Source organism: Ixodes scapularis, unplaced genomic scaffold (genome assembly GCF_016920785.2).
Source record: "Ixodes scapularis isolate PalLabHiFi unplaced genomic scaffold, ASM1692078v2 PGA_scaffold3__209_contigs__length_174095766, whole genome shotgun sequence".
In the NCBI taxonomy this organism is placed as follows: Eukaryota; Metazoa; Arthropoda; class Arachnida; order Ixodida; family Ixodidae; genus Ixodes; species Ixodes scapularis.
Genome location: NW_024609868.1, coordinates 90889920 through 90962008, shown reverse-complemented (window position 1 = coordinate 90962008; position 72089 = coordinate 90889920). Strand labels below are relative to the sequence as shown.

The window sequence follows — 72089 nt, the reverse complement described above, 5'->3', positions numbered from 1 at the left end:
GACGTAACCGCGGAAGCGGAAATCGACCCAAGCGCTGCGATGACCGTGGTGGGCTTCAGCGCGTGAAGATGACTGGCGTCCGGCACGGATTTACTGAGCGTCATCGTGGGCGTTGAGGCCAGGTGGCTAGTGATGTTGCATTCCCCGTTGGAGCATCCGTAGAAGCATGACAGCGCCTGTAGGAAGAGCCAGCAGAGGTTAGGCGACATGCTTGCTCGACAATCGCCGTGCCCACTCGCGTACACAGTACACTCTCTCCCTCTACTCTCCGACCCATAATCACAAAGCATCCCGGTAACAGAAGCTATCAATCCACGTGATACACAAAGGAAGAAACCACTTACACCTTCAGATTCAACAAGCACTTCACAAAACTTTCAAATCCGCAAGAATGATTTTGCGCTGCTGCTAAGCTGTAACGACACCTGACTAATGCAGTTGCCCATTGATTTCATTCTTATTGTTCCTTTTACAACCCTTTTGATGTCGTTTAACTCCCTGTGTATTATCTCTGTTTCAGACCAGTGGGGTATACAATTATTACATTCTTGAACATGTTTCGCTATTTCCGAATTGGCAACGTTGTTTTTGACATTCCTTTTGTGTTCAGTCAATCTGTCATTTATACACCTTGACGTCTGCCCCACATATTTAAAGCCACATTCCAGGGGGATTTCATATACCACTCCAATACCACACGAAAAATGACAGATTGACTGAACACAAAAGGAATGTCAAAAACAACGTTGCCAATTCGGAAATAGCGAAACATGTTCAAGAATGTAATAATTGTATACCCCACTGGTCTGAAACAGAGATAATGCACAGGGAGTTAAACGACATCAAAAGGGTTGTAAAAGAAACAATAAGAATGAAATCAATGAGCAACTGCATTAGTCATGTGTCGTTACAGATTAGCAGCAGCGCAAAATCATTCTTGCGGATTTGAAAGTTTTGTGAAGTGCTTGTTGAATGTGAAGGTGTAAGTGGTAAGTTCCTTTGTGTATCACGTGGATTGATATCTTCTGTTACCGGGATGCTTTGTGATTATGGGTCGGAGAGTAGAGGGAGAGAGTGTACTGTGTACGCGAAGGATTCAGACAAGTGTCTTCCGGATGAGGAGAGCTATTGTTCATTGCTTTGTGGACAACGTCAAGGTCGTTTGACAATTGTGGTGGAAAGATGTGAGACCTTTGTCATCTTTTGGCTTTCGAGATCGGGAAGGTGCTGTGGTGAAGTTTGTGGAGTGTATATAAGAAGGTGACCAAATAAACTTGTCTTTAGCTGTGTTAGAGACGTGTCTTCGACTGTTCATTTTTCTTCTACTTCGAAACGTTCCTCTTTTCCTGCCTCAGTCTCGGGCTAAGAACAAAATGGTCAAATGTTTCCTCGGCTTTCCTTCCTCAGATGACAGAGCTTGATGTTAGAACTACACTTTTCACTTTTAAATTAAACAAATCTTCTGGTATAGATGGAATAAATGCAGAAGACCTGTGGAGGAATTATGATTTTATAAAGCACGTTCAAGGGGGGGGGGGGGGGGGTGTTGAATAGTTTCATTTTCCGTGGACAAATTCCGGATAATTTGAAGAGTGCCTTAGTAAAGCCTCTGTTCAAAGGTGGAGAGTGTAAAAAACTTAACAATTACCGCCCAATTTCAATTTTACCTTGTATAGTGCAAATATTGGAAAGTCATATTTTCAATATTATGACGTCGTACCAAGATATCTTTCATATTCTATCGTCTAGGCAATATGGTTCGTTAGTGGCCAGGGGACCCGATCACCTCTGGAAGATTTTGCTGATGAACTGCATCTTGCTTTTGAGAAGCTTCTAGTCCCGTGTGCACTTTTTATTGAAGTGGCGAAGGCGTTTGACATGGTCAGCCATGGCATTTTACTTAAAAAATTGCATAAAATTGGATTCCGCAGCCCATTCTTTTTTCTACTTCAGAACTTTTTGAGCGGCCGTACACACGTAGTTTCTATCAACAATAGCCGAATCTCCAAAGTAAACTTAAAAGCTGGAGTTCCCCAGGGATCTATTTTGTCACCTCTTCTTCTCAACGTGTTTATCAACGATACGTCCTACGTTGTCTCCACATGCAGACTATTCCAATACGCTGACGACACGAAGCTGCTCTCGCTCCATCTTGATTATGCTCCAGCAGTGACGCTACTTCAAAAAGATGCTTGCTGTTTACTTGTCTGGTTTAAAAGAAATTGTACGTCTTGAGGTAATATATCAAAAACTAAACTTGTTTGCTTTCACAATCCCTTAAGAATTATAACATTTGATCATTTACATTTCTAACGTCTGACTGCGCAGACGGCAACTGCTGCCCAGAGTCTTATGCAGATCAGGTCAAGTATTTAGTAATTAAGTTTGATAGTACTTTGTCATAAAATGTTCCCATGGGTTATATTTATAAAAAAACGGAGAAAGTTGTCATGCTTACTCTATAACTAGGGTGTGTGCTTTCCGGTGTTTATTTGTGAGAAAAATCGGCGGATGTTTTTCGGTGTTTATTTATTTTCAAAACACCGGTGTATTTCGGTGGAACGTCTCACGACGAGGCTAAAATCGGTGAATATCGGTGAAAAACAAAGCGATTGATCACAGGCAGAGAGTTCCAATTTTATTCACATAGCTCATACATTTCTTCTCTAGGAAGCAACGATTTCTCACACTTGGTTATTATAGTAGATGCAAGTATACTTTCATGCTTGCATCTACACGCAAGGAACGTGCTTTCGTCATGGCAGCACGTTCCTTGCGGTTCGCAAACCGCAATTATGAAAACGCACGCTCCTGTACGACACAGACGTTGGCAGTGTCTTCCAGGAACCACAGCAACCTCTGAATACATGGCTTGCACCGACATCACTTGGCCAGACACAATGAGGGAAAGGCACGTGAGAGCCTACCCTCCACTGTGTTAATTTTTCCACAAAAGGGGGCTTGGGAGACACAATAGGGGAAAGGCGTATAAGAGCTTAGCTTCCACTGCATTCACTAGACGCTTTTGACCCCCAGAAAGGAGGGCGGACTGACGCCACCTGCAAGCCATGTATAAATACTGGAAGAATGCAGGATCCACGAGATAACACGTTTGACGAACCTCTACGGGGAAAGGGTTTCGCTAGGTCGGAAACTCAACGACCGGTGTTTTTCCGGTTTTAACCAGAGCGAAAATATCCAACCACCGGTGTTTTTCGGTTTTAACCGATTTTATATTTTTGTCACCGACGGATGTTTATCGGTGTTTTTCGGTTAAAACCGGAAAATGCACACCCTATCTATAACACAAGGTTATTAATTCCTATATCGACCAAAAAGATGATAGCTCAAGCGTTAGCGTACAGTGTTTGAAGGTTTGGCCTAACAATTTTTAGGCATGGGTCTGTAATATGGTGCCAAAATATTGATTCAATTTTGAAAGTAATGTTGAAGAGTATTGTCCACGGTCCATCGTCACAAACTGAAGAAAAAGTAACAACTTTAAGTTTGCCACTATTCAATGCTTTATTCGTTCAGACTGTTGTATTAAAATATTTTTGGAACGATGACTATAAAGAACCTTAATATAATGTCAAGATCACTTCGTTGGACCGAACGCTGTCAAGTGCCTTCTATCTCCACGAACTATGGAAAACGTGTTCGCAATTTCTATGTGCCTTCAACCTTCAAGGACCTGCCGGAAACCATATATGGTGTGGACTCTCTAAATAAATCTAAAATAAGTGCTCTAAGATTTAAATGGAACAACATAACTATGCGTGAGTGTGTGTGCAGGTGTGTGTGTTTTTTTACATACTTATTTATTGCATTACAGTATAGTTACTGAACCTATGTGTATGTTTTTTTTTTATCACACTTTATTGCATTAGAGTCCATACTGAATGGTGAGCTTGATACTGTTTGTGTGTGTGGGGATATTATGATAATGACCAGTAGGGTGCTGTCCAACAAGCCTTTACTGCCTTTTACAGACCCGTGTCTTGATTTGAAAAATTATCTGCACAAATAAATAAATATATTATTATTATTATTATTATTATTATTATTATTATTATTATCATTATGGAAAATATAATAATAATGGAAAAGAAGACGAAGTGGGCAACCATCGCAATCCACTTTCGAGTTGCTCGAATGTTTCTGTTAATATTAGTTTCTATCGCTCTCTCCATCGTAATTCATCCGAAGTTCCATCCCTGGAGAAACCCAGCCCACGGTGTTGCAACTCCAACTCTGTGCAACAAGACGATTGACCTAGTTACAAGAATGATCCATCGCCCGCTACCGGTCAAGACCTCCATCTTGAATCATCCATCTCTGCACCTCTGAGTGAACTCGGTATCTCTGAACTCGGTATCTCTACCGGATCGTCCATGCAAGCCCATTCAGCACCATCTGATGCAGTGTTTCCCGGCACCCGGTTGCACGCGCCGTTGTAGTATTTAATCTTTGCGGGTGAGCCTGGAACCATTTCTTTATCTTGTCTTTTGGCTTATTATAAACTACTACCTGTACCAGCAACAACGTCGTTTTACGCAGCACTCCACCATGTCATCAGACGACACTTGTCTTGTATGCTCTAAATCTCGACCAAACAACGGCCGCTTCATGAAATCTGCCGATTGTGCACGATCGAGTCACCTTGGAAAAAAATGTTTGGGGGGTCTCTGAAAACACCTTTAAAGGCATGACCGCCTCCAAACATGAGAAATGGTGTTGCCTTGAATGTCGAGGAGGGCTCGCGAGGTCAAACTTAGACTCCAATCCAACAACGTCAACTCAATCAGACCCCTGTTCGTTTTTGTCAGAGCTAACTAAAGTAAACAAAAAGCTAGCCCTCCTACTCTCCTGGAAAGACGCCGTCGACACCCTTCATAATTTACACCCAAAAGTCGACGCTCTGTTGTCAATGAAACAGGTGGTCGACACTATGCAAGACTCATTGAATGCGTTGCAGGAATCCGTGAATTTTGTCTCCGCTCAATACGATTCGCTCGTGACAACAGCGAAATCCCAAGACCGCACCATCAAAGCCATGCAACTCGAACTGAGCGCCCTGCGATCTTCTACCGCGGAGCAGGCGCTCGAAATACATCGGCTGAAATCATACCAAAACGACAAGGAGCAAGTCGATCGTCTTTCCAACATGGAGATACATGGTATTCCGTTGAAAACTCAGGAAAATATTCGCGATATCATGTCAGACCTCGCGGAGAAAATTGAAGTCGAGGATTTTCAGGCTGGTCCTGTTATGTCCGCCCATCGCCTGCCTGCTAGGCCTGCTAGACCGGCTGCTATACCACCTATCATGGTTAGGTTCTCGTCTGTTGCTCTGAAAGAACGTTGGATGTCATGCCGTGGGAAGCTCGGCTCCCTACCCAGTGACGGTTCTCATCCTCGAATATATTTCAATGATAAACTCACAGATTCCAACAGAAAACTATTCTGGATGGCCCGAACTAGAGGAAAAGAGAATAACTTTAAGTTTATCTGGGTACGACACGGCAAAATTTTTGCAAAACAAAGCCAGGGATCCACGACACTTCACATCCCTAATACTGAAGCATTGGAGCTAATCGCCTATAAACGAATGGCTAGCTTTTTTCGGCTCAACGACCTTCAATCTTGCCTAGAAATCTTTACAACAAGCGCATGTTCCTTCACTTTATTTCATGTTAATATCCGTAGCCTCCGGAAGCACTGGGACGAATTCCAGTTGGCTATTAACTCTGTCCTACCAATACCTGACGCATTTGTTCTAACAGAAATCAATATTTCTAATGAAAATACAGACCAATTTTTCTTGCCCGGATTCAAAAGCATTTTTTACACTCGCGACAATAGAGGCGGCGGTGGGATCGCAGTTTTTTTAAAACAAGAGCTAATTTTTTCGGATATACAAGTAGCGTTTCGGTCATCTGAATCGATAGCACTGAGCATACTTACATCAGCCTCCGATCTATGCTTGCTGGCTTTTTATCGACCACCCTCTGAAAAAGTTTCCAAATTTTTAGCCGAGCTTCGAGAGTGTCTATCAGCTCTGCCAGATAAAGCAGCCTTTTGTCTAGTAGGAGATTTTAACATCGATTTACTGAAGTCTTCGAAGCCCCTTGTGTGCGAATATCTTACTCTCTTGTCACATCATGGCATCGAGCCGTCAATTTTTGGTCCTACAGGGGAGGAACTGTTCAGAGGCAATTTGGTTACCTCCTCGATAGATCACATTAATTTAAGGTCGCCATTACCAAATGTAAAAGCAGTAGTCAAAACTCAAAAACTATCGGACCATTACTTCGTGGCATGCCACATTGAATTTCCTGGCGTTACACCAAAATAATGCAAAATAAAGTGCGTCAAGTTGAAATTACTGACCATCAAAACCTTGACAAATATATACACCAACTCATGTTTACAAACAAACCGGAGCGCCCGGAGCGCCCCTAGCGGACGCCACCGGCGCCGCGCATGCGCGATGGGGGTGTGGGCAAGAAGCTCGCCGTCGCCCATAAACAAACCATTGAAATGCGATGTTGTCGGCGTCGGTGTGAGTCCCCGCGCTCTTTTTCGCGTTGGAATTGTTGATTCTACGTCCTCCTAACGATGTCTGACTACTTAAGCGGCATCAGCGAAATTAACGAGGCTCGTTACACCGCAAAACTTCGCGTGAATAATCTGACATGCGGCGATTCATTCCGCGTGGACGCCGCAGAATGTACGCTAAAGCCTGATTCACATGATGAGATTTCGCTCGCAATTTTCAGTAGCGACGTCGCTCGGACTGCAAAAGCGTGAACCGTAGCTGAGATGGTCGACGTCGATACTAAAATCGCAAGCCGAATCTAACCAAATGAATCAGGCATAACAAGTCGGAGATGGCCACTGGTAACAATGATCAACATCTCCTTGTGTCTACTGTCTACGTCGAGCCTGCTTACCAACCTTCAAACTTAAGTCTTTTGAGGCCTGCACTTACTTTTTATCGCAAGTACCGGGCCCACGTTTGGTCTACGGGCCGGTGTCCTCTAAAAGAGCAGACGGCAAGCAGAAACGTTTGAAAGAGCAGACGACAGTTCGAACGATCAGGCGACCGTTTGAACTTGAAGACGCACTGAACGTAGTCCGCAGGTGGTCCGTACAACTTGACGGTTTTCCGGCGTTCATTTTGGAACAAAACAATTAATCTGATGGCCAGAAGTATCTGTTAATTCAACCCAAAATTCTTCCCGCCCAAGCAATCGCGTAGTCCGACGGCGTCTGGTTTTCCCTTTTCACGGCACATATCCACGTTCTCGGACGAACCGAGCGCATGAAAATTGACCTCAAAACCTTTCTCGACCCTTTTGGTACAGCCCCAGTTGCAGCATTTTGACAAGAAGGCAAGTTTTTTGTCTGGTTCTTTCAAAACAACGCAGGAATACACGTCTCAGATGGGCACTTCCGCCCACAGCCCCGGACCGGAAGTGCGTCCGACGCGCCACCACCGCGCCGTGACGTAACGGAGATGAGTTCGTGTATAGACCTTTCCAATGTTTACAAATCCACAGCTCAGCGTGCGATTTCCACAGCTCAGCACGCGCGTGTGCGTCGCTTCGGAAAGCGAGCAAATCACGCGCGATACGCACGAACACTGAAAATGAAACCGGCCAGCAGCCCTTTTCTGGAAAGGTCTATATCCACCTACGACTGGCAGGCTTTAACACAAACAGACTTGGACATATACCCCTCGTTAGTTAAGCTATTTAGGCAGTTCTATGAGAACTCGACAAAGGGTATCTTCATAAAACAAAGAAAAGCAAACCTACCATGGTTAGGTAAGGATATACTATCTGCCATAAAGCTTAAAGAAATTGCTTGGAAAAAATGCCGTCGATTACCACAGAGCTCGAACTTTCTATGTGTGTTCAGAACTATTCGCAACAGAGTAAGCGCCCTGATTCGTTCAGCTAAGCGTCTTTATTTTCATAAACAAATGCTAGAATCTCGAAACAAACCTGTGAAATCCTGGTCATTGATAAATGAATTACGGGGAATTCCTTCCAAACGGCTAAAAGGGAATGCATTCAACGCTTCTTTTGGACCTGATCCACTGGCTACGGCTCGTGCCTTCAACAATGTTTTCGCAACATTTTCAGGCAAAGCCCGAGAAAATGACTCATCAGCTTCTCATCTCCTTAACCTAAATATGGCGTCGGCATTTATTCCACAAATGACCCTTTCCGACCTTGAGAGAATAACTTTTAGTTTGAAACCGAACAAGTCCCCAGGATACGATGGGATGCGCCTCGGCGATCTTCGTAGAAATTTCAACTATATAAAAAACACACTTCTTGCTATCTTCAACAAAATAATCCTAACTGGTTCTATTCCTATCAAACTCAAAATCGCCATTGTTAAACCCCTTTTCAAAGAAAGACAACGAGACCGAATAGAAAACTATAGGCCAATATCTATTCTGCCATGTTTGGTTAAGATATTAGAAAAAATTATTTATATAACGACGGCTTCCTTTGTGGATAAATACAACATCATATCTCCCATCCAGTACGGATTTATTCCGGGGCGTGGTACTCAACATCTTCTCGAAGCTTTCTCAGACAACTTAAATTTAGGTTTCGAATCTAATCTTTTTACATGTGCATGTTTTCTCGACGTCTCCAAGGCGTTCGACACTGTAAACAATTCACTTTTAATACAAAAGCTCTCAGCTGTTGGTTTCCGAGGGCCTTTTTTGGCCCAGTTAAAATTTTTTTTTACAAGATCGAACACAAATGGTTTCAGTTGAAGGAGTATGTAGCAACAAAATTTCCCTAAAAGCAGGTGTGCCTCAGGGCTCGATTCTATCACCTTTGCCCTTTAATATATACGTCAACGACATATATACCCCCATCTCAAACTGCACCATCTATCAATATGCTGACGACACTCTTCTGCTAACGAGTCATCTTTCTTTTCCCATAGCGATGAAAATGCTACAGAAATGCTCCATCGAATTAATGGACTGGTTTGGCAAAAATCTAATCGACATAAACGTCTCAAAAACAAAATTAGTTTGCTTTCACAATCCACTTAAGACTATCGTTTTAGACATTCCTCTTCTGCTTCACACATCACAATGCGTCGCCTGCCACTGTGCTCCCATTCCTTATTCGAACACCGTAAAATGGGTATTATTTTTGGCTCAGACATCTCGTGGAACTCACATTTCATAAAACTATGCTCAAAATTAAGGAGTGTTTCCTGCTTATTATATAACATCAAGTTCTTCCTGCCATTTGGTATCCGAAAACTTATAGTTAACTCGTTAGCATATAGCATACTCCGCTATGGCATAACAGTTTTTGGCAACTGCTCCGGGTTATGGCACAAAAAAGTCAACAGCCTCTTAAAAGGAATCCTGCGTCATGTACTTTACAAACCCACGACATCTTGTCCCGATCCTTTTCAAGCCCTCTTCATGCCTAATTTTAAGACTCTCTTGTTTGAAACGATCGTGCTCACCCATTACTGGAATGACGAATTCAAAACACCCCATCCAACATCCCGTCAACTACGACTAGACACTCGGTTTTATGTTCCCACGTGTTATACACGTTATGGCAAACACATGCGATGTTACCATGTTCCTTCAAATTTTTAACTCGTTACCATCCAACTTGGAAGGCCTGACTTCAAAAAAGAAACTAAGGAAAGCTGTACGTCATTATACTTCCTTGAACAAAACCCCTTAAAAGGCCTTTTTTTTTTTTTGCGGTTTTCTTTTTTGAGTTTGAAAGACCAAACGTCCCAGCTTTTCTTTTGCAACATTTTTTAACATTTCTTTAAGTTTTTATTTATGGTGCACATTGTATTTTTTTTTACTCTTTACTTTTTTCTATCTTTGTAAAGTTATTGTGAATTAAAAGGACCGAAGACTGATAGATATGCATATACCAGAGATAATTGATCATACTGATTGGTGCTCCAGAGTACATACTGTTTGTATGTAAAACATATGACATTCTGTGTCGCAGTACCAACCTCTGAAACTTCACGAACTTCTCTCAAGACTGTGACAAAGCTGACTTTTTTTTTCATTTGTACACTTACTGTTACTGCGACGCTCAAGTGTTTAATGTTCTTTTCTTCACTTGATACCGATGCGATGCTCCAGCTTTCTTTTTCTAATACTTTTCTTGATGCTACTGTGATGCTTAACATTTCTGTTCTTAATACTTCACTCCATGTCACTTCAACTTAAGTTCTGTCCCACAAGCCCTCGATGGCTTTGACGAACCTGCATTAATTTCGACTAGTCTCAAAGGGGAGCAATAAACTTTATTATTAATATTATTATTAATCCACGGCAGATGCCAGGGGAAAAGAAGAAGAACTGTCCGAAGGCAGACGCTCTTTTTTTTTTATCGTTCTTCATATTTCCAGTATTATTCTTATTATTCCAACCCGATGTGCCACCGGCGGACTGTTCGTGGCCCAAGTCGGGCTCTGGAGTCGCCACGGGCTTAAGGCGGCGTCTATTTGCCGTCTTGACTGCAAGTTCGCCGCCTTGAAGATCGCGACTGCGGCCCCATTCACCACCATCGGTGTCCATCAATCATGCAGCCAGCGGTCGTCGTCTCATCTTACCATCTACGTCCAGCGGCCGCCTGAGACTTGATGGCAATTGAGCGACCATCCAGTCCTTTGCGGAAACCGACTATCAACGCACTGTGAGACCTGCCTTTCCCGGTGACCGTACAAGGCTGTCGTCGAATCACTGTTTTGCCGGCGTAGCTTGTCTGTTTAGCTGGCGGCGAGCATACCCCTGGCCGCTGTAAGGTCTTCCGGCCTTGTTCAGCGGAATCGCCACCATGAGCAGCGTCCTTGGTGTGTGCTGTGTGGTAGCTGCTTTTGCTCTGCTGAATCGTCCCCATCTACCACCGCTCGAGCACCGGCAAAATGTATGCCTCTGCCAGGTTTTTACCAGTGATTACGCTTGAACGCTACGAACACCGACCTAACCAGATGTTTGACAGCCCGACTTGCGTTCCACGATGCACGCGCATATCAGCTTTGTTTCGCGCTTAGCAAGTGAGCATGCTGTTCAATCTTTTAGTGTATGACTCGCAAATGTCGATTTGGATTTTCCTATATTTATAGCTTCTTTCACCTCTTCCGTTTTGCCATGGCCTCCACTAACTGTTCCAAACGCCACGAGCCTTTACCTGTTGATGGGAGATACCTGATTTGCGCGAGTTGTGAAAGCAGCTACCACCTCGGAAAGTCATGTGCCGGTGTTGCTGCGAGCACATTTAACTCCATGAGTTCAGCGAAACGAGAACAGTGGCTCTGCCATCTGTGCCGCACCTCTGTGACTAAGTTGACAGGAGGAAGCTTGGAAGCGGATTCGCATATAGAGTCCGCGTCATTTGCAGCCCAGTTAGCCGAAGTAAACAAGAAAATCGACTAGCTTCTCTCTCTCAAGAGTAGCGTGGATTCGGTCGCCCAGCTTCCGGCAAAAGTCAATGAGCTGCTCACCCTTAAATCTGCGGTTGATGCCATGGAACAATCTATCAATGAGGTGCTTAATTCAGTAGCCTTCTGTTCAGCTCAGTATGACACTCAGCTCAAACAAGTGGCTGAGCAGGATGCTGCAGTTTCAGAGTTACAGACCGAGGTGAATTCTTTAAAGTCCTCCATGTCAATCCAATAAGAGGAGATCCAACGACTCAAGTCTGAGCTAAACAACTCCAAGCAATTTAGTCGTCGATCTAACCTTGAGATCCATGGCCTTCCCTGCAGACCCAATGAAGATCTTCCGGTTGAGCTTGATGATATAGCACAAACACGCGGCATTTCCGACCTCCATCCTTCAGAGGTTGAGGCCGTTCATCGCCTGCCCTCTTCGCGTGATACCATTCCCATTACGTTGGTCAGGTTTCGCTTTGCGCGTGCTAGGGACCGCTGGTTGAGGTTGCGTAGCTCACTGGGTACTCTCGCCGGCGAACGAAAACTCCCGAAACTCTTTTTTAACGGGAACTTGACACAGACGAACAAGAAGCTTTTTTTGAAAGCCCGGGCGAAAGGCAAAGTAAAACAATATCGATATGTCTGGGTTAAAAATGCAAAGATCTACGCAAAAAAAGCAGAGGGAGCCCCACTCATTCGCATTACTTGTGTCAATGACTTAGAGCTCATCGCCTAGCAACCATGACCTTCACATTGTTTGACTGCGATGATTTCAAATCCATCTTGTGTAATTTTGACTCCTCAACTAGCGGTTTCACCATTTTTCACACTAATAATCGTAGTGCAAGGAAGTATTGGAAGCAATTTGGACTTATAGCCAATTCCCTGCACGATCTTGTCGACGTGTGGGTCTTAACGGAGACAAATGTACCAGCTGCTTCTGTTGATCAATTCTCAATACCTGGTTATCAGCAATTCTTCCATACTCGCTCTGACAGGACAGGTGGAGGTATTGGGATTTTTTTCAAAGATTCATGGGGTACAGAACAGTTAAAAAATACTTTCGTTCATGCAGAGTCTGTCACTTTCAAAATTTTCAACTCAGTATACTCTATTGCATTAGTCGCCTGCTATCGCCCTCCATCAGAAAGCGCTTCGTCTTTTTTAGTTGAATTCAGAACTTGCTTGACTGACCTTCAAGCCGAGGAACAACTTTGCGTAGTTGGCGACAGGCGACATGAACCTTGACACTTTGAAACCCACAAAGTCGACCGTATGTGACTACTTGGATCTTCTCTCAGAATTTGGTCTCAAACTGTACAATTCAAGCATCTACCAGAGAGGAAACTTTGAATGAACAGCTTGTTTCTGCTTGTTCAGACAACATGAATATACGCACTCACGGCCTTTCAGTTAAGTCTGCTGTCATTTCGCAGAAACTCGCAAATCACTACTTTACCGCAGTTCAACTGGTTTCCAATACACCTCTAAGACACGCCTGTCCGGAAACAAGACTTATAGAAGTTGTCGGTCGGAAATTATTCGACAAATTAATCTCTTCTTATGATTGCGGACGTTTACTAACATATCCATATCAAGAACTCTAAGCGAAGTTTATTAATCTGTGGCAGACTTTTACAAGATGCAGTAAAAAAATAATTACTATCAGAAAGCGGCGTGCGGAACATATATGGTTGAATAATGACATTATCGCCGCGATTAAGTATAAAGAGATATTGTGTACGCGTTGTCGTCGCTCTCCCGATAACATAGACCTGCGGAATGAATTCCGAAGTGAGCGCAACTAAGTCACTGCATTAATTCGCTCCGCTAAACGTAACTATATTAAACAGAAGTTAATAGATTCCCGTTATGATTCCCGTGTAACTTGGTCTGGTGTAAACGATTTACGAGGAGGCCACAACGCGAAACATTCTGTCGACGAGACGATCACCAGATATTTCCCTTGTAACAAACAGTTCTAGTCTGCAAAGATCTGATAAGCTCTTTATTGACCTCTCGCTACCAACTTTTAAATCACTATTTTTGGAAACAGTAGTGCTGAGGCACTACTGGGATAACACTTTTAAGACCCCCAACACTGTTTGTCGTGCCCTTCGAGACGTGAGACCATATCAAACGCCGCGCATCAAAACACATTTTGGAAAATGCGTTCGCCTCTATTATTTATCCCATATTTTTAACAACCTCCCTTCTGTGCTACTCGACGTAAGTTCTCGAGGAGCTTTGAAACGTAAATTCAAGAGTCTTTGCCTAGACATCATTTTTTAAAGTGCCGATTAATTTTTTTGTTTTCATTTTGTTTTCTACTTAATGTGATTTTTGTGCGCTGTGCACAACCTCCTCTGTTTGTATATATTTCTCTCTGTCACGCGTTCTAGATCTCTGAAAGGTTTATACTAACTTGCTTTGAGTGTGCCTTAAGTAATTTGTAGGGAACTAGTCCTAGAAGCCTTTAGGGCTTGGACGGTTCCGATATGTGTATATAGTTGTATTTGAAGCACCTGCATTAAATAATAATAATAATAATATTATTATTATAAGGGATTGCCATAAGTCCAATAATGACCTAATATTTGTTTATTAATTTTTATTAGGCAAAATAAACACATGGTTTTAATTCGAAACCTGCTGAGTGTCATGTAAAACTCCTAAAATAATCAGCTTCATAAATATTTGCAGCACGCAGTAAACGCTGGGTTACGCTAGCGTCCACTCGTGCAACTAGTGCAACGCTGGCGCAGTGAAAACGCGGTTGATAATTTTTTCATACTCATATTTGAACCGCCAGCGCCTCGCCTGGCACCCCTGGCGGTCCAAAAACTCAACCTTCATCGTGGGTTGAGCATTAGGACGCGCAGCACTATTAAAATCGGAAAGATATACTATCATCTCTCGTTAATACTAAAACTGGTAATATGCGTATACTCCGCTAAAGATACATAAATTCCGGAGACATGCATGCAAAATAGGTGCATTTATGTCTCGTCATTATGGACGGGTCACACTATGGACGTCTCTTTGAAGGAACCGAACTCTACATTAACGAGAAATCAGTGTACCACTGGCCTTTGGCGCGTTATGAACAGACGCTATACTATGAGGAGTTTCGCTGGTGACCCGTGGCTCCTTACCTGGTGTTTGTACAACTCTATCACATAAAGCTTTAGATTGTAGACGTACGCACACCCGAAACGTGAAACTTAAAAACAAAAAGGCTAAATATAAGTGCCGCTAATCATTCTTGTGAGCGCGAGCTGACGTTGCTACTTTGTCTGCTCAAAAGGGATCGGAGGTTCTGGGAAGGGGGCCGTGCAAGCTGATGGTGTACCAAAATAGACAAAATGAACTATACTTTTCTTCATTCAAAAAAAAAAAGAAAATGCACGTTTCACTTCTAATTCATGCGCTCTGCGGAGTGCACCAAGAAAAGTTGATTGGCAAATAAAACGAACAACGAAACTTCGCCTTTGGCGGTGAAATCATGCATGTACAACCTCGGCCCTTTTTTTTTTTTTTTTTTTTTTTTTTTTTAAGCATCGCGCGAACGTCGACCGGCCGGTAGCTCAATTCGTCCTATCGCGGCATGAAAGAGCAGGTCAGCGAGACTACGCGCGGGTGGCAGAAGGCACAAGCCTAGTCTCGCGGACATGCCGCTTCACACCGCGATAAGGCGCTGATCGACCGGTCGGTCGGCGTTCGCGCGATATTGTTAAAAAATCTGGAGGCTGTACACGTCTTGATCAAACGGACGAATACCGATCTTCAGTGCATATACAAGTATCTCAATTCACCACATGAAAGGAGTGAGGGAAATTCATAATATTTCACGAAGAGTCACATTTTCTTAAACGTGGTTCTTGAGTTCAAAATGAGCATTACTCTACTATGGTTTTTGTTTCAGACATCTAATAAATTCGCCAATGTTCTTGCTAGAAAACCCGCTTTATTCCAGGATTCTAAAAGCGAGCCCAATGCCCTTTAAAATGACTGTTAAAGAATACTAAGTGTGAATGTTAGGCGTTCCTTTCAGAAGGGATCACTGGCACAATTGTGTCACCACTCTGATGGCCTTGGCTTGGGTTATCTGGTTCATAAGGGTCTCAAAGATCGAAAAAGCTCGAGCAAGACGCAAGAAGACATCCGTGCGTAACACGGACAGGTGGTGTCCTTGTGGCGCATATACCTTCCCTCGTCTGTGTCTATAATCCGTTTCACCTTAAGTCCAGACGCAGCCATTTCTAGGAGCTGATGGGACCAATCAGACAGCGTCAAAAACGCAACATCATGGTTTCTGTCGTCGCTCAACTAATTATAAAACAGAAGAGGTCCAGTGGTCTGCACTTTTGACGCTCCTTGATTGATCCAATTAGCTGCTAGGGTGGGCCGCGTCTGGACCTAAACTGAAACGAAGTTCGCGCTTTTTAGATCTTCTAAAATTACTGGGCACACATACCCGGTGTATACTTTCAAACATAGATGTAGACTACATAATCCACTCTCTTCAGATGTCGACGTTTGTGGGGATCCTTATTGAGGAGGGGATTGAACTATAGGGGGCACTTTGTCCAGCATGTGTTCCAAAGATTGGTGTTTACCTAGATAAAATCCGTGAACTGTTTTTACGCCATTTTTTTTTTTTGATCGAGCGCGGAGTACAGGTTGAACACGAGTGCTGCGTCAGCCTTTGGGTGGTACTGGTGTTTGCTCAATTCGTCGTTCACTGATTGAGCACGTACTCCGGCCTAACGCTGACGCATCGTTCGGCTACTTTAGCCGAACGCTGCGCCTTAAAAACAGACCAGTAATTTATGTTTTTGTTTTTTTTGTTAAAGCGACGTTAGGATCTTCTTCCGAATAGTCCCTTATATGGCGAAAGCGGCAGCGAAGTCCTTTCGTTGTCCTGCCTCCAGAGCGAGTTTCCTAAATTCATAAGCACCTACACGCATGTAGAGCCGGAGCACGACGGAAGGCAGCGAGTTCATGTTGGATGCCCGGCGTTGTACAGATGAGTCTGGTTGTTCTCATTCTGTCTGAGACTATAGTCATATGATGCTCATTAATCGAGCGCGAACACTGCGTAGGTGGACGACTCGAACTGGGTGGTAAAAATTAATGACTTAGTGACAGTCGAGTTGTAAAAATACATCCGGAGCACAGCACATGCCCCGTGCCTTGACAGCCTCATAATAAAACGTTCGCGGCATTATACTCTGCACGATATCAAGTGGCTTCTTGTTCTGACTGTGAATAAACCGTCTGAACGTTCACGTTTGTTTTCTTTCGTTTTATTTCTGCGAGTGCTGGTGCGCAAAGTAGTCAACCAAAGCTCGTTTTGTATGGTACGAACACCGGGGATTTATGTCAAGCAGTGTGTAACGGAAGTCAGCAAATAGGTTCATTACTTATATGCTCATAGCATAAAGCAGTTTAGTTGCACATTCGCTTGGAGACGCACTATGCAACGGGGGGTGTCTTCACAGCGAAAACGGTTAACGAATGGGCGACTTCGCGAGATGTTTATCGGCTATAGTGTCGGTGTATAAAATTCATTGTTACGAGGGAGAGAATATGCCTAGAGAAGGCAGAGGAGAGAGGTAGATTGCTCAGCGGATGTAGCTGCGGCGCTGTAAGTATGGTCTCCTTCGATTGCCAACGCAGCGCAAATGCTTCATTAAAGTCACATCTGTGGCATATGCTGCGACGACGTTTGATCTCTGGCCCACCGACAGGAAATTAAGCAGACGTGCATCGAGCGAAATACCGATACGGGCGTTTGACACCTGTGAAACGAAGAATACCGAAGAAGAAAAAATCTAAAGCAATTACACGAAAGGTCAAGGGCACAGATGTGCGCCTTCGGCTTCTCCGCCCATTTATGCCCTTTCTTATCTTCAAATCAATAAAGGAAAATAAATTTCCGACTCAATTAGTTCTCGTTTTTTTTTTTGTTTTTTTTTATTATCTGGATTGGATGAGTTGTTGTGGACACCGGTATATACATAAACTTTAGGCTGTGCCGAAAGTGTATTGGTAATCGCTTTTAGTCGATGTTTTTATGTTGTTGCTTAATGGTATTGCGTTTTTATGCTATTGCGTTTTTATGTTGTTGCTTTATGTGTGCTGGCTCTGGGCTTCACTAGTTCATACTGTATCTCCCGGCCTCAAAGTTTGGAAGGGAAGAGGAGAAGGGTGGGGGGGGGGGGGGGGGGGAGGGTGCTAGCGACGATTGACAGATGACGGAGACCAAAGACATCCATCCATTACTTTGCTTTCTATCCTTTTTTTTTTCTAATTTTCCTCCCCCGAGACAGTGACACGTGTGCCATAGAGCACACCCAATATTGTTTAATTGCTTATTTCCTCCAAATCATAAGAGGCAATCGAAATCATGTTGCGCTGTGTTTTAATGGTCGATTGCCGTTCTTGCAAATTTATTTTGAATGAAAACGGCATTTTCATTTGTGAGTCAATACAGTAAATGGTTCTGGTGTCAAATATATTTTCGCTTATGAATACATGCCGTTCATAACGAAGTAAGTTGAGTGCACGACAAGAACTAACCCAAGGATAACACTAAAAGTTAAAAAATATAATGCAAACAATGGGTGGTGCCATTAAACAAACTAGTCTCCACTGGGGAAAAGTCTATCCTGTCCTATAAGCAGTTTCAGATTCCAATTTTATTGCAACAGTGTCTTCGTATAAGCATTTTGAGGTGAAGCATATTTCATACATTTTCTAAAAAAAGAAACAATACCAAAGCCTTTGCTGGAAACACCTTTCGAAGTTTAGGAATTCTTTGTCGTATTTTACTGAGTGCTCCACCCTCTGTCCGAAAGCTGGCATACATAAGTCATGTTCACCAGGCTAAAATTAGATTATGCAGCCTCCATCTGGAACCCTCATCCAGACTACCTTATCAGTCATCTAAAAGCAGTTGAAGACATCATTGCTCGTTTCATCTTATTCGCTTACTATATTTATGTTAGTGTATCTGCTTTAAAAAAGTCAACTAACGCTTTCACCTTAGCAACTTTCCAGAAAGGTCTTTCAGCGTTTCATGCTCTGCCCGCTTTCTAAATCTACCAGTTCTCGCGTGCTAGACTGTGGACGGTTAAATGTTGGAATGACCAATGTGAGGTTTTGTTGATTTTTATGTATTTTTCTTTTCTCTTAATGAAAAATTAAAAATTCTGAAGATCATACATTTTTGCAGCTTAACATTAGAGAGCATATATAAAATAATATGGATGTCCCTAATAAAATGATTATCCTCTACCCTAAAACGCAAACAAATTGCTTGTATAATTAATCTAGCGGAAATGCAAGAAACTCAACTGCAAAATGACTGATAGTACTGGACTAATTATAATCAGATTATTACTTATCAGATTATTATGATAAGTGCCCCTGTATAGATATATTATAAAACACATAGGTATCTTTCCTTTAGTAATAGCACACAGGACTTCCTCGGTATGGCACAGGACGCCATTTTTTAGGAAAAAGATTTAGGCATGTAATGCCAAGCAACCTGTGCTTATCAAGCTACTTGTAATTCTTTAGTTTAACACCAGCAGCTATGAATCACACACAAAGATAAAGGAGAAAAACTCATAGTCTTCTTTAGGTAACTCAAAGAGCGACCTCAATATTACTGTGTCGACGACGGTCGGCGAAAATGAAACAGCAACAAATGAAATTGTAAAAAAAGATCGACGTGCACTTTAGCATTTCTTATGAGTTGTGAGAGCAAAAGCATACAAGCAGCTCGTCCGCTCCCTTTTTCGTCTGCTGCGCACTTTTTGTCGCCGGTCAGCGCTTGTGCTCTCCGGGGCATGGTGACCTTGGACGCTCCGTGCCCACGGAAGGAACGGCGCGCTGATGGACACGCAGCGCCATAGGGTGAGCGGTCGTGGAAACTGACGAGCGCAGCGGCCAATGGGAGCCCCGTCGACGCGCGCCAGCCAATGGAACCGAAGGAAACTAGGTGCTGTTTTCGCGCTTCAAACTGATGACGTCAGCTCGCTCCATGAGAGAATTAATGCTTTCGCATTAAAAATGGGCTGAAATCACTGCTGCCGCCACGTCGATTCTCGAAGAAACGCGTTAGCCTTTCGCGCAACGGTTACATATAACAAAGCATTGTGAATGCAGCCTGTTAACGCTTTTCCGTGGGGTGGATATACATGCTGTGCATACAGGGACGACGACACCAAGCTCTTGCGGCCCGGTGAAATGGTAAGACTAGGGTGACCACCTTCCTGCTAGCGAAATGCGGGACACGCAAGGTAAGGGGGGGGGGGGGGGTATAGAGGAAATTTATGAACACGCACACCACGAACCGAGGCCCTGTTAGCACATTTAATATCCTGTACTGTTTATACACCTGCGAATTGTATTGCAGAAATTAAGCTAAAATATGTTATTAAAGGTGTCGAAATTGACAGCTTAAAAATCAACTGCACTACAACTCAATGCACCAAATGACATGAAGAAATTGGTGATGTACCAACTAGCTAAATTACCACTTTTTTAATTGAGAAAGATTAAGAAACAGCAAATGTTTTTCGGGTTATTGTTTCCGGTCAACGCTTACTTTTATAAACATGGTTCTACACCCATTTTTAACATTATGTGCTTTTCGAGCGTCGTGACTTCCGGTCAACGCTTACTTTTATCAACATGGTTCTACACACATTTTTAACATTATGTTGTTTTTCAACCGTTGTGAGTTGCAAGCTTTTTGCCTTGCGTGGCTGTCTCCACTAGAAGAACTTTCACAGCAATCGTTTCGCATTGACACAACAGTATGAAGATAATTGCAATAATTTATATTTAAACTTCTGGCGACCAATTTTCTTTATAGCAACCCTGAGACGTAGGAACCTTACAATATTTTGCCACTAAGGAAAAAGGCACAACGCCACTTACGCTTCATATCTCCTGCAAGAACGACAGTCGCTTCCCGCAATGCCCGAATAGAAAATGAAGTACCCTTGCGATTCGCTTGATTACCAGCAACCTGCGCGCTTCCCCGTGCCCCGGTGTTCGGCAGCACCATGAGTTGCGGAGTGAGTTATACGACAGTGCGAAATGGCGGGACATTTTGAAGATTTGGGAATTTCTCGCGGGACGCGGGACACGAGCCCTCAATGCGGGACAGTCCCACGAGTCGCGGGACGGGTGGTCACCCTAGGTAAGACGACTACGCGTCAAGAACGGCGTGGCAGGCCGAAGAACGGAATTGCAGCCCGTGCGAGTCCACAGATCTGCAAAGCCGGCGGCAGGCCGCCCGATCCGCTCGCTCTGACCAGACTCAGTGGCCTCGGTACCCTTGAATACGCCGTAAAACACAACGTTTGTGTCTGGGTTCACAAAGTGTATCACCAAACCGTTTAGTTAGTGTGATAATGTCCGGATTTAGACAACATTTACTGGGGCTTTTGAGGTTCATTTGCGCCCACTGGGCCTTCGCAGTTTTGGCAGTCTTCGCCATTCGGCACCAAGGCAAAAAAGCTCGGAGAAATGGCTGTATTAATCTTGGTTTCCGGCACTTAGACCACTGTGTTTTGGTGATTTGCGGAATGAAACACCGCGAACTTCCCTCTTCTTGTGTTTTATGTTTGTGTCAGAAGTTCGAGCATGCACTGCTGCGTACATTCCAAAACGGCATTATAAAAGTACACCAATTAAAAGACGTCTTCGTTATTTGAAGAAAGCGGACTATTTTTTTGTATTTGTATATGGCTACGTCGAAGCCTACTACTATAGGACATCCGAGATGGTGAAAACGGCGGACAAAGAATTTCGAGACATCACTTCCGATCAGCTGATCAGCACGGATTTTTGTATATATACTTTGGAGGCTTATGTGTGATCGTGCGGTCAATACTAGAGCCGATATTTTTTTTTTTTCTGTACAGTGCATGCTACAACTTCGCGGCAGCGGTGTACGAAATATGAGACACTCTCGCAGTCTATGTAAAACCAATTCATTTCTGTAAGCATATATGCATGCTCCGGTGGCCGACACAACAACATGCTTGGCAACGTGTTTATGTGACCGCGTCTATTTAAATTCGCTTTATGTACACTACTTTTTGTGAGCCCCTGATTTCATTACTTCGCAGCAAAAGGATTCGGTCACTGTGCGAAAAGCACTCTTGTCTTGTAGATAATGAGACTTAAAGTTGAGAAATGAGTCAGCTGCTTTGATGTTTCGCGAATGCACTTCTACGCTAGAAACACCAATTGAAAATTAGAGACGACTGAAAATGTGGCAGTAGCAAACAAGGAACCCCATATTCTGCGGCCGCCAACTACGGGTATTCACAGCCTGGTACTTTGCATTCTGCTTGCGACTTTTGTTTAAAGAAAAAAGAAATAAACGTTGCACAATATTCATCTACAATTTTAGCTTTGTGGCAAAAAATGATAGTTAGAAAACGTACTTTATTAGTTTTCCTGTGATTAATATGTGGAAGCGTTTTTTTTTTTTGTCACCACTTTTGTTTACTTGTTTTCTCACTCTATTCCACCGCCTCTGCGAGTCTTGCTCCTGCCCAAGAAGACCGATCAGTATACGTACAGGCATCCCCTCTTCCCGGGTAAACAAACAGCAGTAGAACAATCAACAGCGAACGAAAACTGTCATACGACACATTTTAAACTTGGATAGAAAGAAAACTAAGAAAAAGCTTGTAGCTTTCAGGGGTTTCTTGTAGTGGACACAGAGCAGACCGGTTTCTAGAGACAACTCGTACGGTTGTTTGAATTAGCAAATATTCCAATTCGAAAACCGGATAACCAGGTATTCGAATAATCGGTTACCTTACCCGGTTATTCGGCTATATGAGTATCCCGATATTCGAATATTTATATAAGTAGAAATTATCCTATACAGAAATCTAAATTGTTCCGCCGAAATAAAAGTTTTGCCTGCAGCCTTTCGTCCAGGTGTTTCATTTCAATAGTGTGAATGCTTTAAAATTAAGGGGGATTTTCAGAAGTCGTCCCCAGCTAGCTCCGTATTCAGGTACTCAATCTTAGTCTCTGCTTGAAAAATATTTAGAAATAAAAAGAAAGGGGCGCGGATTTTTTAGGCTTTTGATCGGATTCTACGCCACGGCGTTTTGCTGGACGAGCTTTGCCAACATATAAAGAAATGTGTGCCTTCGGGAGCCGAAGTTTGAGTAATATTTCGGTGAGAACTTCTCACGAACATAGTGCACACGGGCATATGTTTGGTGAACGAACTATAGCGGCCGCGGATGGGCTAATTTTAAAGGCTAGTTTCCTCTGCAGGGAGAGCATGTTTTAACTGTACGGCAACAAAATGACCACACGTCTGCAAAGAAAGCAATGTTTGTCGATTGGACTAAGACGTTTACAACTTGAGCTAGTGTTCAGTCACATTGTCGGTGAGTATAACAGGCGGAGCATGTTTATCTGGTTCGGTCAGTAGATGACACGTAAGAGCCTTTTTCATTGTTTTCATCCGCGAATGACGTTTTAAAACAGACGATCCCCCGTTCTTCACTTGCGTTAGAAAACGAAGCCCTGTTCTTCACTCGCGACGTCAGACGGCTCATCAGCTAGAGGCCCGCAACTATCAGCTTGGGCAGCTCCTCTGGTGTGCGAAATCGAATACTTTTTCGTCGGTTTTCAATTCTGCGTCATTACGCGTTTTCACGTTGCTCGCAGACTAGCAGAATAACATTGGTTAAAGTAAGTTTGTGAAGCAAAACAGCATTAATAAAAGAGGTACAGGAAAATCATTCGTATCGCTTTTATAAAACAGTAAAAGTGCGAGCAGCTTTTTTTTTTATTAAATTATTTCTAGTTCTTTTAGACGCTCTGTTAGCGCCCGCAGACTAATGGGCACACAGCCTGCTAACGACCATGGCTGTGCATGAGCGAACGCTGCAGTGCCGCTAAATGATCGATTCAGGGATTGCATGTTCGCATGTTACGAACGCGCTCATGCCCCTTCGCCGAGAAATACTGAACTGTTGATATTTTAGCTCGCTACGTGGCAGCGAGCTCGAATTTCGCTCTCACCGAAGGCCTAGATCAGTGTGATGGGCAAATGGCGAAGAAAAAGGTTACGTTAAAAGGTGCATGGTGAAGCGTAGAATAAGGTAAATAACTTTAGATAGAAACGCCTTCGTCAAGAAGTGCCATTTACTTCAAGTTAAGGTGTTTAGGGAGGCAGTCAGGATTATATTTATCTCACAGTCTATCATAGATTATTTATCAAGCGTTAAACATGGCAAGTGCCTCTTCAAGAACAGAGCTCAACAGTGTTAATTTTCTTGAGCATCGATCCTTGTGTTCGCCTATTGAGGAGATCCAACCATCGTGCCGTTAGCGGTTAAATCCAGAACTATTCCCATAGAGACGTTACAACAAATATAATTTAAGTTTCTAAAGCAGCGTTCGGCTGACGTAGAAAAACTCCGCGAAAGCGTTTAGCTGGGGCACGTGTTCGGTCAGAGAAGCAAAAATTGAACGCAAGGCCAACAGAACACTGACGCGGCACTTGTGTGTAATCTATGGCCCGGGTTCGATCGACACAAAGGAAGAAACGATTCGAATCCACATGCCGTGCGTTAGGTAAACACCGAGTTCTGTTGAAAAGAAGCTCGACAAAGCGCCCAGTGTATAGGCCTTCACATCGGTTATCACCCAGGCGAAAAATGCTGAGTAACTGAGCAGTGGAGGCATGCACAGCGTCTGATATACCGCACAGCTGAGCAACAGCGCAAGCTCAGAAGGCGTTCCACAGATCAGTAGACAAAGATGGCAGCGCGCAGAAGGCGATTTTCGGAAAGGTCGATAGTAGTCGATGTCATTGCCATATGCACAGAAATTAGTAAATGTATTACTGTCTTATTATGAGACAAACGTGGTACATTCAAAATGATTAATGCATTAAAATCCCAATGAAATAAAATCGTTTTTAATCGTGTACATTAGATACAACCAAATAATCCGTATAAGCTGATAGATTCTTTGCCGAACCGGCTATGCGTATTCGAAAATCCGAATAACCGGATAACAGGTTTTAAAGCTGAGTTTGCTTCCCTCCGGTTAAACCGGATATCCGGTTTGACGAATATTTGTATGCTCTAGTTTCTTGGCTTCACGAGTACGAGATGCCATTAAAAAGTCCAGACTGCGTGGTCCCATGATTATTGAAGAGCACACCGAACCGGAGGGGCGACTCTGGTAAGGACTTCAGTATTCACTACTGCGCATGTGCCGTCAATCACCCATCCTCCACTCGATTGATCTTGTTTATATTAGGACATCTTTTTTACGAGTGTTTAGCTGCTTCTTACACTTGCTATATTGCGGCGACGAAGTGCCGCGCGAGAGGCAGCGCGCGTTCGCTCGAGACAGAGTTCGTGTTTTTAGAATCGACCTTTCTGTGATCTCGAAAACCATCTAATTTGTTCACCCAATTTAGATCAGTGTTGGACAAAATACTCGATAAAAAATGTCCGCATCTCCACGATGTGAATGATGTTGATTGGGGCGGAGCTCTGGTGGTGCTGATGATACTGATTTTATTGTTCATAGGTAGTGCTGACGGTGCTGATTTTGTTTATTCTCATAGGTAGTGCTGAGTTCCGGGTTGCGTTTCGACTTCATTATTACTACTTTATGGTCGGTGAAATGCAGAGCCAGTCGTTCTTCTAGCGGATCAGCTTGGATCCGCTAGAAGCCGTGGAAACGCATCTCCACCACTTAAGTCAACGGTCCATGTCAGAAAGAGAATGTATGGTATGGAACGTGGTTAAATACGCATTTGAACATTTGACCGCAGCGCACTCTCGTATATAAACGTTGAGCCAATGCATGCAAAGTTTAACGCGATTATATACGCATTTGACCGCAGCGCCCTCTCCTGCATAGACGTTAAGCGGCTACACGAAAAGTTTCATCCATGACAGAAACCCCACCTCTTGAGTTACTACCACATCTCAGAGCGCCCTACTCGTCCCGCAGTCGTGGCCGAGTGGTTAGGGCGATGGACTAGACATCCATTGGGGTCTCCCCGCACAGGTTCGAATCCTGTTGACTGCGCAAACATTTTTTTTTCTTTTTATGTGAGCACGGACACCGGCCGGACAAACGGACGGACAAGGCTAGACCCTAAGGAGCTTCGCGCCTAAAAGTATTTAAGTTACTAAATACCTGCTTCATAAAGTATTTAAAATACTAATCAAGTTACTTTCACTGTAAAGTATCTTGAGTAGAGTACAAATACTTAGAAATGTAATTCAATTACTTGTGAAGATACTTCCGCATTGCTTAATTTTGTACCGACGTCATTGACAACGACAATTAAACAGCTACGCAAATCTGGTTTACCAGAATGGTTTATTGGGATGTAAGAAAACAAAACAGTAAAAAAAAAAAAAAAGAATAAAACATCTTAGGGCTATGTTATGCAGTTCAACTATAGACACTTGCAAGAAAGGCTCCAGGGAGCTGCCATTTTGAATTATGCTGGCGCCGCCTAGCGTGCGGCGTGTTTCCGCCGGTGCTGGTGTGGGTAAACGCGCCAGTCGCCCAGCAAACCCAATGCAAGCCCTCTCGGTGTTCTCAACCTTTATGTGTTTTGTGAGCTTTAGGTATTTTATTTTCGTCTCTGGTTGGTGGGTAGTGATCCCAAAATCTACTTAATCGGTGTGTATCTGGTTGCGGCCGTAAACAACCCCCTATATTTTTTTTTTCTTGTGGAGCTCGTTTTTTTACAGCGAGCCACCGCGGGCCAAGGCGCAATGGCGTCTGCTTCCACGAGCGACGCCTGGGATGGTTTGGATTTCTTGGTTCTTGACGGTAAGCGTGTGCAATCGTTCTTTACATAAATATCATAACACAGTTGTAGCAGCGTGTTTGTGACTGCTGGGTACCGTGCCTCCTGGGTTCCAGAAGGGCGCATTGCGGGATCGCAGGGGCAGCGACGCGGTTAGAAGCATTGGAAGTACATACAGTGTGTCGGTTACGCAATGCCTAACGCACGATAATACTCATTTTCAATATTAGCAATGCATATCAGGACTTTAGGATCCCAAGACCTAGCCGTTCACGCTTTTAACTGCCGCCGTGCCGCGCATTTCAGCGCCACTCCGGTATGATAATTACTTGTACACGACGGAGTGTTCGCGATGACAACCAGTTCACCCACAGATCGTTTCATCGAAAGTTCGTTACATTGACAGCTCGAATTAGCTGCTTTTTCTAATGAGCCGCCTATTTGCCGCCAGTAGTCGGCAGCGGGTCCCAGTGATGTACGCGCGACGAAATTTCCCTAAGCGTGCTGTCGATGAAACGAGTCTCGACGAAACGATACGGACCTGAATATTCGCGAGGGCGAAAAGTCTCGTACATGACGGAATGTTCGCTTCTGTGGATCGTCACTTTATGGATTTTATTGCAAAGCGGTTTGCGAACAATGGGGGAAACGGTGGCCGAGCCTGCTTGCGGGTCGTAGCTCGCGGAGCAAAAGCTTACGCTGCAGAACCTAGGGATCCGGAGTGCGACCCCGCCCCTGCCACTGGGTGAGCATAGTACCGGCACGCGTAATCGCTACTGCCTGATGCGTCTTTGAAATCTCAGGCTAGCAGCTGTACTTAATGAACCACGTCGCGATACCTCGCAGACCACCCTCAGGCTGTTAAACAACTCTCAGACGTCCAATTTTTTTTTCTTTTTTGCTTCTGTGTAAACAATGCGCCATATGCAGTTTTTTTTTTAAACCACGCTGCTGAATGCCTATGTTACACAGTGACAGAAAAAAAAAAGCGATAGAGCAGGTTGTTCTCGGCGAACAGAAGTATTCTTTTTGCTGTGCAACACACAAGCAGTTTCCATTAATGCCAATTGCTAGCACGAATTCTGTTCAAAGGCAGTGTTTAATGAAAACTGACCCGTATGGTCACAAATGACGTAAACACATTATTGAATAGCTCTGTGAAGAAAGACATGAACTGTGCCAAATCAACAAGAAAAATTTATTGCAAAGTTACATATTGTTAAAGACAGTTTCTCCACTCTATCTCAGAAGTCAACGATTCATCTCGCCCTTATACAAAAGTTTCCAAGCATTTATTGTTTTTTTTTTCTTCCAGGATCTGTGCCCTACGTTCATCCAAAGGAAGTGTCAATCTGGGAAGACAATATGAAATCATGGCCACCCATAGAAAAGCCGGACATCATCTTCTACTTGCTTCACTCCAAGGTTTGCGATCTTCAGGAGGTTAGAGCCTACAAGAGCCTTGATTCGTATAATTACCTGTCAAGTGGCCTGGTGGGAACTGTGCTTGGTCATCGAATAAGTGACCAGTTGTGCTACCTCAAGGCAGAAGTGGGCAGGTCACAATCCTTCAATGCTGCACCACACAAGGCGTGGGTATGCATGCATTCCACTGGCCGGGTGGTTACAGGAGGCTGTTCCTGCATGGCAGGACAAGCGAAGGTATGTAGCCATGTGGGAGCCATTTTGTGGAAGTTAGAACACGCTTTTACGAACAGGATGACCGGCACAGCTTGCACTGACGAAGCTGCTGCCTGGAACCGAGGCACAAAACGTAATGTAACTGCAGCAAGCCTAGATAACATTTCGTCTGGAGAAGAACGAAACTCAGAAATTCAGGGGACTGTAGATGTGATTCTGTATGAGACGCATGAGGAGCACCTTCAGCACATTAAGGAGGGCCCCCTTGCTGGGCTCATAGAGATCTCAAAGACCTTGTTTCACGAGACATCGATGGCGCCTCCACGAGACCCTGCACCCCCTTTAGCGGTTCAGTGCGATACAATGCCTTCACTCGGTCACAGCAGCCATGAAGATGCAACGACCCTTCCCAACAGCTGTTCCGCCATGCTCAAAGGCATACAACGAGCTTGTAGCCATCCATGCACCTGCCATGGACCTACTCTGCAAAAGAACAGCAGAGCAAGGCAACTGCACATCCTGGCACGAGAGCCGCCGCATGCGGTTAACATCGTCCATGATAAAAAAGGTACCTATGAGGGCATCAACCAACCCTTCTTAAGCTGTGCAGGACATTCTTCACCCGACTTTTCGAGGGAACAAAGCAACCGAGCATGGCCGCCGCAGCGAACCCAAAGCTAAGAGCAAGTTCATGCACAGATACAACTGTGCTGTTCGACAAGTAGGACTGGTGGTCTGTCCTGAGCTGCCATGGCTTGCAGCCAGCCCTGATGGAATCATCGATGAACTTGATGCTCTTCTGGAGATAAAGTGTCCTAATGTACCAAATTGCTCAGCGTTACTAGAATCTGGAACCTATGATGTCCGCAAGAATGGCAATGGGGTTTTCGTGCTGAACCCCAAAGGAAAAAATAAGTACTACCACCAGGTTCAGTTTGCGATGCACTGCACTGGCAAGCTCGTCTGTCACTTCTATGTGTGATCCGAAGGTCACGACGAGGTTGCAGTTGTGCAATACAGCAAGGACTTTACGAACTGCCACCTGCCAAGGGTCAGAAACTTCTACTTTAAGAGCCTTTTGCCGGCATTTGTTGATGACACCAACTCTGGAAAGATTTCACTCTCAAATGTGTACAAGCAGCTTGCACAGATGTGATTGGGCAGGTCAGTGTACTGTGTCGTTTTGTGCAATACAATGTGTGTGATGCTTCGCTTATCCATGGTTTTCAGTGGTATTGATTGAGTAGTTTGTTATTTCACCATGGCTTATTACTTTAAAATCTATTATTTAACACAAGTCAAGCCACTGTTTGTTAGCCACGACTGGCTGAACTAATCGGGGCCATGCTTGTACAACAGTTTTCAGGTAAGAGGGGAAACAAGAAATTAAAAAGAAAAAACAGTTTCAAGCACAATGCTGTGACTATGACAGGCCCTCTAGCTCTATCCACACAACACCTTCACAAAAGATAATGAAAAATATGCAATCTTGGCAGATGTGCAATCGTTAATACACAACAGAAATACACAGTTGACTCTTGGACCTGCGTAAGGTAGCGGTAGGAACATGCCCGAAAAAATAGTAACACATTACTAAAAAAAGAACAGACAAGATTGCGGAACTGAACTTGGGTTATCTGACAAAATATTGCTAGCCACTTTTACTAGAAGGGGTATGCGCATAGCATTTGGAGTCTATGCAGGGCGTGTTTGTAGCTTGGGTTTGAAGGCCATTGTGTTATGCGAGAGCATGTAGTGTTAAAGTATGTTTCAAATGTATGAATACTGAATAAAAAACACTCACATAGTGTAGATCAATGTAATCTAAAGGAACTCTGGGGCGAAAAAAGCAATGCAAGAAGTGACAATTACAAAAGAAAAGTTCCATGCATACAGTTTTGTAGAAGTTTCAATTGCTTCTAGGATAGAGAAGTGATAACTCGGAACTGGTACGCCATGCAGACCTTACTGCTCCAGAATTCTCAAGAAAAAAGCTCACTTCTTGATCAAAGGTCCCTTTAGGTTGCACAGCCCTGCACATACATAGACTATCTCATTTGCAACCTTTCGATGCTGGATGGGCAGTGCCTGTTTCAGAATCCTGTAGGATTTGATCCTATTTATTGCCCGTTCTACATGAATGCGAACAGACGCAATCCTTCTGGTCTCTGTCACTTCTCGTTCTGACAGCTGAAGCTTCCCTCGAGTAAAGGCTGGCACATTGAGTACTACACCCTTTGCTTCCATTTCGGGATCGAGGGAAAAGCCCCTGTCGGCCATCACCTGATCACCGTGTTGAAAGTAGGAAATAATTCCCGAGTCTCTCACAATATGCTTGTCAGACCCTCGTCCACCGTACACCTTGGACACAAACATCACTGATCCGTGGGGTGCAATAGCCACCAAAAACTTCACAGTGTTGTGGCCTTTGTATGAGCTGTAGGTCTGTGCTCGAGCGAGCAATTTTTTTGGTCGCTGCAAGAACACCTCAGTGCAATCCAAAATGCAAGTAGTGCCTGCAAAACCATTCTCCTCAAAGGACTGCGGAACATTCCTGAAGATTGTCTCTCTCGAGAGCCACACAACAACATTCCTTAGGATCCGCCCAAGTGTGGCAAGCATGGCACGGAAAATGTTGCCTACGGTGGAAACTGAAACCCCAAACCTCCTAGACAAATCGCCATAGACAAGGCCCAGCCTCAACTTCATCAGAGTTAGTAAAACTTGCTGCTCTACTGACATCATGAAGTTTGTGGTCGCAAACTCTGGTACAACTTTCACCAGCTCCATAAAGACATCTGCATGCAGACCGGTATAAAAGAAAATGTCCCGCGCCTCAATGCTACGACCACCATGAGGACCAAACGTCGCAGTTGGAGCAGTGGGCCTCGAGTAGGCATGGTCGCAAAGACACGGGTCTTCCCACTGGATCCCCTGGTGGCACACATCCGGGCGAACTTGGCCGTGATCAGTCGTCTGTGAACAAAATCAGAGTTTATCAATTGAAAAAGTAGGCTGCTTCTGTTGGAGAGCAACTGAACAATATTCAGTACAAAGAGAAATAGCAAATATCGAAGTGGTGCAAAAATGAAAAAGCCTGTGCTTAAATTGTCTCGAATCATGTTTAATAGTCATAGAAGTAAAGTAACTAGTTTAAAGGGGCCATACAACAGATGGATAACAAAATATTCTTTGTTTCTGTGTGTTTGTTTTTATTATTTAAAAATAAAACATATTCATGTGTGTTGCACCCCTCAACTTTCACACTCTCTTCCAAGTCACGGGTGTGGTGACGTAACCAAGGAGGACAAAGAGGGGAGCACTGTACTGAAAGTAGACCCTTTCCGAAATTGCTCTTCGCAACCACGAGACGCTGCCCTGACGATGTTGAAAGATGTTGGAAAATGCGGCCGGCAACAATGGTCAGGCAACGGGCAGCCATAAGCAACGTTACTGGAGCAAGCTCGGTTTCACAGCTCCCCATTCTCGCCTGCGGAGGCGAGTGGCACGGGCGGCGGTCACGAGAACTAACGGTGCTGCAGTCGGATCTTGCTGCTCGCGTCGTCTGCTACAGCGTTCTCTGCTACCGCCGCGTTGAGAGTTAAGCTAGAGGTTTGGCGTGCCCCGCAGGAATATGGTTTTAGCTCTGCTATTCCGCCCTATGCAAGGGATGAAACCCTGATCATTTATTCATGCTCTTGGCTTCGACTGTGCCATGAATAATCTTATTTTCTTTCGTATTTTCTCGATCACCCCGTCCCCTGTTTCTTTAAAGTGACAACCTCCTCAATTTATGCTACTCCTCATTTCACTATAAATCAAAGCTCAATCGGAGCGTTTGGGCGTCTATGGCAGCCAGTGTACCACCAAAGAAAGATTGTTTAAACAAGCTTTAGCATTGCTGAGGCTCATTGAACTGCTAAGGCGGCAAGACTACAAGGAGCCACTCTCCGAGGTTGCTTGTACAGAGCTCCCCAGCAGTGCCGGCGTCTCCATTGAAAGCTATAAAAGCAGTTACTGGCAACGTTCGGTAGGTAGTCATTTTGCTGGAAGTACTTGGGCTGTAGCTTTACATATTTTGGTATATGAAAATGTTCCCCTTACCACAAAAAAAAATTCAAATTGGACGTTTGGGGGTTTAGACAGCGCGAGGTCGGTCTGCCGGGTATGGCAACCTGATCCAAGCCGTCGCTGATCAATTTAGTCACTGCAGTACAACTGCCAGCCTGAGACTACTATCGTGCATCACACAGTAGTGATGCGCATGCGATCATGTTTGTTGCATTCAGCAGATCATGCTGCCGCTCACATCAACTCTAGCTTAACTTGAACCTACCGTGTGCTCAGCAGCAGTTGGTTGTGACGTCGAGACCGAGACGTTGACCTGCTCGGCGGCTTGCGTACAGTCGGTGACCTGAAAGGAACGCATCAGCTTTGCATGCTCAGTGCGATAGATTACCACCCAAGATATGTTTATCGCATTCAGCAGATCATGCTGCTGCTCACATCTACTCTAGTTTAATTTGAACCTACTGTGTGCTCAGCAGCAGTTGGTTGTGACGTCGAGGCCGAGACGTTGACCTGAAAGGAATGCATCAGCTTTGCATGCTCAGTGCGATAGATTACCACCCAAGATACGTTTATCGCAGTTAGCAGATCATGCTGCTGCTCACGTCAACTCTAGCTTAACTTGAACCTACTGTGTGCTCAGCAGCAGTTGGTTGCGACGTCGAGGCCAAGACGTTGACCTGCTCGGCGGCTTGCGTACAGTCGGTGACCTGAAAGGAATGCATCAGCTTTGCATGCTCAGTGCGATAGATTACCACCCAAGGTATGTTTATCGCATTCAGCAGATCATGCTGCTGCTCACGTCAACTCTAGCGTAACTTGAACCTACTGTGTGCTCAGCAGCAGTTGGTTGCGACGTCGAGGCCGAGACGTTGACCTGCTCGACGGCTTGCGTACAGTCGGTGACCTGAAAGGAATGCATCAGCTTTGCATGCTCAGTGCAATAGATTACCACCCAAGATATGTTTATCGCATTCAGCAGATCATGCTGCTGCTCACATCAACTCTAGCTTAACTTGAACCTACCGTGTGCTCAGCAGCAGTTGGTTGTGACGTCGAGGCCGAGACGTTGACCTGCTCGGCGGGTTGTGTACAGTCGGTGACCTGAAAGGAATGCAGCAACTTTTTATAGTCATTGCAATAGAATAGTGCTAGACACCACATCCTATGCATGCGAAGTTCAAGCTCTGAAGCTAATATGACTTCGTGTCAGGCACAACCCCTGTGGCAGCGCGGGCGATAACAATTATATTGCAGTGGGTCAACTTACAGCTCCAGAGCTAGCTTGTGACGAGAGTCTTTGCTTCTGCAACGGAAATCACATTCGTTGAGGTCGCAGACTAAAAGCGAGAATCTACAATCAGCCATGCAGACGTTTACCTTAGTGATCAGCGGTTTCTCACTTGCGTCACGCACCAAACGGCGTCTCCCAACGACAACCTGTCAGTGCACAAGCGTTTAGGGCACACTGCGTGTATCAGAAATGGGACTCTATTGCGATTAGTGGCATATTTACCTTCCGCGCATACCCGAGGTTAAGCTGCGGCACGATATCCTCGCCCGTCTTTTTCCCAGTCACGAAATGCGCCGAGCACACCTGGAATCAGGCAGGAGCGTTACGCAAAAGATCACGACAGTGAAAAAGATATGTCGAACTCACCCGGGTGTGTTCCGTAGGCTTGAAGTCCTTGCGGTTCAGCGCGGAGAGCGACTTTCTTTTCTGTTCGGGATCCTTGGGGACACGGTGGAACTTAACTATCCCACACTCGCAGGGCGTTTGCAAGTGAGCCGCGCACAATTGCTGTCTCTGATTGTTCCTCTTGCGATGATTGTTCGAACAACCGAAAACAGCGCAGTGCACTCCTGACGACCTTGTAGGATTATTCATCGTGCACTATGGACGAAGTGACGGAAAAGAAGGCGCACCGAGGAAAAAACTTTCGAAAAGGCGCAGACCCCACGCCAAGCAACGAGCGTCAAGTCAACAAAACGGCACAATGTTGCCGGGAAGTGCAAATGCGGAGAGACGTCCCCGCTAGCTGCGCCGACGGGGGAGAGAACGCCCTGTTGGAGAGTGCGCGTCGTTTCGGCGCGCGGTTCGAGGCTACGACGGAACGGCGCTTGCAAACGTCTATACGGAGCAAGATATTGCCACGAATGACAAATGAATAGGCGGAGAATAACTGAAGAAACTAAACGTTTAATGGAGCGAACTTGAGCCCAAAACAAAATATATGAGAAAGGCTAGCGTCGCAGGCGTCGATGTCGGCTAAACAGCAGGATCGAGCGCTGGGGCGAGACTGACTTCGGACCGCCACGCGGACCACCTTTTGCACCCGCGTGGATTTCTGGAACATTCGGCGTAGAACGTTCGGCGCGTAGAACTTTCGTAACTCGATCAGATGACAAGGTTCTCGAACTTAAGAGAATGTCAAGTTGAAATAATAAATAAAAGAGCAGTCCGGCTCCCTGAAATTGAACCCGGAGCCTCCGCGCGAGAGCGAAGCGCTGACACCATTCGGCCACGAGCTCGCTCTGTAACGCGCGTGGCAATACCCCAATATGGAGAGCAGGTCAGACCATGGCGCCCCAAGCGGTTCGCTTTAGAACAACACGAATGGCGACAGCAAATGCAAGGATTCAGTGCTAGGCTGACATGACCAAACGCGGCGTCAGCGTTCGGCTGGAGTGAGGGGGGAAGAGGGGCTCTTTTGTTACCACTCGAGCCTGCATGAACAATGCACCATTCACAGTGCCCAGTTCAGCACAAAAGTCGAAGTGGATCAAGCTGACATTCCCTGACGACTGCTTTCGAGAAACATCCGACACTTAACGTCACTTTGTTTATTGTTAGCATTTTTACGTTACATTGTGCCCCGCGCTCTGTTGAAAAAGATGATATGGACATTCCCACAAGGCCTGTAGGCATGTGCACAGGCCTCGTGGTGGGTAAACAACGAGGTGTGGGGACAACAAACGGGACAGGGCGCCTTGCCAATAGTGACATCACTGAATATCACATCCTGTGGCGCATCTTAGACGCATCGTTTAACTACAATCCATATTCCCTATTAGGAGAGTTCACTATAAACGAACTTGGGATACGGATTTGAGTAGATGGATAACAACGAGAACCCACATAATAACCACGGCAGAAGTCGCACCTTCTTCAAGTACGTTGCGTTCAGAAAGGCACTAAACGTTGGGGGACACTTTGTTGGCATTTTGAGAGATCATATAGCTCATGAAGTTAAAGCAAGGGTGCAGCTTTTAGTTCATTTCGTGTCCTGTTTTCTGGTTATCAATGTTCGTTTACAGACAGTGTTTGCGAAAGCAATAAGTGACGGACTGACGACAAAAAGAAAAGAAACAAAACAAAGCCTCGACGTTTTGCCGTAGCGGGGTCAGACATACAACAAGCAAACAAAAATGTCTTCTTTTCTTTTTTTTTTGTCTGCGTCCACTTTTCATTTTCTTCTGTTTGTTATTTTCATGAAACTCAAGTCTGCATTGTTGTCGCAGGTCGTTTCCCGGTCTGCTTTGCGCCTATGTGTGGCGATCTTTACTTCCGTAAAACCGCCCCTTTTGTTTGAGGATTTTTTGGGGGAAACTCTAGGAAACAAAAGGTGCCTTTGGGAAGGCGAGGGGAAAACCTTAATTGTACGAACTTTGGGCTGAAATATAAGCCACAATCGGCAAAAAAGCGATGTTTTCACAAGCTCAATCAAACTCACCGTGGCTAATCGGTGTTAGCAACAGGATTTGGTTGCTCGAAAGAATGTTAACGTTTGCTCGTACCACGCCCACGCCACTTCATACCGAAAATCTCAGAAAATGGCGGAATGTTAAAAATGTATTTGAGATAAGGAGTACAAGATACTCAGAAATGCAATTAAAGCAGAGTTTCAAATACTCTCGATTAAAAGTATTTGCAAGATACCAAGATACTTCAAAAAGTATTTGAAATACAGTATCTTGAGTAGAGTATTTCAGATAGGCACATGTCTGATCTAGAGCTAAAGCACCCCACAATTTGGCAGAGGTGCAAAAGTGACTCCTCTGCCTTGTGCCTCCAATGGAGACGCCACCCGTTTCAACCTTCCGGTTGTGTTAATCTAGATCTCCGGGGCCGACCTCTGCTCATGCCTATTATGGCGACCACATCCGCGTCTGTTCCAACTACGTCTTCCTCACGGGTCAGACCTCCAGTCACTCCACCACCCACAATCTCTACGCCAACTTTGAAGACCTCAATTCCATCCGTCCTAGAACCTTCGGCTCTCCTCTCGCCTCCAGCGCCTCTCATTCTCGGCACTCACCCTTCTGTACCCTTCGTCTGCTTACCTTCCCGGCTCCGCGATTCTCGATTCTTCTCGAGACTTGGTGATGAGGACATTGAGGAATGATCCCTCTACTACGCGCGTTTGAGTCTGCCCAACCACTGGGACGACCCAACAAAGCTAGCGAATGTGATTTTCTATTTGAGAAATGTTGCCAAGACATGGTTCCTAAACCACTAAGCAGAAATGCCGTCTTCAGAAGCGTTCTTTAATCACATTAATAAATGTCTGACCTCCCTGAAAATCGTTCGACCTGAAGTGATGTAGCCAGACGGTAACAGCTTCGTACAGAAGGATATGCATCCTGCATTGAGGATGTTCTCACCCTGTGCCAAAAAATAAATCCAAACATGCTTGAAACTCAGAGAGTTATAAATGTGCTCAAGGACATCGCGGATGAGGCCGTAAATATCTTCGTACTTCAACCTCCCGCTGACGTGCGTGCAATCATGACCATTTGCCAGTCACTCGAAGCAACTCGCAGGCAACGTAGTCCATCTAATATCGCTACACCTGCTGATGTCAACGTCCTCTCTCTGTCTCCCAATGACACCACATTGCAAGAAACAATTTGCAGAATTGTCTGAGAAGAACTTACTCGGTTCCTTGCAACACCCATCTCTGAACCTACGGACGCTTCCCAGCAGATTTGGAATGTAATCCGATCGGAGCTTACACAGGCACCTACAGTACCGTGCCCATCTTTGAACACTTCTCCACCTACTTACGCCGAAGTTCTTCGGTGCGTACGTACTCCATTGTTAGCTCCGCCCCAAACGCTACGACAGATACAAAGCCACAACTTGCTACTGTTTTGAGAAACATCCTTTTCATGGCAGCATCCCCAATCCACGTGGCGGATGCTAGACAACCGTCCCATCTGCTAGTAGTGTGGAATACGTAGACACATCACTTGATCACTTGATTCTGCGGACGTCGTCATACTGACGAGGACCACAGCTGGCAGGCACGTACTAAGGCGAATTACACATTGCCACCTCTGGACCACCAAGACTACAGACGCAACCAAAATTGTGGCGATACCGTTTCGGAATGTCAAAGCCACAACCCTCCATAACGCTCACTCTATTTCTACCGCGTCGTACTTTTTTTCTCCAATGAATTCTCGGTCTGGTCGTATTTTTTCCCCTCGTAAATCTAATATCTGCAGTTTCCGGAGGTGAAATTGCTAGTTTTCAGTCGCAACTAAAACCTTCTTCTTCATCAAACAATCTCCCCTATTGAAAATTCCATCAAGGTACGTAATTTGGGACACTGACTGGTGGAACGTGATGGACCATCAGACGTCATCTGATGGTCCATCAAATGACGTCTGACTGCCACTGCCAAGGGAATTTCATCAACAAGGGCAGCATTTATATAAGAGTAAAGCTATACGCACTCATAAATATCGCCAAATGCCTCGATAAAACAAAATGTTCGAGAAAAAAAAAAAAAAAAGCAGCACCACCGCGGATCGAATTAGCGACCACTTGCGTACAAATCGGACGCCTTAACCCCTATGCTACGCCGTTGCTTAAAAAACTCGATTTCACCATTCGTTTTATACGAGATGCTTCGGTTGCAAATGCAGTTAAAATTTCAGCATGTTATGCAAAGCACTCGTACATCACTCGCCGTACTTCAGTTCTACTCACCTGCCATGTAGAGTACTTTCGCGCCGCAGAACGATCCTTTTGTTCGCGCGTCTCCGGCCCAGTAGGCCTGGTACACCTTGTCGTCTTCAACTACACCGCTAAAGTCCCTTACATCGTCGGAACTCACAAGAGGCTGGGTCTTGTCGAGTAGAAATTCTACTAAAACATAAAACACTGTAGAACCCGTGCAGGATCGACAGGTTGGAGCAAGCGGGCAAACAAAACGAGTCGAAGGCTCATGAAAGCTCGGCGAAGCCTCATGGGCGAAGAGAAGTGGCGTTTTCGGCGTTTCGGCGGGCTTCTGATCAAGGTTGTCGGTCGGCTGCGTGTCATATCTCTAACATCAGCGGTTTTATGGGCTCACGTCCCGAAATCGTTTTCTTGTGCATAGACTATTTTTCGTATTCATAGATTTGACGAAATAGTGGTATCCGAACGAACTCTACGTCCTTTGACCGTACGTCTGTCTGCACGTCAAATTTTTTTGACGTACAGTCAGAGCCAATCGATGTACAATCAGAATCGCCACCAAGACATCTTGATGGCATTTCGCGGCGGCCGACTGCCGCCAGGAAACCATCAGAAAGCCGACAGTGGAGTCTGACTGGAGTTTGACTGTCGGCCAGAGTAACTTGCTGGCCAATCAGACATGTTTGACGTACAGTCAGGCACAGTCAGCGGTCCACTAGAAAACATTGACTGCCAAACAGGGTTGCATTGATGGATTTTTCCTTCGGGTCATTACCGTTAAAATTGAAAATCATCAGTTCACGGAGCTTGTAGATACCGTAGCCACTGTGTGCGTTATGTACGAAGGTATATGTAATAGCCTGCGTAAACTCAAAACACCCCCAACACGACGGAGTGGATGGTAAAACACGATAGCGTTATCGGGCCCCGTACGCATATTCTCATTCGCTTCTCATGTTCTTTCTGCCAGCGACTGCGGAGGAATGCATGCAGATATGGCCTAGTCACTACCGTGTCTGGCTCGCAACCGAAGGGTCGTTACCCGCCTAAAATTCTTGTAATGTGTCTTAGAGGGGGCGCAACTCAGAGCCCCATAGAGAATACATCAGGTTTTTCGCCAACTTAGAAAAATTCTCCCATAATAACGGCTCCGCGGATCTTCTTGAAAATTTCGGCTTTAAAAGCATTGAGGCATTATCAAGACATTAAGCGGAACAAATGTTTTATTATAAATCTAATTATATTCTTGAAAAAATTATGAAAATGGGCAAAATCGGCTAATTCGGCACTTTTGCGTTCGGAGCGAATTTACAAAATTATCTAAATGCAAACAGAAAAAGTATTTCGTTTAATGTCTTCTAAATTTTTATTACGGAATCGAATAATATCTAAACTATTCATGTAAGTCGATCTGTTCCGTAACTACAGCGAATATAAAGAACCAAGGCGTCGGTGCTTGTTTTCAATGTTTTTAAGGTACCTCTCTCTCCCGTAAGGAGGCGCTCGCTGTCCACGAAATGCGAAATCGTCCGTTCGGCGATCGGCCGGGTCGGCACTGTGCAAGGTATTCTTCCGCGCCCGTATCCTGTCTCATTCTGCACGCCGAGGCGTCAGTGTGCGTGTCTCGTGCACAGAGTAGATCGTTCTTTTCCTCCTTTATATCTTTCACGGACGTCCTGTGACCTCCGTACGGTTCGTGGTCACCGCAATCTGGCGCGGGGAAAAACGGGTCGCGTGCTTGTAGTCAGGGTATTTCTAGGGGAGAGTGATAACTCGCTGTTCTTCTCGAAATTCACACATTGCCCAAAAAGGTGACATGGGTAATGATTAGGGTATGTTTTTTTCCGGTGTTTATTTTTGAGCAAAGACCGGTGCACGTTTTTGGGTGCTTATTTATGTATTTATTTATTTATTTTTTTGCTTGCAAAGCGTCGTAGAAATCACAAACACGGGAGAAAAAAAAATCTTATTGAGTACGCGTGATTTTGGGCGTCACAGCTCTAAAGATGCCCGATAAATGTCCTCCAGCTTGGGGAGAAACTAATCATTTTTGTTGGAAGTTTGACTAGCGTATGCTCGCAGCTCGTTTCCTGTCTGTTTGGTCTATGCTCCGTTTCACCGTAATTTGGCAAACCTCAGTTAGAGCTGCTGTGAGGGAATCGCAGTCGCGGAGCTAAACACGTGACAGCTACTTTTAGGAGTAGTTCTATGGCACCTGGAGCGCGTTTCCGACTGGTGTGTTTAGCGTTCTATCCCGCCCATACATCAAAAGTGGTCCCGCAGTGGCAAAAAACTACGTAACAGAAGCCGAAGTGTCGTGCTGTTCAGTGTTGCCTGTCGCGGTCCTGGCGATTCATCTTAGAAATGCTGGCGAAAAGCACAAGCAAACGCAAGTGTCGCTGTCGTCATGGCGTCCCAACGAAAAGCAATTGTGCAATTTCTACGTTTTTGTAATTCGGTAGTTTAAATAACTGTATATTTTTTAAGGAAGTGAAGACATGATAATTAAATAGGAATTTCCATGCTAAAACATACAGTGCGAAGCAAAGCCAACTACTTTTTTTTAATGTCCACAATAAAGAGGCTATGCAGCATCGATCGTACCGTTTTTTCTCGCACATTATGTGATGTTTTCTTACACGAAAGTACCGACGTAAAACCGCTGTAAAGACGACATGAAAAACATTTTTTTTAAGTGAACCCAGTCTTGTAGTGAAACGGAAAAAAAAATATTTAACCATTTTTTGCGGTAAACAATTCACCTCTAAGTAGAACTTCAACCAAGTGACGGTTTCGCGCTTTCATGCCCATTTCAATGAAGTTGGGAGAACGATGTATTGCATGTTGTGAATACACATGTGCAGCAGCATGTTTATGTTAGAGACATTGTGTGTAATCGCTGTACAGTACCTGCCAGAAGAAGATATTATTTGTGCACAGTCTCAACCGTTTCTGTCTACGTGTCCTACGAATAGAGCAGCCCCGTTCGTAGAAGAAGTGATGAGGAAATGGCGTGGCCCTTGATGATACGATTGTGATTATGAAATAAAATTTTTAATGAACCAATCATTGCGACCTGTCCGGTCGCCTGGAACCCCGACAACTGCTATCGTTCTCTGGAAAGTTAATTGTAATATTTACAAGTTTTGTGGAGCTCATAACAATGTCCCCATAATGAGCTAATCCTACACGATTTCCCGAATCCAACTCAGCGCTTTTGAATTTTATCGCTGTAGATAGTTCTGCGAACAGTGTATACTTGAGTGAAATTATTCGTCTAACAGTTTTGCAACGTTGGAAAGCATCGGAATGACTCAGAATCGCTGCGAAGTTTATACTCGGGAAGATAAGACTGGTACTTGGGAGAAACGAACCGTGGCATATGAGACAGGGGAACTGCCGCGGGGACAAACGTGCTACACTCGCATATCCTTCCAAGGTCATTGCTTGAGCGACCAAAAAAAACCTTTCTTCTCTTCTTTTTTTTTAAGGGAAAGGGGGTGTGTGTAGGCGCTGATGGTCTTCCTCCTTTGTGGCTTTTAACAGACGCACAACGAGACTGTCAGAACAAGCGCGGAATTCATTTCTCCGGATGGATGCGTTCTGTCTATGTATGCGAACATGATTTTTTTTTTTTTCCTATTAGTAGTTAGTTGTTGTTGCCTTGACTCGGATCCCGGTGGGTGCGTTGTCGTTGTATGCCCACTACGCACTATTTTTTTTTTTTTTTTTTTTTTTAGTTTATGGTAATCTTTGCGTTGATGGAACTGTTTCGATAAAATATAAACGAAATGTCTAGCGTTACGTCCGAGTAACCCAAGTTACGGCCAAATCTCCGCCTTCCCTAGGTTCACGGGGGAGAAAGAGGAGGGCGGGGGCCGGGAAGGGTTAGGTATGCACGTTTCAGTCCTCCGTTCGGACGTGACGCTAGCCACAGCGTTCGACAAAAAAAAGAAAAAAAGAACGTTGGGCTTTTTGCGATTAGGAGCGTTTTCAACGCCCGGAGCACCTCGACTTCGTTCCCGCGACCATGTCGCTCGCTTTCCCGTAGCACCCCTCAATTCTGAAGGCCACCGTGTATTACAGGGAAGGAGGCGATTTTAGGTGCGCGCAGTGTTACCGAAGGTGCAGGATTGAGAGCGTAACCCAAGCACTTGAAGAGAAGGGGAAGGCGGAGCTCTCTTCTTATCGGGACTCTCTTTTGTAGGTCTCCACGTCGCGATTGTCCTACAAAATCAACTTTCATTTATTTCTCGCTCGTGGCTTCCAAGTACTGCGCGCAACTACTGAGATTGGGTATAGTCATAGCTGATTAACACGATGCATATTCTAACACACAATAATTTTGCGAAATCAAGGTTTCGCTGATATGGATAACTCACACGTACAATTCGACGCGCAATACCTTTGACGTGTTGACTCGCGAGAGATGCTCCCATCACGGCTGAGTCTGGTGGTGTTCCAGACCTAACATCTAAATTTTGTCGTTACCTGTTACTATTTCGCGCGCAATTTGCGTCATATCGAAATGATAGCGCATGATGAAAGTGACGCTCGTTTTCCGACATTTCACACCAGCTCGTTGCCTTCGCTGGTACCTTGAGCGTTTCCCAGCGATGCGGAGCGTTCAAGAAGAAAAAAGCGTACGATAGCATAATTTGCACACTCATTACTTCTATAACACCGAGCCGCCTCGTAACCTTTTTTTTTTTTCTTCATGGTACTAATTTTTTTCTGCGCATTACGGCTGTTACGACGTTAAGTCTGGCTGCCCCCTCGAATTTGAACTTAGCTTAGATAAAGGACGGACCAGTTTAAATCAGAAAAATATAATTAACACTGTAGCAAAGTAAATACGTCATATCGATCGGAAATACGATTTGACACGTTCCATCTGAACATATATTGTGCACAGCGAATGCAATAGAGTCAGCGTGCAAAACTCCGCCACACTACGCTACGATAACATCTAAGCGATTTGTGCATAGCACCGAGCACGGAAAGGAGAAAACAGGTATTCATTCACTCAAACGAAGCGAATTTTTTTAAAGCCCGGACATTCCGTACGTCCAATCTAGCTAAGGTTATCAATAGACTCGACCATGTCATTTGTCGAAACAAATATATATTTACATCGCCGCCCGAGGTCTTCATTGAACGTGTAGTGCTGACCAAAATAAAATGCTAACCTGACTCTCAATCGCTTGCCGCAAAGGACGATTTCGAAGAGGCGGTACTGTGGGTCACTTAAGATGATAAAAAAAAAAAAAAGCTATAGAAACGAGTGTCGTAAAAAAGGGGACAGACGTTTTTATTCCTACCTCCGAACAGAAACGAGCGCCACCCGCTGGATCACACAGCGCAGAGGCCGGACTCGGCCACCGCGCGTATTATCACTGACGTCCGATGCTATGCACACTGAGTTGGCTGACCGCAGACATACCAAGCGCGCGCGAGGGAGGGAGAAACTTCCTCCGCCGGGAGAACACGACACATTTCGGGGATCTATTTCACGCAGCGGATAACGCGGGCCCTTTCACACTTCGATACTGGCGCCATCTAGAAGTTGAGCGTTCAACCACATCACGAGCCGCGCGGCATCTGGTGGCTGAAACGGACGAATAAATAGAGGTACTGCGCCCTCTTAACGCAAATGAATTACCTTATAAAGCGAAAACATTTGAAACATGCGGCGACCTTTCATTCGCATTACAGGTCATGTTTTTAATCACTTTCATGCCACGCGTGACTTGAGGTTTCACGTGAACGTCGTGGGCTGTTTGAAATACCCGCGCGATGTCATGTGACTGTGACGTCATGACCCTATCGACCAATCAGGAGTTTTCTGTCACAACGCCACTGACGCCGGCTTTTTTTGCGATACGAGCTCCTTAACGCTTCAGCGTTAAAAATCCACGTACTGCGAAGTGCAGGAACCAATTCAATGCGAGCTACCGCCTGCTGCTTCAGTAATCCAAGGACAAGTGCACACTATTGAATGCCTCGTTCTACCGCAATGTATGTACATACAATATAATTCTTGCATGGGACTTTCTAAGGAACACTCAATCTCTCCTTGACTGCGCTAACTATGAACTGTAGAGTACAAGCGAACTTTCATCAAAAGACACTTCTCTGGGTACCGACATTAAACTATGAACCCCTTATCGACATAATACTTTTGCCATGCTAAACATGGTACAAGAGGGGAATTGTTTGTGTATCGGTTTATGCGTGTATGAGTGTATTAGTTTATGAGCAAGTCTATAAGGTGTTCAATTGACTTGAAATTATTAGGAATTGATTAACCTTTTATTGAGTTCTTAGGACGCACTATTGCACGACGAGGGATAGAACGGAAGTTTAGATAGGGGTGCCAGGAAGGAGTTTAAATGTGATAAAGCTAAATTGCCGTGGCAATGTCGAAAGAAATCGACTTATGTTGGTTGCAGGTAGGCATGTAAGCAAGAAAAAAAAGTAAATAAGTTGAAGTTGTGCAAAGTAATGGGCGAAAAATTGTCTTAACGCAATTAGTGAGATATTTGAAGAATCACGAGTGTTTAAACAGCGCCATTGAGTTCATTGTTATGGCATATTTTGGTGTGAGATGCATCTCTATTAAGTTTGTGCTAAGAATATGTCTCTGAGTTAAGCAAGGACAGGCCCGCCTTTCAGCTGGGAGTGACCGGTTAGAGTGCGCCAACCAGTCTGGTAGCTTCCTTTTTTTTATAATTTCTGGTTTTGATGCTTCGCTAAGACGTCTAGTTCACCTTTTTAACCAACGACCATTCGAAGGTAACTAGTCACCTCATGTTTTCTTTTAAAACAATTTAATCATTCTTATTAAACACTTGTGGCAAAAAAAATGTGGTGTTTGTGTTCAACCCAGCGACCAAAAACCCAATCTTCGCAGCGAAATTCCAAACGTCTCCTACATTGAAAATATTTCGACTGAACCGTTAGGAAAAAAAATGACATCACGTGACATATGCAGTCATTCAGTTTCCCCACTACATTTGGCGGGAAAACACATGACCTTAAAATAATTTACTCATCAACAACGTATCGACGCTATATCAACGCCACGCCATTTCAACATCAGATCACCGTATGACGCACGATCGGCGCAATGTCAATCGATCGTCATCGCCATACTGTCCAATAAGCAGCGCAGCTATAGCGCTGTCTAAACGTATCATGTAGTGTGATCGTCGCGCAATTTTATGCTTCAACTATGTTTGTTGTTGTGGGGTAGGTAAAAAATGAAATTGCTTTTCGCTAACCTGTGTTGCGCAACAGGGTCGATTCAGTTAACTACCATTTACTTATCGTTATCACTGGGATCTGTCGCAGCGAGATCCAAGAAGTTTGAAAGAGTTTTGGTGCGAGTCGCACAGCTGCTCGCTGTGAGCTCTCAGGCGATCGAACACACAAGCTACCACAGCAAATCTCTCGTCTCGGATGTGCGCAGCAGCGATAGAACGTCGACGGGGTCAAGAAATGGCACGGTGGCAGATAATGAAGGAAGTAGGCTACGGTTAGCACCTGCAGCTTGCTTCTTATCTTTTTTTTACAGATACAGATTGCGCGACGCATTACTTTCAAACAATTTGCCACGTGAGCTTCGTTTTTGCGTGTACGTAGCATTACAGCATGCCTCGGTACCATTATATACAATCATTAATTAAAGCGACAAGTATCTTGTGTAATTCAATGGCGAAAAACCGTCAAAAGCCGTGCTGCGTACCTTTGTATTTTTGTACAAGCATTTTCAATTGACTATAGCACTTACAATCGCAACGTTAGCCTAACAGCTGAAAACATTTAGAAAAATCTCCCTGGCGGATTTTCGACATGTTCAGTTTTATTTACTGAACTGTTCAAGGGCAACGCAATAAAACGAGCACATTTTGTACGAGCATGCCACAGACTACATGCCGAGTTGTTTTAGTAATGTTTTTTTTTTTTTTGAGCGGATAAAACCTTACCGTTAATAATGTAAAGGAACTGGCAATGGTTTTGCATGAATTCAGAGCTATTTCAGTCAGCTACATAATTGTCTATCTAACAAAATTACTAATTTGATAATTCTGAGAGATATTATTGAGACATATACAATATTACCCAGGAAAATAATTATCGTATGTTCCGGTTTATTGTCCGCGGACTATATATGCTTAAAGGTTAATATTTTGTGGTGTGCGAACTATGGCATGTGCGGACTAGAAACTTTTTGTTTTCTGAAGGTTGATATTTGACGCTCTGCGGATTATACACGTCCTGTTTTTGTTTTTTTTCTTCTAAATATTAATATTTTATGCTGTGTGGGCTCTACACAAAGTCATTGGTTCTGGTATTTCGTTTCCTGTTTTAAAGAAACACTGAAGCAACGTCATCCTGGCACTGTGTTTCCTTCGCCCTCATCCGTAATTGACGCCTGCGGAATATGCACCGGCTTCGGGCTATCTAAGGAAATCTCTTTTTTTTTTTCATCTGGAATCGGCCTTTGCGGACTATACAGAGGGGGGGAACCATAGTCCGAAAAATACGGTAATTATGAGTGGTTTGATTACTTTTAACGGCATAGTCACCACCAGACTAATATTATACCAACACCACTCAGAGACATTCCAATTATGCCTTGTAAGCACAACCTCCCTAAGGTTTGATAACGTCACCAGCTGACAACGCAACGATATGATAGTGGTTGTTTGTGACAACGAAAACTGCTGAAGAAAGCTCAAGTCGAAAAACATTTGTCTTCGTAGCGTTGACCAACAGTATCGGTTGACTCCTTGGTTGAAGGTACGTGCACCGCTACAATTATTTGTACCGTATGTTTAAAAGCGGAGAATTTTACTCTTCCCCAGCGATATAAGCGTGAACTAGGCGAGAAAAAATAAATGAGCCCCATCGGACCACCTGAACACCACCTCTACAAGAAATGTGATGTCATAGAAACACTCGAATACATTTTATTTTTGCAGCATTTACAGAAATCGAAGAAAGGAACGCAAACGTTTCCTTGCTCTTCACAGCGATGGAACATCACTCATCTAATGTTATCATAGACATCAGCATCGGCACTGGTCACAGTCAACAAGGTTATGCCAAATACTCCAGGACAAACAGCTACACCACTTAGTTAAAGCTTCCAGGCTTTTGTTTTCATATATATATATATATATATATATATATATATATATATATATATATATATATATATATATATATATATATATATATTTTTTTTTTTTTTTTTTTTTTTTTTTATGGGGGAGGCTTTAAAGAGATAGAGCAAAACGGTCTCAATATATAAGTGAGACTCACATTTTCTTATCGGTAAAATAATACGTATTATTGGGCCGGGCGCTACACTGGAAATAGTTGTGACTGAGCATTTTTACCCGGGTATAGACCTTTCCATCGCTTATCAACCGGGTGAAAAATGCTGAGTCACTGAGCAGTGCACGCATTCGCGGCGTCTGATATACCGCACAGCAGAGTAACAGCGGATGCCCAGAAGGCGTACTACAGCCCAGCAGACAAAGATAGCGGCGCGCAGAAGGCAATTTTGGCAAAGGTCTAAATGAGCGATTGCTTTCTCAACGAATGTTAGTTGCGACTTTCTTGTCGTTGGGTATTTTTGGCGCTTTTTAGGTGATCACGAACCATCTAACCTAAATTGTCTTTTATTATAATTCTTATTAAGGAACTTTATTTTCCATTTCGATACATAAATGGAGGAAACAAGGGAAAAAAGCTGTAAAAGGAACTTGACCTGACCGAGCCCCTTGCTCCCTTCTAGAGGCATATACAGAAGTAAAAACAAAGCAGCAGAGAAAAACAAAGAGAAAACTGACATAAAAAAGTAAAATACAAAAATCAAACAGGTCTCATAAATCGATTCATTCGTGTTCGCCCCACATTAGTTCAGTTTGTAATTCATGAATATCAATAGAAAAATATCAATGTAATATTTTATTATGGTGTTTAATATAGTAGGAAGTGTGTATTTGAGTGATTGCAGTGAATAGTTGTTTTGACACAGCGGCACAGTCCAATGTTCCGCCGACCGAGTTGGGTAGGAAGTTGCATGTTCTTTTAGGCTCCGCAAGGTTTACTAAGCTATCCCCATTTCTTTTATTTTTTAACTTAAAACTGATCGCGAGCTTTATACCTGTACACTCTGTAAACAAAAAGTATATTTTTTATGAAGGGGCTCTGGGTGCTAAAGTGGTAAGAAGCATTCATTCTCAATGAGACGCACATATTATTTTTTTCTTTTTGGAATAGCATTATTTTTGTAATAAAGAGTATCGATCATGCACGCTTGTGTGCATTCAAACCTGGCGGTAAAAGGCGTACGGTGTGGAAGTTTGAAAACGCGCAAGAGAACGAGGTGGTGCGCTCATGGTATGCACGTAGAATCCAACGCTTAGTATCGCTTTTGTTTTCAATTGATGTAATTGCTTTTTGACGGGAATCTTAAGAATCTGAATGACCATCGACGTCTTAAGCTAGTTGATAACCAGAGTGCGCAATTGTGTTTAAGATATAATGATTTAGGGAAGTCCCCTATGTGGAGGAGATTTACGAAATAACAAATTCACTTCCATCTGAAATACAGCGTTGGAGACTGGTGGCCGCTAAGGAAAGGTCTGCCTTGCCCGGATTTCGAACCTGGGACCTCTTCAAGACTAGAAGGGCGCACAACCAACTGAGGTAACCAGGGACTTTTTTTCTTTATTCCTGAGCTAACCAGGGACTAGCCGTTAGTATAGCAAAAGGATGTTAACACTTGGCACCACCAGTCTTGGTCGAAGCCACCTCAAGGATAAGATCATTTTAATTGCTAGGTGTAATAAATTACAGTTCTGGATTTGCGCTCGATTTCAAGTGGAAGTCAATTTATTTGTTCGTGAAACTTTTTCACGTTCGGAACATACACTAAACCATTATATCTAATTATTGAACTGATCTCGACCTTGCGGTGGCTACGATCAAGACAGGTGGAAACTGTTCACGTAGTTTTCTCTACTGACGGCTAGCCACTGGTTACCTCAATAGGCAGAGCGCTCCGATATCCTTGAACAGGACCCGGGTTTGATACATCGAGTTATTATAATGTACGCTAGAGGTTCAACTGGCGCTAGTGTCTATGCGACTTCCGGGAGGCAAATTGAAGCAGACAGCAACCAGTCTATGTTTACGGTGCTCCTGTGCATTCCTATGGGAAAACGCGCGTGAATTTTGTTTCTTCGCCGGAAAATAACACGAATAACTTTTCTTATTTCCATTGTACCGGATAGTATGTACCTTTATTGACATGGTGAATGCGTAATTGCTTTAGTTACAGAATTTTTCTTTACTATTGAACGATGTTAAACTTCGCTATATTTCAGGCCCAAACCTCTGTTCCATGGGAGGCATGTAAAAATGAGCGACGATTCCAAGCAAAATAACAATCGAAAGGAATGTAGAGTGCGTTCAAGGTTCGCTAGCATTCCGGTAGCGCTTATATATTGCTAATATGCCCGTTTTGTCACTCACTATATGAAAATGACTCCGTCGTGCATCTTGACGATCTGTTAAAAAAATAAAATATGTGGGCTATGAAAGGTGCGTCTTTTCATTATTTCTTATGTCGGGCAGTTTTAATCAGGCACCTGTTCTCTGCTTCTCTCTATTTGCAAAGATTTGGAGCGTGCGGCTGATGATTTGAACCCAGAACGAGCATCTTCGCACATATTCACGAGCAGAAAGAATAAAGAAGTACTTATTTATTGCATATCTGACTACTAGTATATTACGTGGCTTTCAATTAATTTTGATCGCCTGCCTGCATAAGGAGTTACTTATCCAGTGTTACTGCGTAGTTCTTGCCGTCTCTGTTGGTTTTTCACATGTAATTCGTTCGTTTTAGCACGTATATCCCCATGCTGGAAAGCGCCGACGCCGTGTTCGCGCTAACAGTGTCCGACAGTGCACATAAATACACGTGTTACGAGGCGGTTTTAACACCGTTTTTCATGCCACGAATTTTAAATAAAAATGCTGTAACTGACCAGTTATTTCGTCTGCGTGACTGAGAAATGTTCCAATGTGCCTTGTAAGTACAAATTATTCGTAATATTTGCTCTTGTAATCGAGCGCAGAGAGAAAACGCACTCGCTTTTTCCCATAGAAATGCATTACCGGAAGTCAATTTCGGACTGGTTGCTGTCTGCTTCAATTTGCAGCAGCACACTAGCGCCAGTTGAACCTCTAGCGTGCATTATAATAACTCTATGGTTTGATACCTGCACCAGGCGAATTTTTTTTTTTTTTTTTTGCGTCCGCCAGTCGCCTAGGGGGCGCGAGCTGCGCTGCTGCTGGAAGTTATTCTTACGCAAATGTGTTCACAACTCAAGGGAGTACACAACTCGAGTGACCCGAACACATTTCTGCAGATACAAAAAACGTATTTCTTGTGTGGCAGCGAGCTAAAAGATAGAAAAATGCCAAACTTCATTCAGAAACGAAAAATACTGAAAGTCCTAGGAGTGCCCCCTAGAGGTAGTACAAAGGTACATTCATTGGCATTGAGCACGAATATAGTGAAACGAAAGACAGTATTCACTGGTATTTCTCTTATTAACTCGTGCCCGTTTAATGCCATTACCACCATTAAAAAAGAAAGACTACGAGGGCGAAGAACGTAAATTACAACGCTAATGATGTAAACTGGGTTTACCCGACAAACCAAGCGCAACTATTTAGAATGATACTTAGCGTTACGTCTGCTACGTCAGAGATTAAATATTTGTTACTCGCACAAACGAGAGTATATTTATGATTAAGCATTTTATGACGCAAGGGCAATAAAGGTCATAAGTGAAGACGGCATTTGCTTTCCCTTAACTTTGAAGATTCCTCAAATCAACTTTCTGAAAAAAAAATAAAATATATATATATATATATATATTTACGTCTCAAAAACCTTCAGCGGAATTCTTGAAGCTTCTAAAAACAGGTACAACTAATCAACTGTCCATAACAAAACGGAAAAAGTCAGTGATACCAGAATGTCAAAGCTCTCACTGTGGTTCCCTGAGAAATCCAGGTGAGGTAGTTGTCCAGCCGGGAACATTGTCTGCGTCGGTTGCTCCCAGCTCTCGATGCCAGCCAGCCGTGTCTGCAGCACACATTCGTCGAAACTCACTCGGTCTGTCGCAGCGGTCGCTTCACCCGACTGTCGGGAGAACTTGGGCGACAAACACGCGACCTAGTCGCTGAACAAACCAAAGGGTGAAAAGCTTCGCTCGTGCACGCACGCGCTGTTGACAGAGGCCGGACTTCATTGTCACGGCCGTGGAGCCGACGCGGCGACGCCGCTTACGCAGCGAGTGCGATAAGAAAAGGCAACGCCCTTCTTGTTTCCTGAACGCAGACGAACCTTCCTCTTGCAATCACCGGTCGTCATTCCTCCGGTGTAAATAGGCTGTATTATACTGACTGAAAGCTTTAAAAGACACAGGGCATGTCCAGTCTCGTGTATCGTTTTGCACGTTTTAAGTTGTCAGCGACTGCAGCTTGACGGCCATGTTCCGACACTTCATGTGAATGCGGTCTGGTGCCAGTCTCCAACCGTTGAACGGACGTTTTTACAGTAAGCATCTGCGGACGCGCACATTTACCCTTCTCGCTTTGCTTTCCGCTCTCACCACTGTCGGTGATCACAATTCCGCGCGAGCAACCTATTCAGCGCCAGTCTTTGCGCTTATTGCGCCTTTCTTGGCGATTATTCTTAACGCAGAATGGGCTTATGGTTTGGATTTTGTGCGGAAGTGTTGCGCTCGACTGACGACGAAAAAGCGTTACACGCAGGCCGAGGCAACATAAAGAACTCATTGTCCCTAGTAGGCAGTGCATAGGCATCTAAGTCATAGAGAAAGCACACCTAGTCATAATAATTCTACCATAATGATAACTAGGAACAATTAATCGCAACTAGCAAGATGAGACATCAGGGGGATCAAAAGGAATCGAACCCAATACCTACAATCCACAGTCCGACGGCCTTCTCTGCCGCCTCGGAACAGACGAAAGAGAGCGCAAGCAGCTAGACTAAGTATGACTTGCGGTCGACGGTCACCCGCAGTTGCACGCGACTGTCTGTGGCGACAGAGACTTTGTCCAGCATGCATAATATAGCCTCGCGATTAGTCATAATCTGTAGGCGACCGTCGTGCCGAATAATATACTTAGTCCAATATACTTAGCCCGCAGGCGACTGCCGGCTGTCAGTCATATTTAGTCCGCAAGCAACCCACGCCGGCCAGTAATACCTAGTACAACATACTTAGACCGTGGAGGACCGTGGTCGGGGAGTCATACTTAGTTCAGCGATATTTATACCGCAAGCGATCGTCGATCGCGAGTCGCACTTTTTCTAGTACCTAGTCTACAGGTGACCGTCGGCACGAGCAGCTGGCTCCAGAATAACGAAGCGTAGCTCCTCACTTGGACTCACGATATCATGGGTTGGATCATAATGTCACAAAAGATAGCACAGCCGGCAGATGATGTGACAACATCATACAATGCTCAAGAGATATCGTAAGTGGCAAGATAAATCTTTTCCCTCGTGGATACTTCCTTTACCACAAGGGGTTCCTTACAATTCAACACCACTGAAAATCCAAAGACTCACCCACAAAAGAAGCAAACCCCATGGAAAACTTATAGTAAAAGCATGCACGTGACGCACCCACTTCTAAATCAATTAAAATTTGTTGTGACTATTTTGTTGAATCCGGAGAAGGCAAGCGTGTGTCGTGTGCAGATTCTGTGATCCCCGGGCTAATCAGAATGATGAAGTCACGTTACTTTTTTTATACAATGCGCGACGCAGGTTCTTTTTTCCTTAGTGTGCAGAATGAAGCTAAAATAACGCTACACACGGGCCGTTTACAAGTGATGTTTCCCTGATTCTTTATGGGACCACATTGATGGTCCCGATGGGACCATCAATGTGGTCCTATAGGGACCACTGATATCTGAGCCTATGCCCCGCCGTTCCAAAGCGGCAGAAATCCATATATCATTTCCCTCAAGATTACGGTATCATATTAGCTCTATCTGGTGGTAAGGTCGAGAGTCACCGGGCCATCCGTGTTTCAAAGAAAGTGAGGAAACCAATTACAACTTATTATTTGCAGGCAGCATGCAAAGAAAATGTGACGGTGACTCGTGGTAGTACGGAGTTTTAGTAGATCGTACGAAGCAGAAAGCGGGCCCAGCTGGCGCGTGCCAAATCCATACTTAAAAGTGACGGCACGAGCTCCCGCTAGAAACGTGTAGCTCTAGAATGCGATCTACTAAAAGTATCTATAGTTCGTTTCACCTTATGTGCGAGCGAAGCCGACGCTACAAGCGCGAGCATGCTGCTTGTAACAGCGCCTGTAGTGCACTAGCGCACGCGCAAAGCAGGATCGCTGAGAGTGTTGGGTTCGCGCTTCTAGCTTTGACTTCGCTCGCACAAAACGTGAAACGAAGTATAATATCGCAACGTAACGTAACACAGTCAACTCAAGCGTAAGCAAACGCTACCATGTGAACTGGTGTAGTCGGTTGCAAGCTAAGAAAAAACCGGAAATGCCTCTCAGAGGAAAATGTAATCCTACGCCGAGAAACGCCATCCAATCGTTTTCATGACGTCACGATTCCGTGGACCAATCGCGATTCTTTAAAAAAAAAAAAAAAGCCCAACATGGCTGCTGGCCTTAGCAACGCGACGTTAGTTTCTCGTGACTATTATTCTGCTTTTTTGCACCGTGTTTTACGTGCCCGAGGTTACGCCACGAAATCTTAATGGTATCGGCTTGCGTTTGCAGCAGTTTTTGCGCGACAACGTGAGAATCCAGCGACGCTATCGCCAACGAAAATTTTGAAGCGGGCGCGAGGCTTAGCACTGCTGAGAGGTATGTTAGACGGTATGTTAGACAGTATCTTGGACAGAAAATGAATTGGGAAGACGGTACTATGGACATGACTTTCATTCTTTACTAAACAGCTATTTCGTTGACAAAAACGTATTCTAAATCATTTAAATGTCCTGAATGAATTAAATAAATATTGTAGTAGTTTAAGACACGTTTCCTGGAGGAAGAAAAAGCAACGTTGCTAGCGAACTACTTTCTCGACGGCGGACGCACTTCAGATGGGCGCAATGCGCTTGTGGGTGGAGCTAAAAGATTGTTCTTAGGTTGCATCCGACTATAGTTAAAGGGACCATGAAATGATTTTAAAATCTAATTTCATCCACCGCACGTCGTAAAAGGTGTGAAAAGAAACACAAAAACACAAAAATAGGGAGCCAAAACAAATTATTCGCTATAGAACTGTTAAAAGAAAACTGGACTCTTTTGCGCCTTCTTTCCTTCGAAAGCTCTCTGCTTTTTCACTGCGATGCATCCGCGGAAACGCAGCACGTCAGCCGAATCCACGTCGCCTATTGGGTAAGAGCCTACCTCACCAGCACCGCGATCATAAACAATAAATAGCCGGAGAATGTTTCCTAAAAGTTTTGTTAAATAATACTCAGATCTACATTTTGTAGCATAATTAGAGATGTGACGAAAATTGCCAAATTTGATAATGCTTAAAGCCCCTTGATAAAAGTGTTTTCACAAGTACCGCCAACCATTGTTGTGGAACTGCGCAAGACACGTGCCACGATCGGGTGCTCCGCCGCCATTCGCTTCCAAGGGCCGCTCATTTCAGTGCTGCGCCGCCATTTGCTTCCAAGGGCCGCTCGAGACCTGGGCCACGTGCGCTCGCGGATTTGGCGCTACTTGCAAAGACAAACGAAAATATATCGAGGGGCTTTAATAATGCTTAGGGTGCCTACATGTCTGTCTGCCTCAGGGTGAAGACATCCATTGTTGCCCTGAATGTGCCAGCGCGTGACGCTCTCGCGCACTCAGTGCGTGGCTTGGGCGGTAAAATGGCGTCTATGCATTGGCCAAAGCGACGCGCTCGAGCTGAGTGACACCGGATTGCGCGCACTTCAAAATGCATAAAAAAACGATTGGGCGGAAAAATGGCTGAGATGTCTCCACTCAAGCAAAAGCGCGCGTGTGTATGAAGGCACTCTAATTATGCTGAGAGCCAAGCGCCATCTATCGTGTGGTAAACAAAGGAGGGGCGGTAGGGCCGACGGGCCGACAGCGTTGGGCTCAGTTACTTGGCCGCGACGTGTTCTTCTCGCGCGTTTCGACTTCAAGCAGCGAGAAAAAAGTACTTGAAACAGACCACGACGAACAAGAACGCTCGATCCACAAACGCCCGAGAAAAGCCAGAACGGCCACGAATTCACCGACCCGCGACCAAGCGAGCTCAACAGATAGGCCTAGCGGGCACTCCGAAGCAGGCACTCCGACTCCGGTGCAGCGTTGCTTCGACAGTACTTGGCCAAGACCGTTTGCCTACGACCGGCTGGCGTGCTGAATGCAATATGCCCGTGCGACCCTTGCGGACCCTTCCTGTATTTTGATCGCTCACCTCAATTTTAGATTAAGGGGTGAGGTCAATCTCTTCCCCTTGGTTTCCGAGGCAGTGTTGACGAACACTGTCGTCGAAAAGGGACTCTCGTCGATTCTATCTTCTTGTTTTGTGTGATAATAGAGCTCAAATAAACGCCGTATGGATTACCTTCGTAACACGGTATGTACACTTTGTTATTAGTATGCCATTTTTATTCTGACAGACTGCACGTCACTGTCGAGCTATAACACTTCGTGGGAGCTACGTGCAATGCCGGTCAAACCTTCCTTTGCCGGGTGTCGCGTCAGTACCGAGTTGCAATCGTAAAAGATCAGTCCCGAAGCGCTTACCAACAACGCGAATACAACACTTCCATCAAACGCGCGCGTCCGCTCTGAGTGCGAACAGGTATTTACGTGGCTCTTGCTGACGCTATCGTAGTTCAAACGTATCTTTTTTAACGTCGGCTCGCTCCTGCATCTCCGAGGCCGCGAAAAACGCCGCGGCCATTTGTCTCTATCTGCGTCGCCTTGCAAACGACTGACACGGGTCGCCTTTTACCAACAACGACAGTTGGGTTGACTTCTGGGGCCCTAAACTCGTCAAATACAAAGTTGGAGGCAAAGTTGACGGAGCGCGCCGATTGGACAATCACGACAATGACTTCGCGTTTTTCTCGTCGACATCCAATCGGCGCGCTCCGCGAACTTTCGGCTACAACTTTGTATCTGACGAGTTTAGGGCTCCTGGAGTCTTCACCGGAAGAGTCGCCGCACTTCCCAACAGGCATACCGGCGTATGGGACTAGTCCCATGCTGTCGCTGTAGCGCAACATATCTAATTGAATCTCGCTCAGCTGCGATGTGTCCATGGCTATCGCGGCGCTGAGAGGCGCCGATTCAGAAAATCCGCGCCATCAGCGCAGTAAAACCTACCGGCACACCGCCGACTCGCCGCCGCTCCCATTCTCCTACTGCCGAGAGAACTTCCGGTTCCGGAAACAAGGTACGTCACGACCGTCAAAATTACGGCGCAGCTTGTTTTGCGGTCAGTTGGAGAGAAAGAAAAAGTCGATATTTCATTAATTTTTTGTGTAGAAGTTAATAAACCGAGACAAAAACGGATGCCTGTTGGGCATTCAGTGAACATTGACGGTTTAATGTAAAAGTTATGTGGCAAAAGTAAAAAGGTCATTTCATGGTCCCTTTAACTCGACGCATGTCTTCAGGCCGCAATGAAGCGCAACTGTGTGCGTGGTATTTAAACGACAAGGTCCTCACGTAAGATACATTTGTCCGCCTCAAATGCTCTTTCTAAGTATCGAAGAGAAGTAAAAAATTACGAAATAAAAGGAATGCACATATATGCTCTGTCAGCAACACTGTCCCTTCATAGCAGTGCGCAATACGCTGACAATAGCTGTCAGAATTAACTGAATATAAAGCTACACCAACGGGTACCTTCTCATAGAGATTGAAGAAACACGCCTGTGTAAATAAGAACGCTGACAAACAAATTCTTCGATACATTTTATGTTACAAAAGCGTCTTGTTCATCAATGCTACTTCTTTGTCTAATCGTCGTTCAACAAACTTGTGGCATGAACTGCGGCCTGAGTCTTGAGGACAATCTTATTACCTTGAACGTATGCAATAATCAGACTTGTACGTAACGCCGTTAGAAGTAATAGATTACTTGTAATCGATTAAATTTTAGTGTAATTTTGTAACGCTTCAATTACTTTCTTTAAGGACTAACTATCATTGTAATTGAATTACATTTTGGTCTAATCGATTACCAAATTACCCGTTACAACTTTTGTCAATTCCTTTTTTTTTTTTCTTACAGGGGGGGGGGGGGGGGGGGGGTGTTAGATGTGCTGGAGTCACTCAGCTCTGGGCAACGGTCTTTTTTTTTTTTCTCTCTTTCGAAACCACTAAGCACGGGACCTCGAGGATTAGTAGGCCACTTCACTATGCTTCGTTTCTTGGGTAAATTTATTTTTTGGTACACCGGAGACTACGTCTGGGTATGAAAAATGACCTTATCCAGCCTCTTGTGAGTAATGTATTTAAAGGAGCTGTGGCAACAATTTTAACGTTGAAAAAATTGGCATATTCTACTTTTGACATTATTCATCATGTCACAAATGACAAAAAACGCACCTTCTTTCATCGAAATATTGTGATTCCACCGCGTAATAGCGAGGCAAAAATTAGAATATTCCCCGACCTGCAGCCGCGAGCGGGGGCCATGAGAAACACGCGGCATGACGTGAATGGGGGGTCTTGTAGACAGATGGCAAGTTGTGCGAATACCTGCTCGATAAAAGGTAACTTTTCTATAAATCTTGTCGTTCCAACATAAATATAAATGCGTCAAAAATATGGTATCATCTACAAAACTTTTAATATACGGAGTTTTAGTGTCGCCATCTATCTTACGTCCACAAAACCGTCCACTCTCTCTGCTACCGCGAACAGCCGAAAGAAGCCGGAGGGGGAGGGGGAGGGGGACAGGGCCGGACGGGTATGGCCGAACTCGTATGAGACTTTCCTCCTTTCACCTTATTGTTCGTGCTGCGCGCCCGCCAGCACGTGGTCACTCGCGAGCGGATGAGTTCTCGCTGCTCACTGATGGCTCTAGAGTGAACTTTACCGGAACCCCGCGCCTACCCCATCTGTTGTGTACTCGGACATCCACGCGCTTCGCGCGTGAGACTGACGAGCCGAGAAGCGCATGCCTTGCGCCGAGGCTCGTGACGAGACAGCTCGTGACCAGATTCTGACTGGCGTCGGCGGTCAAAAAGCGCCGCTCTTCAGAATAAAACCTTCGGGTTTCCACCCTCCTTGTGCTTTGCTTCAGTGGCGACGAGGATGGGATTCTTCCACGACGGAACATCACGCTAAGGCAAGAAGAAAGCAAGGATGGGGTCACGCCCACGAAACGAAGAGCGGCTGGAGCACGTACCGAATTCGCCTAGAGGCCTACTTTGAAGGCCACTGTGTTACGGATGCGGCGAAGCGTCGAGCCCTTCTGGTATCGTCCCTCAGCGACAACGTCGTCCGAATTCTGCAAGGGCGCTGCCAGACGACGTGCGTCAATAGCCTGACTTACGAGGGCGTCGTGAGCTACCTTGAAGAGCACTTCGATCCCCAAGCGAACGAGATTGCTGCCAGCTACGCGTTCTTTTCACGCAAACAAGAAGAAGGAGAGAAAGTTCAAGACTTTGTAGCTGACCTGCGGCGTCTCGCCAAAAATTGCAATTTTGGCGGGAGCCTGGACCGTATGCTGCGGGACAGAATCGTTTGTGGCATGCGGGATGACGAGGCACGACGTTTCTTACTCACGCGTAAGAAATTGAACCTGGATGAGGCGGAAGAATTTGCAATGTCATCGGAGACAGCCGCCGAGAACGCCCGGGCAATGCGGAAGACTGATTCCGGGGACGGAGCTGGCGGTGTGCATTTTGTTCGAAATCGACGGGGCAATCGGCGTCCTAGCGGACACGGTACCAGCGCCAGCACAGTCAGTCCACGCACGTTGTGTTGGAGATGCGACGCACATCATGCAGCGGACGAGTGCCGACACCGCAGCTCTGTGTGTCACAAGTGTGGCAAGAAGGGGCACTTGGCGAGGGTATGTTCGTCGGGTCGCGCTACTCGGCAAGGAGCGTACTCGCTGAAAGATTCAGATAACGACGAAGACGGCGAGGAAGAGATGCTCCACGCCTTGGTCGCTCACAGTTCGTCTAACCGAGACATCATGAAACCGATCGAACAAGATTTACTGTGGGAAGACCGGAAGCTGCGAATGCTTGTGGATACGGGATCACCAGTGAGCGTGATACCCAAGAGCGTTTTCAAGAGACATCGCAAGTGGTGGCCTGCGTTGGAAAAGACTCCCCTTCGCTTGTCGTGCTTCCTAGGGCCTCTGCCGGTGCTCGGTAGAATTTCCACGAGGGTCCAGCACGGGCAAGCACTGGTGAGGAGCGTTCTGGTCGTTGTAGATTGCGAAGGACCCTTACTGTGTGGCCGGAACACGATTCAAGCGTTCGAAGACGTTGGTTTGTCACTGCTAAAAGTGGAAATGCCCTTTCATGTGAACGTGCTGCGCGGAGACGCCCCGGTGCAAAGAATGCTGGAGGAATTTGCTGACGTCTTCGAAAAGAAGTTGGGCTGCTGTGAAGGCCCACCCGTGAGCCTACATAAGAAGGAAGGTGCTCTCCCCCGCTTCTGTAAGGCGCGACCGCTGCCATACGCACTTCGTGAAAAAGTGACGGCACAAATCAACCGTCTAGTGGCAGATGGGGTGCTCTCCCCGATCCGTATTTCAGAGTGGGCTACACCAGTGGTGCCGGTGGCGAAGAAGAACGGTGATATAAGGTTGTGCGGCGATTTCAAGCTAACGGTCAACCCTGCTACGCACCTGGAGCAGTATCCACTGCCGAAAATTGACGACATTTTTGCATCACTGTACGGTGGAGAAGTATTCAGCACGCTCGATTTACGCAATGCGTACAATCAGCTTCCCCTCGACGAGGAGGCTCGTAAGATGGCTGTGTTAAACACGCACCAAGGCTTGTACCGCTACAACCGTTTGGCTTTCGGCATCGCGTCCGTCCCAGCCCTATTTCAACGCCGTATCGAGTCACTTCTGCACGACCTTCCACGTGTTAAAGTATATCTGGATGACATCATCGTCGCAGAAAAAGAGAACGATACATCGACACTCCGACAGGTGTTTCAGCGGCTACGGGACAGCGGCCTTAAGTTGAACCAAGCCAAATGCAAGTTCCGAGAGAAGCAAGTGTCGTTTTTGGGACACAAGATTGACGCCCTGGGTCTGCACCCTCAGCGAGACAACCTCGAGGCAGTGACAGCAGCGCCGAGACCGACATCGGTAAGCCAGCTGAAATCCTTCCTGGGGCTAGTCACGTATTATGCCAAATTTTTACCCAACCTGGCAACGACCTTGGCTCCGCTATATCGGCTGTTGGCAGAAGGTGCATCATGGCGGTGGGGACAAGAGCAGGAGAGGGCCTTCCAAGAGGCGAAGCGCTCTATGGCTGACGCAAATTTTCTGGTCCATTACGATCCCAGGAAACAGTTGCGGCTAGAATGTGATGCATCACAGGACGGACTCGGCGCGGTCCTGTCACATCGCATAAACGGAAGGGATTTCCCGATAGCGTTCCGTTCAAGGACACTGACATCAGCGGAACGCAATTATTCTCAACTCGAAAAGGAGGCGCTAGCCTTGGTCTTCGGAGTTTTAAAGTTTCGGGATTATCTCTTCGGAAACCGCTTCACACTGGTGACCGATCACAAGCCACTCACAGCACTGTTTCATCCGGAGCGGCCGATTCCCCAAATGGCGGCGGCCAGAATTCAACGGTGGGCATTGCTTCTCTCAGCGTACCAGTACGACATCGAGTACCGGAAGGGGCAGCAGAATGGTAATGCCGACGCCCTTAGTCGCTTGCCTTTGCCGGAACAAGGGGATGGCAGCAATAGCGAGCTTATGGAGTACGTGTTGTACAGTCAGCACTTAGACGACCGAACTCTGTCTGCACAGCAGTTGGCGGCCGTGACCACCGAGGACAAGATCCTCCGGCAAGTAAACAGATGGGTTCAAGGCGGGTGGCCACCACATTTGCGCACGGATCAGCAGACTTTCCAGCCGTACTTTGTCCGAAGGCATGAACTCACGGTGTGCCACGATCTGATCTACTGGGGTCATCGAGTGATTCTCCCGGCGACTGCGAGAGCGTGCCTGCTGAAGGAGCTACACGATACCCATCCCGGGATCTTGGCAATGAAGAGTCTCGCCCGGACAGTTTTTGGTACCCGGGCTTAGACCAAGAAATTGAGAGACTTGCAAAGAACTGCCCGCAGTGCGCGCGCAGTGCTGGCCGATGCCCGCGGCTCAGGCTCCATCAAAGTGGCCAGAAACTAACAAACGCTGGTGCCGTCTGCACATGGATTTCGCCGGTCCTATGGACGGTCACATGGTTTTTGTCCTGGTTGGTTCGGACACCAAATGGATTGAGGCTGTCCCAATGAAGACGGCAACAGCGGACACAACCATTGATGTCCTTAGAGGAATCTTCGCTCGCTTCGGCCTCCCTGAAACACTGGTATCGGACAATGGCCCGCAGTTTTCAAGCGCGGCGATGGCACGATTTTTGAAAGAAAACCACGTGTGTCATCTGACAACCGCACCATATCACCCGCAGTCGAATGGGTTAGCCGAGCGGGCTGTTCGCACCCTTAAAGAAGGCCTAAAGAAAAACGAAGGCGACGCTCTACAAAACCGGATTTCCAAGTTTTTATTTTGTTACCGGTGCACTCCTGTCAAGGACGGCAAATCGCCGTCTGAGTTGTTGCTGGGCTACCAACCGAGGACGAGACTAACCAGCTTCTTCCCAAGCCGTCAAGGACCAGAGCACGCCGTGACTTTCCCATCGTCCTCAATCACCAAATCACCGCTACTTGCTCCCGGAACGCACGTCTGGTCACGCCAGTATCAACGGGGTCCAAGGTGGCTACCGGGAACGGTAACATCCACGCAAGGGAGGCGGATGGTCACGCTGAATACGCCAGATGGACAACAGCGGCGGCACGTGGAGCAGCTGCGACAGCGACACGCGGAAGAGACGCTGCGAACGGAGCTAGAGGCCAGCCAGGCGCAACAGACCGACGGCCCAACGGCGGAGGACAAGCTGGCGAGGCAGACAACAACGGAGGGCAGTGCCGGCAGCTCCAGTGACAGATCAGAAGCGCACCCAGCAACGAAACCTCTCTTACCTACGCAGCCTGTAGCGGAAGACAGCGCCGGCGATTCCCCTGAGAGGTTCGAAACGGAGCTGGCAGACCTTGTGTTGCCCAGACGGTCAAGGCGAAAGCGACAGCCGCCGGATCGCTTGCATTTTTAGGGGGAAAGAGATGTTGTGTACTCGGACATCCACGCGCTTCGCGCGTGAGACTGACGAGCCGAGAAGCGCATGCCTTGCGCCGAGGCTCGTGACGAGACAGCTCGTGACCAGATTCTGACTGGCGTCGGCGGTCAAAAAGCGCCGCTCTTCAGAATAAAACCTTCGGGTTTCCACCCTCCTTGTGCTTTGCTTCACCATCGACGTCACTGCCACGTGACCCGGAAGACGATGTACGAGTTGAGAGGTGGCAAAAACTTAGATCTTTCTCATTTTTTTTAAATAAAAACTAGGGTATCCAGACGAAATCTGTTCTCTGTAGTTTACTTTAGAAGTCTCAGGCATCAACTTCCACAATTTTTAAGCAAAGCCCTGAAATTGTTGCACAGCTCCTTTAAACAGCGCTCTTTTTATTCATTTTTATTTTTTTTTTTTCAAGAGGGAGGTGTTGGCGTCACTCACTCAGCTCCAGTGTTGTGCCCGTTACCGAAAAAAAGTAACGAAATAGCGTTACTCGTTAGTTTGGCAAAAAGTAACGCGTTATCGAGCTACGTTACTCTTTTACAAACGTAACGATATACCGTTACCGTTACTTTTCAAAAATAACGAACGTTACTTTTACGTTACTTTTCTGTTCGAGTACATATGTTTGCCAGAGATGTATGATAAGCCTCCTTAACAAGCTTGGATAAAGATAAAAATTTACAGAGTGGTTTCATAATGTTTTGATGCGCGAAGCAGCTTAATTTTCGGCATGCAGATTAGGCATTGATGCTGTAAATTACCTGATTTTGTCTCCTTTAGTTGATACATTTCATTCAGAGCTGCTGGCCATGGCAACGGACTTTCGTTATTCATGCCCATCTCACGCGCAGAATAAGTCGGAGATGTTAGTCAATCGGCTTTTATAAACCACAGCATGCGAACGAGGACTGCTGGAACACAACCAGCCAACCAACAACCCTCATCTGTACGCCGGTTTTAGTAACAGTCCGGTTCATACTATTACCGGAGACTGATTTACCAGCAGTAGCTCTTAAATTTTCTGTGAAAAAAAAGAAAAGGTTTCGTGGTTAAGTTTTCTTTCCAGGTTTAAAACTTTTTTTTTATTTTTTTGTCATGACCTTAGGAAATTAAAGACTAATCAAGCGAAAGATACTTCTGTGTACAAAAGTGGGTCAGGAACTTTCAGGCAGCGAGGGGGAGAGCGAGGGTAAAAATATTCCACAAAGGGTGTTTCTTTTTTTTTTTTTGAAACTAGAGAAATGAGCAAATCGCTTCGCCACTAGTTGTCCACTGTTGTAAACGAATGTCTCTCCACAACTCCCCCCCCCCCCCCCCCCCCCCCGCTGTCGTCTTCTGCTGCACAAAGTAGGGGGGAAGAGGAGGGAGGGGAGGAGGCTGTAACGCAGTCGTTTGTTCAAGCCTTGTGGGGGATGACACTATGAAAAAGAAAAAAGGAGGATGAACGGAATTAGCTAGTAGCCGAAGGTTTTTTTCGCCTTCGAGAAGTGAGTTTTTTTGGGTTTTTTTAAGTTTACTGTGACGGATGCTGGTTCCGTGCAGCGATAAGCTCGTGCAGGATTTTGAGATAAGCTCGTGCAGGATTTCACCAGTTTTGGTCAAAAGTAACGAGTACCGAGTAACGAAATTTGACAGCCGATACCGTAAAAAAAGTAACGGAAATACTTTACTCGTTAGTCATTCAGAATACTAACGAGTACGTTACTGCGTTAGCGAAAAATGTAACGCGTTACCAGTAACGTCGTTAATAGTAACGCGTTACCTCCAACACTGCTCAGCTCTAAGCAGAAACGGTCGAGGCATTCTTTTTTTTTCTTCGGAACAACTTAGCGCGAGACCCCATAATACCGTAATAAAAAAAGTTGAATAAAAAGTAACGTGGGAGTAATCGATTACTTTAGAGTAATTTTTCGATTACTTTTTGAGGCTGTAATTTTAATTGTGATCGGTTACTTTTTATGGTGAAGTAATTGTAATTGTAATTGGTTACTTTTTTTCACTAACGTGTACAAGTCTGGCAATTATTGAAACGCTTAAGCCGGTGTCACACTGCTTATACATCGTACAAAAGACAGTCTGCACACAGATTCGAACGCGAGTCGGGGGATCGGTGGCCGAGTGGTCTAGCGCACACCAGCTCGGAGCACGTGGAGCGAAAGCTCGCGCTGCAGAACCCAGGGATCCTGGGTTCGAGCCCCACCCCTGCCCGTTTCAATCTGGATGAGCATCGTACCGGCGTGCGGTCGTGTATCACTACTGCGTGATGCACGTTAAAGACCCCAGGCTTAGCGGCTGTACCGCACTGGCTAAATTCCTCATCTACAGCTGGGAGACTCGTCGCCCCTGTGAGGCAGACCAAGTTCTAGGCTGTATAAACACACACACAACCCAATTTTTTTTTCGAACGCGAGTCACCGCGAGATCCGTAATTCGAATGCCGGATGGCAATACGTCCATGGAGAAACTTGGCACTCGGCATTCGAACCACTGATGTTGCGGTGACTCCTGTTTGCAGACTATCTTATGTATCATGTACAATCAGGCTGACCCTGGCTTTAGGTTACATGTATTACTTACACCCTTTCCAACATTAATCACACATAATAAATGCTATAGTAGAGTACAAAGTAAAACTAAAAAATTATACATTCGTATATAAACCTATCCCACAGTAAGGTGTCGTTACAGGTATAGGAAGTATTCATTGGCGGCCATAGCTGTGTGCAGGACTGCTGAGCGCGTGCTGAAGGCGAGCTTTCACAGTTCTTTTGTACCGTACATTTAGCACCATCAAGGTTCGAAGCAGGCTATTAATGTGAGCTCGTTCTGACCATGCGCCCTAAACATCGCCCTCCAATATGGCATTCAGTGAATACCTCCTATTAGTTTGTAGCAAATAGCCCAGATCTTAAAAAAAAAAAAAGACGCAGCGGTCCTGCGGAGTCATAGGCCTATTTTTTCCGCAACCAAAGACAATCTCAAATTGCTCAGTGTTAATGACGGCTGATTTCAACGGAACTCGTTCGGCACGTAATTTTCGACGACCTCTGAAGGACTGTCCATTGAGCAGAAGATAAAGCAAGAGCTGAAGAAGAAAGTCTGATCATTGGTGGGACCTATAAATCCCTTGCGCCTGCCATCTTGTCTTGAAAGCTTCTGGTACGCCTGAAAAACCAGCTGCTTGGCTGCCTTATCCGCAAATGTCTCAGTGAGGCTATTGTTTCCGGCGACTTTGCTGCCAGTTACTTTTTGGCCTGGTGAACAAGGCAAGCTTGCTTGGCAAGAAATAAAGCTTCAGAATGCTTTGTGAAGAAGACCCTTCTGTCTCCCGCGTTGTCGATGTCAATCCAATCTTTGTCGAAAGCGTGGATCATTTCGTGCTCGACGATCCAACCTACAGCACCATCGTTGAGGGCATCTGGCATGGGGAGTGCAAAGAAAGGAGAAACTAGGATGTTACCCGGGATGAAATTAAATCACATAGTACACCGGGACAGAGTAGGCGTTCACCGAGATGTTTGGCGGCTCCTAGTCGTCCCTGCTCACGCGAAACCGCTCGTCCGAGCGATTGACCAGAAGCTGCTTTCGGTGGGCCACCATAGCGTGATGGGCATCAGTCAGCCACAAGAGGAAGTTGTCGGGTGTCGCTCTAGGTACGTAGCTCTAGAAATCATTCATGGCAGCTTCTCCGGCACTCCGATAAGTTGGTAGAGCGTCAGAAGTCGGCGCACAGCTTTCCGTGATGTCGAAGCATCTAACCAAGAACTGTTAAAAGAAGCTTCAATTTCATCTTTCATATTGATGGCGAGGTGGCGCGCAGAGCCAACAGTTTCTTCCGTTGTGACGTCTGTCAGTTGGAGTGTAAGCAGCGCGTATGGAGGAATCGCCGTGATGTATCCCAAGCAGAAATGTAGGGTCTCGGCGAAAGTGCGCGACCAGTGAACGGGTCCTCCGGCCCAGAGACAGACCTATTTTGTACAAGCTCGCGTAGGAATAATACTTTATTATCTTCCATCCGATGAAATTAAGTATATTTGTGCTGGACCACTTGTACTCTTTGAGGATGCCGTTGATCAGCCTAAACACATGGGTGTTTCTCATGAAACATTCACTAGACCCCGTGATCGCCGCATTCTCGGGCAACTGCTCATTGATGGCAGCAAACCACCAGTTTTCCTTCAAGATGGAATTTCCAATGTTGTCGAGATCATAATATATTGCCGCGCGCCAAGTAGGAAGCGCGGCCGTAGCCTAACGGTTATCGCGCTTGCCTCCCACGCGAAGGGCCAGGGTTCGATTCCTGGCCGCGGCTGCACATTTTGTTGACACTTTAATGTGATGTTCTGGTGAATTCGAGAACCGTCTAGCTGATTCGAGTTTAGAATGTTCTACGCGTCGAACATTCTACGCCGAATGCTCCAGAAGCCAACGCGTGTACAAAAGCAGCTCCGCGTGGCAAGCCGGAGTCAGTTTCGCCCCAGCGTTCGACTCTGCTGCTACGCCGACTTCGACGCCCGCGACGCTCTGTTATTATCTTTTGTTCCCTTTTATTTTTGGCACAAGTTCGCCACATTAAACGTTTATTTATTACTGTTTATTTCTTGTTTATTGGTCACCACCCGTGACATTTTGGTAGAGGTGCGGGGTAATCGCATGCCCGTGCAGCGCTCCCCTCCCAGTTCCCGCAGTGCAAGTCCGAACCCAGCCTCCCGAGGACCGAGTGAAGACCAGATCGAGACACGATCCAGTCGCCGCACCCAAGGTCTACCTCCGGAACACGGACTTCTGCCACCCCGGACCAGGCAGCCAACGAGGCCGACGATGGAAAACCAGTCGTCGCAGAACCCGTCCGCCGCCGCCGTCGTATACCTTCCCGTCTCACCCCGGACTCCGACACACTTCCACGGGGAGGTCCACGAGGATGTTGAAGATTGGCGGCAACATTACGAACGAGTTGCCCTCCATAACGCATGGACACCGGAGCAGTGCCTCCAGAACGTCTACTTCTCTCTGGAAGGCACGGCACGCACGTGGTTCGAGAACCACGAAGCGTCCATTGCGTCGTGGGAAGAATTCCAGGCTGAGCTGCGACGGACCTTTGCCAACCAGCACCGACGGCAGCGTGCCGAAGAACTCCTGCGAGCGAGAACCCAGGGGCCGACCGAGAGCGTCACAAGCTTCGTCGAAGACGTTCTTCACCTCATGAATCGCGCCGACCCAACCGCTCCCGAAGAGAAAAAGCTGCGGGTCTTGATGCGCGGTGTGAAGGAAAACATCTTCGGTGGCCTTGTGCGGAGCCCGCCTACCACCGTCGAAGCTTTCATCGCCGAAGCAACCAACATCGAGCGCGCGCTTCAGGCACGTACTGCCCACTACCAGCGACATCCAGGCGTCGCTGCACCCACACTGCTTAACGGCGAAAACACTCTGGGTACACCGGACATCCGGGAAATTATCCGAGAGGTTGTCCGGGAGGAACTGTGAAGGTTGCTGCCAACTACCAGCCGTCCGCCAACCCTTTCCATCGCCGAGGCTGTCCGAGAAGAAGTGCATCGGGCGCTCCAACCAGAGGTTCCCGTCACCACGGTGGCACCGGAGGAACCGACGTTGAGCTACGCTGCGATGGCCCGACGACCGCCGCAAGCTCCCCGCCAAGCCACGTCGCCACCCCGAAGAGACGCCCCAACGCCACAGTACCCCCGACGAATGGAAGATCAGGCGCAGAGGAAGACAGACGTCTGGAGGACGGCCGACCGACGCCCGCTGTGTTACCACTGCGGGGAAGCTGACCATGTGTACCGCCGATGCCCATACCGACGACTCGGGCTGCGCGGGTTCCACCCGAACGACCCGCGACCCCGTTATGGTGAACGCCCTCTGGAAATCGACGAGTACCTGCGACGACCTCAGTCCCCCGAGCCTGCGCTCGCCGAGAGTTCCGGTCACCTTCGCCACGACGTCCAGCTTCGCCGATGCACCGACCCCGACGTGAAAGCCTGTCGCCCCTCGGTCCACGCCGGGGAAACTAGGCGCGGCAACCCCTGGAGGTGGAGTTGCCGAAGACGACCGACGCCAAGATCCTCCACGAACGTCGGAGGGCCCCCACTCGAACGCTACCAGAGACCGAAACGACGCCCCTGCAGCGGTGTCCAATAACCTAAATGTCGTCATTGACGGCCACGACGCATCAGCACTCGTGGAAACCGGAGCAGACTACTCGGTCTTCAGTGGAAGGCTCTCCCGCCGCCTTCGCAAAGTCATGACGCCGTGGGATTGACCCCAAATACGAACCGCAGGAGGACATCTCATCACGCCCGTCGGAATGTGCACTGCTCGCGTCGAAATTCACGGCGAGACGTGTCCGGTAAAGTTCATCGTTCTACAAGACTGTTCCAGAGACGTTATTCTCGGCATGGACTTTCTGTGTGAATACGGCGCCGTCATCGACCTTGGTGAGAACAGATTGACGCTGCGCAAGCCCGTTCCGTCTTCAGAGAAACCTCAAACAGCGTCAGCCGCCGTCCGTGTCGCTGCCGACCACGTGAACCTGCCACCGCGATCAAGTGTTGTCATACCCGTCGTGGCCGATACAGCTACCTGCGGCGAAGTTGTCCTGGAAGGCAACCTTCAATTGCTCCTGGGAAGAGGAATAGGCGTCGCAAGAGGAGTAGCTGAACTTCAGGATGGGCGGACTGTGGTCTTCGTGACGAACTTCCGAAATGAAACGCAACACCTCACAAAAGGTGCCGCTGTGGGCCACGTCCAGAAACTTCGGAACTCCGCCGAAATCGCCGCGATTGCTGAAGAATCATCACCACCTCAGCAAGGCAGTAAGTCGCCAGCGCAGCTTGACATTGACCCTAAGCTTCCGGGCCCAAAACGACGGCAGCTGATTAACCTCCTCACCGAGTACCGCGACTGCTTTGCGACGTCGTCGAGGGTGCGCCAAACTGCCATTGCGAAGCACCGAATCGTTACCGAGGACGACGCGCGCCCTGTGCATCGATCGCCGTACAGAGTCTCCGTCAAAGAAAGGGAGGTGATCCAGGAGCAAGTCCAAGAGATGCTGAACGACGACATACTCCAGCCATCAAGCAGTCCTTGGACTTCTCCAGTCGTACCGGTTAAGAAGAAGGGCGGAACGCTTAGGTTCTGCGTGGACTACCGGCAGCTGAACGCGGTGACGAAGAAAGACGTCTACCCACTTCCCCGCATCGACGACACGTTAGACCGGCTGCGCCACTCTCGATACTTCTCATCGATGGACCTGAAGAGCGGCTACTGGCAGATCGAAGTCGACGAACGGGACCGAGAGAAGACAGCTTTCGTCACGCCGGATGGGCTGTACGAGTTCAAGGTAATGCCCTTCGGACTATGTACGGCGCCAGCAACTTTCCAGCGTGTTATGGACACCGTACTGGCAGGACTGAAGTGGCAGAGCTGTCTGGTCTATCTCGATGACGTCGTGGTCTTTTCCCGCGACTTCGACGAGCACTTGCGACGACTCCGAACTGTTCTTCAAGCCATACGGACCGCTGGACTCACCCTGAAGCCGTCAAAGTGTCGGTTCGCCTATGACGAACTGAAGTTTCTCGGTCATGTGGTTAGCAACGAAGGCGTGCGCCCAGACCCTGAGACGACTCGCGCCGTCGCGTCATTTCCAGCGCCGACAGACAAAAAGGCCGTGCGAAGATTCCTTGGACTTTGCGCCTACTATCGTCGCTTCGTTCGGGATTTCGCACGGATTTCCGCACCGCTCACAAACCTCACGAAGGACGCCGAGAGGTTCGAATGGGCCGAGGAACAGCAGCAGGCATTCGACGAGCTGAAGCGACGACTCCAGACGCCTCCGGTTCTTGGACATTTCGATCAGGATGCGGACACCGAGATTCACACTGACGCAAGTAACGCAGGACTTGGCGCGGTACTATTTCAAGTACAAGAAGGCACCGAACGAGTCATCGCCTACGCAAGTCGGACACTGTCCAAGGCAGAGAGAAATTACTCCACGACTGAGAAAGAATGCCTTGCGGTCGTCTGGGCAATCACGAAGTTTCGTCCGTACTTGTACGGAAGCCCGTTCCGCGAAGTCACGGACCACCACTCGCTCTGCTGGCTTGCGAACCTCAAGGACCCGTCAGGACGCCTCGCTCGATGGAGCCTCCGGCTACAAGAGTTCAACATGACTGTGGTTTACAAGTCAGGACACAAGCACAGCGACGCTGACTGCCTGTCCAGGGCCCCTGTCGAAACACCTTCCGGCAGCAGCGACGACGATGATGAGGAGTGCTTTCTAGGGGCAGTGAACACCGATGACATGGCACGACGTCAACGAGACGATCCGGAGCTGCGAGCCTTAATCGAGCACCTGGAAGGGCGCGGCGGTACCGTACCCCGTGTTTTCTCACGAGCCGTGCCGACTTTCGCCATTCGACAAGGTGTACTCTACTAAGAGAACTTCGGGGACAGCAACTCGCCGTGGCTGCTGGTAATCCCGACCGACCTTCGAGGGGAGATTTTTCAAGCATGTCACGACGACCCGACGTCCGGACACCTTGGATACAGCCGGACACTGGCCCGTATTCGTGAAAAGTATTACTGGCCCAAGCTCCCCAAGACCGTCCACCTGTACACACGTTCATGCCACGAGTGCCAGCGACGCAAGAAACCTCCGACGAGGCCGGCCGGACTCCTGCAGCCTATTTCTCCTCCAACTGCACCCTTCCAGCAGATCGGAATGGATCTACTTGGTCCTTTTCCGCCTTCGACGTCGGGGAACCGCTGGATCATCGTCGCCACAGATTATCTCACGCGGTACGCCGAAACGAAAGCTCTTCCTTCGGGGACTGCTGTGGAAGTTGCCAAGTTTTTCATTGAGTCCATCGTCCTCCGGCACGGCGCTCCCAAAGTTCTGATTACAGATCGCGGATCATCCTTCATGGCACAACTGACCCAAGAAATCCTCCGACTCAGTCACACCAGCCATCGTCGTACAACTGCCTACCACCCGCAGACCAACGGGCTGACGGAGCGACTCAACAAGACAATCGCCGATATGACCTCTATGTACGTCGACGTAGAGCACAAGACGTGGGACGAGGTGCTGCCCTACGTCACGTTCGCCTACAATACGGCGGTTCAAGAGACCACTGGATTCACCCCTTTCCAGCTGGTACATGGTCGGAAGGTAACGACCATGCTGGACGCCATGCTGCCCCATCAGCCATCTGACAACGAGAGCAACGACGCCCAGGCGGTTGCTCAACGCGCCGAAGAAGTTCGCCAGCTCGCCCGACTCCTGATTCAAGACCAGCAACGCGTCGACGCCGGCCGCTACAACCTTCGTCGCAGGGACGTCCACTTCCAGCCCGGAGATAGGGTGTGGGTATGGACGCCCATCCGTCGCCGCGGCCTCAGTGAGAAATTGCTGAAACGATACTTTGGACCCTACAAAGTGCTTCGTCGACTCGGGGATCTGAACTACGAAGTGATGCCCGACGGAACACGGACTTCGTCACGCCGCCCTCCACGTCCGGAAGTCGTCCACGTCGTGCGACTGAAGCCGTACTACGCTCGATAGGACTGTGGACCTTATGTGTTCCAAA

General features: G+C 46.3%; 1 long non-coding RNA gene across 2 annotated transcripts; it reads right to left on the bottom strand.

The window, feature by feature from the left end:
* Positions 1-33323: 33323 nt before the first annotated feature.
* Positions 33324-33735, bottom strand: LOC120847480. Of its 2 annotated transcripts, XR_005717381.1 has the most exons (4): positions 33690-33735; positions 33546-33626; positions 33410-33469; positions 33324-33335 (listed from the first exon to the last, which is right to left on the bottom strand). It is a non-coding gene; the product is annotated as an uncharacterized LOC120847480 (long non-coding RNA). The 2 variants fall into 2 exon arrangements; XR_006078114.1 differs by lacking the exon at positions 33690-33735 and having other exon boundaries at positions 33546-33638.
* Positions 33736-72089: the final 38354 nt, after the last annotated feature.